Source organism: Zea mays, chromosome 5 (genome assembly GCF_902167145.1).
Source record: "Zea mays cultivar B73 chromosome 5, Zm-B73-REFERENCE-NAM-5.0, whole genome shotgun sequence".
NCBI lineage: Eukaryota > Viridiplantae > Streptophyta > Magnoliopsida > Poales > Poaceae > Zea > Zea mays.
Window position 1 is genome coordinate 131,113,870 of NC_050100.1, and position 72,089 is coordinate 131,185,958.

Sequence of the window (72,089 nt, forward strand, 5' to 3'; positions counted from 1 at the left end):
TCTTGGTGATCATTGTGGCATCGTTTCTCTCATGAGAGATTTTGAGGGTGTCACATATCTCCTTGGCATTGTCCAAGCCACTAATTTTGTTATATTCATCTCTACATAGAGATCCTAAAAGCATAGTAGTGGTTTGGGTATTTTTATGAATTTTCTCATGAATATAAATAGCATTATCACTACTATCAAAATGCATTCTATTTTTTACTACTTCCCAAATGCTCGGATGAAGAGAAAATATATGACTACGCATTTTATGACTCCAAAAAGAATAATCTTCCCCATCAAGAGTTTAGGTGATATGTAAAGCCCAAAAAATTTGTACAAGGAAAAAACAAATAAAGAAATAAAATAGTAAAGTGAGATATCTCAAATTATACCCGAGCTTTGAATTTTGAAGACTGAATTTTGAAAACCAAGAATTAATTTAGAAAAGAAATAATAGAAAGGTTTACTGTCCAACTAAATGATTATTCATTTTATTAAATAATACACTACAAGCATTTATTTAAATGAGTATTAAATTTAGATGACTCAAATCTAGACTAGACTTATTAAATGAGTTTTAAATGATTATTCATTTCATTAAATGATTATTCATTTCATTAAATAATACACTATAAGCATTTATTTACGAATGGCTACTGTGTCTTCATTGGGTTCCTCAAAAGACCCATCATCCTCCATATCCCCTCCATCATCTAAACCACAACCTAAATCCTTTAACAACTCAGATATTGCATCATCTTCTGTAGGATGCTCGCTAAACTCATCATCATTGTTACCATGATTCACAAAAGAGGACGAAGCTTCTCCATGTAAGGTCCATGTTGTGTACCCTTTTAGAAAACCATCACATATCAAGTGTTCTCGCACTTCACTGGCCTCTCTCCAAATGAGTTAACACACTTCTTGCAAGGGCATAGTATCTTATTTCCTATTGCTGAATGTCTAAATGCAAAAGCTAGAAAACCATTCACCCCTTGTTTATAAACCTTTGTCTCCCTACATACAGTTCCTATGTTACATATCAATATAACTATAGAAAAACATAAGAGTTGCTATGAAAAGTTGCTTTGTACCTAGCCTCACTTGTGATCCATGATTTATCCATACTCTTTATGTAGGATTTGAAACGACTTTCAACTCGAATCTAATATCATATAAGCACAAAGAACACAGTTGCATACTATAGTCATGTCCATACATAAACAACCATGAAATAAACATACAAGCAATATTAAAAAGAAATAAATCACCACGCAAATTTTCTAAAGAGGTATAGAGTATAAGCACATGAGAAAGAAATATCGAGTTTAGAGGATCATAGATGATAACCAGCTGAATAGCGAAGATTCCTTGCCTATTTCCTAACACGTCTTGAAAAAACAATTCATAACTACTTTTAAAGTAAATAAACCAACCCAGTAGAAAGGAAGCTTTGATTAAAAAAATAGACATGCTATGACAAGGATTAATAACTTAGATCACCTAGGTGTGCCTGCACTGGGCACTGGCGGGCGGCGGCTTGCACTGGCGGCTTGTGCAGAGCAGTGTAGTGGGGCTTGCGCAGAGAGCAGAGCAGCGCAGTGGGGCTTGCGCAAGAGGGAGGAGGGGGCCGGCGCTGCCTTGGGTTTGTGCGCTCTGCTCGGAGGCTGGCGGCTCTGTGAGGAGGCCAGGAGGGGGCCGAGCTAGCGAGCTCTCTGCGTCGCGTCGTGTTTGTGCAGACTGCAGAGGGAAGAGGGAAGAGGGAGGAGGGAGGGAGGAGGGGGCCGGTGCCCGGCGGCGTACCTGGCGTCCTGGCGGTGAATTCCCTCCCCGTCTTCACGGACGCAGCGAACGTCCCGCGTGTGGCGCGGAGGTGCCCAGCTGGCGTAACCAACTCTCACCTCGACTGCATATAAGTCGGCACGCGCATCCAAGGGCTACGACTCCAGCTCTGTTGAGATTGGGTGAGGAAGAAAGTTAGATCCCGCCATTGCCGTGAGAGGGGTGAGTGCAACCGAAGTCGCTCCCTAGCTCTACCGACGTTTGCTGGCTTTCGTGTGATCGCCGGAGGGCCTGGATCTTGTTCGAGAGAGTGGATGGGTGCGGGAGCTCTCTGGGCTGGAGCAATTGCCCGACAGAGCAATTCCACCGCCGCAGAACTGCCTATGGCCATGGACGAGCTTCTACGCGCACAGTTCACGGTGAGAACCTTTCCTCCAATCTCGCCTTTGTCTTTGCTCCATGTAGCATCTTTCGTTTGGGAGTTCTGGGTGCCGGGTCGTGGGTTGTGGGGGCCTGGTGATGGCGCCGCCGTAGGAAAGGCCCACGCCGTCGACGTGGGCTCGGGTAGCAGTGTGGAGAAAGGAGATAGACGTGTGCCGATGATTTGTTTATGAACGGTCCAGATTAGAAAAAAATAACGCTGTGTGGGCGGACATCATGGTCGTTGGATCGGCTATGAGCGGGTGGGATTAGATCATAGGATAACGGTTCGACAACGTGATCTGATCCTTCGGATCTAGATCTGGCGGTCCAGGATTTTCTGTGTTGCGTCAGCCGCGCACATTATCAAATGAGACCCTGAAGTATTTCAAAAATAATCCTCCATCCAACCCAGGGTAAAGACTACTGGAATGGGGTCCTGGAATTTAGGGTTTGGACCCTGAACTCTCGTGATTTTGTTCCCTCGGTCCAAATTCTATTAAATTCCATGAATAAATCCCAGAAATTGATTTTTAGGTATAAAAATAAATCCAAACACTTGTAAACTTCATAACTTAATTATTTTAACTTTGATTTTCTCCGTTCAAGTTGTGTTAGCTTCGTATAAATATTTGCTATGCAGTAACAACATTAATTATACCATGTCTCATACTTTTATAGTTAGATATTTATGTATCCTATGTCTACTAGATTAACTTTTCTAAACCAAAGCTAACCTATCCATAATTATAATTTGATTAAAATATGATCTCCAGTCAAGTTATAATTAAGATTAAGGTTGAGTTAATTATTCATAAAATATTCTCTCATATGGTGTGTACTAATCAATTTATAATATAGTTTAATATTTGGACCACATAGATCTCCCATAAATTATAACTTTGTAACCATAACTCCGATCTTGGTGGTTCTCGATCCCACGACCTCGTAGCAACGCGTAGATTATTATTATGTAGTTTGTTCTTATGTTTGGTGTGATGTCAAATTTGTATATACCATGTTTGTTTGTATTGCTACAACTAGAAGTGAGGTCACGAGAATCTGAAGATCATCCTAGTACCTGTAATCTCAAGTCCAGGCAAGTTGTGCCCTTGATCACTTTTATTTACCCAATAATGTTCTTTATAATCATTTTATCATGCACAGGCTTAATTTTGATGGGACCCAATAGGTCACCCTAGTTTGGTTATCTTTACACCTTGTTTACCCCTGAACTATTTGTTTTATGGGACCCAATGGTTTTGGGATTAATATTACATTATGTTCATGTTCCAATTATACTATTATTTTATTGTTCATGACAAGATCATTATATTAATTGGAACATGGAGCTTAACTTGAGAAACACGTGCCACCACAAGGGTGGAATGAGACGCCCATGGCCGACTAACTAGGAAAGCTAGTGGAGGACTACCTTACCCGATAGGGGCAAGGGCAGTAGGGGAGTAGGCGTGTAGGGAGGTTCTCGAGTTGATTTTGCTGTGATGGCGGTCACACGGGGGATTCCTGCATTGCTCTTCCTAGAAATTGTAGCGGGTTTTCTAAAGCTAGTGGAACTTTGTAAAGGCCTCGTAGTGGATCCCTAGCCATTCACCTCAGAAGTGTCTAAGGGCCTTGCAAACCCTGGCGACATGGTATACATGACTTGTGGGTACAGGGTACAACCTCTGCAGAGTGTAAAACTGGTATACTGGCCGTGCTCGCGGTCATGAGCAGCTCAGGACTCTCGCATGATTAATTTATGGAGTTAAATTCAATTTGTCATATGTGTTGCATCGCGGGTGTTGTTATCAATTTTGATCTATTATTACTCTAGTTTGGTATCTACTTACACTTAGTAACTGCTAATAAATTTTTGACCATCTTTAAAAGCAATGCTCAGCTTTAACCATTCTCTTTGGTAAGCCTTACACTTCACATGAGCTCCCACCTTTGGCGAGATCATGCACATTATTCCCCACAACTTGTTGAGCGATGAACATATGTGAGCTCACCCTTGTTGTCTCACACCTCTCCCACATGTCAAGAACAGGTACCGCAGGATGAGGCGCATGGAGGATGCTGCAATGTGTTCGTGAGAGGTCTAGGTCGTCATCTCCTAGTCAACTTTGGGTTGCTGGATCGTTGTCTCCTTATGATGTAATTATTTATTTATTTTGTATAGAACTCCTATTATATAGTAAATATGTGACATTCGTTTCTGTACCATGATGCATCATATGTGTGAGACTTTGTCCCAGCACACCTGGTGATTGCGTTCACACCCGGGTCCCTAAAACCCGGGTGTGACAGAAGTGGTATCAGAGCGATGTTGACTGTAGGATGAAACCTAGATAGAACTGGACAACCAATAGTTACTTACCTTTGTTACTCTGATTCTTTCTAAACTTTTCTTAATCTTTTCTCATCTATTTCCGCTTTACTCTGATTATTCTTACCTTTTCACTTCTAAAGACAAAAGTGGATTTCACACTTTGAAATCCTATAGTGACCCTTAGGAATAGGAGACCTACACTTAGGAACAAAATTAAAACTACTTTTGTAAATATTTGTATGCTGGAATGTTTATTCTTGTGATACATGTCTGATTTGGATCTTTGATTGAGTGTGATGAGTTGTGGAGTAATGTCCACAATTACATCTGCATATACATATAGACATAAATATAAATAAATAAAATTCATAAGATAACTAAACAACCTAGAATATCCTCCATTAAAGTGTATCTATTTTAAATAGATCCCTCTTAACTTAAAGGATCATATCTTATCCTAGTAGGTTCATCTTATGTTAAAAAACAAAAAAAAGGAATATCTTATCCTCATAAATTGTTTATAAGATAAAGTAGACCAACTAAGAATACCCCACTAGAATATATCGAGCCTAATAGATCCATCTTATCTTAAAAGACTCTCTCTTATCTTAATATATTCATCTTATCTTGAAGGAATCATCTTATCCTAACCACTTTACTTATCTCATCCTAAAGTAACAACCAGGATCTAATCCAAAATAATGAGATCTTATCTAGGCTAATCTAGTCACACAAATATAACTTAGATCTGATCTAATGTGATAGATTAATCTAACCTAACGAAGGCTAAAGTGGAGCTAATTTAATGTAAGTTGCTTAACAAGAAGGATAATACTGATGAAATAAATGAGACTCTACTCTTATAAAATATATTTTAACTTAATTCACTGTGCACTAAGTTAAGAATGACCGACCAACTCGGTCTTATGCAACTACCTTAACCATTCGATGGTTGCATAACCCCTCTGTTTTAATCTAACAGAGATTCTGACTTACCTACACCATATAATCCATCCTATCTCAAAAGATTCTAACATATCCTAATAATATATATCCTACCTTGGTAGATCTATCTAACTTAAACTAGTCTAATCTAGTTATATCCAATCTAATCTAGACCCTACCTAATTTAATATGATCCAATCTAAAGGGAGTTACTTAAACAAGTTAGTTAATACTGGTAACATAGATTAAACCATATTCTGATAAATGGGTTTTAAACCTAAATTGGTGTCTTAGACCAACTTGTCCGTGAAACCACGACCTAGCCTATGTTATAGGTTGCCCAACCCATTTATCCCAAAAGCAAAGTAAAACTCTGTTTAACCTTCCAACCCCATGTACCCGCAATTGTTATCCCAACTTAGATAATGGCATCTAACACCACGACTGATGGTCCCTAAATCAGACCCAAGAAGGTTAACCTCGACAATGAAGGATATGAGTAGAAATAGATCTTCAGGTGAATCAAGATCCACCACCCGGAAATAAAAGTCTCCCTTACCTAACTTTCCCTTACCCCCAAATCTTCTCTACACTCACCTAATAGCTAAAACTTGATGTACCCTTGTTTTCTATGCCACACCTGCTAATGGCATGAAAATTTTTAGGTGTATAAAAAATACTAATTGGAAGTTCCACTTAGATAAAAAAAGAAAAAAAGGATACTAAAATTTCATAAAGATAAAGTCAGCTTGATATGCTCAACTAAATGGTATTCTTAAATAGGATTATAGAATCAATGTGATCTAATCCAATGTGGTCTACTTAAACAGATTAGTGACACTGGTAGAAAAGATTGGACTCTACTAGCCAGGTGTTAACTTAACTTAGCACATTAGACCAACTCAACCATGAGAAGAAGAGCTAACCCAACCAATAGAGTCATGATGGATTGCATAATTTGTCTATCCCCTCCTAACATCAAACAAACTTTTGACCTACACCATGTAGTCTATCTCATCCATATCTATCTTAACCATATTCCTCAACCCCAATGATATACACTAACCTTGAATCAATGAGACCAAGACCGGAGAAGAAAAAATCAACATCGACAAGGAAGGATATAATAGTCAAAGCGAATCAAGACTTAAACATTTCGGATGAAGTCTTTTCCTTGCCATAATATTTCTTACCTCAACCTGTCCAGCTTATATCCTACATAATAAGAAGCTGGATACCTATGCTCTCCTAATCACCCACTATTGACTAAAAAAATGAGACTCTCGATCTTTGAACCAATTATAGACTAAAAGCTGAATTGAAAACCAATCCTTCTATATCCATTTTCTTACTAATCTCGAGGACGAGATTTCTATTAAGGGGGGCAGGATTTGTAAAGCCCAAAAAATTGTTCAAGGAAAAAAATAACAAATAAAGAAATAAAATAGTAAAGTGAGATATCAAATTATACCTGAGCTTTGAATTTTGAAGACTGAATTTTGAAAACCAAGAATTAATTTAGAAAAGAAGTAATAGAAAGGTTTACTGTCCAACTAAATGATTATTCATTTCATTAAATAATATACTATAAGCATTTATTTAAATGAGTATTAAATTTAGATGAATCAAATCTAGACTAGACTTTTTAAATTTAGCACATAAAATTGAAACTCGGGAAAATAAATAATAGAAGATACTCCATTGATTTGTTCTCCTCATAAATTATACATACTATTAAAACAATCAAGAAACACTTAAATGAAAGTACACAATACCTTCTTTCGAAATAAATAGATAATGAATATTTTTTTTGAAGTAACTTTTAATTCTTATCCCACATTCAAAATGCTATTTTCCTAAAAAGAAAGGAACAATATGAGTGTGTTTCATATTTCAAACATCTACCAAACAAATAAATTAATTAAAATAAATACATATCTATTGAATTATGATTGATTTTTGAGTGAGCATTATGTTTGAGTTTTGAACTTTATTTGGATCAGAATTAAGAAAGAATAGAAATTTGAAAAAGGAATAACAAAACAGGAAAATAAATAATAAAAATAAAAGAAAGCCTTCCCTGCGTTTTGGCCTGATGCCACACTCTCGGCCCACTCCTTTCCCCATGTTGACCGACCCAACACCGAAGCACATCCGTGAGTGTCTCACGCGGTCTATGTAGATCTCCTTCCCTCGCCGTCTTCACGGACGCAGCGAATGTCCCGCGCGTGGCGCAGAGGTGCCCAGCTGGCGTAACCAACTCCCACCTCGACCGCATATAAGTCGGCATGTGCATCCAAGGGCTACGACTCCAGCACTGTTGAGACTGGGTGAGGAAGAAAGTTAGATCCCGCCATTACCGTGAGAGGGGTGAGCGCAACCGAAGTCGCTCCTTGGCTCTACCGATGTTTGGTGGCTTTGGGTGATCGCCGGAGGGCCTGGATCGTGTTCGAGAGTGGCTGGGCGCGGGAGCTCTCTAGGCTGGAGCAATTGCTCGACGGAGCAATTCCGCCGCCGCAGACCCGCCTCTAACCGTGGTTGAGCTTCTGCGCGCACAGTTCACGGTGAGAACCTTTCCTCCAATCTCACCTTTGTCTTTGCTCCATGTAGCATATTTCATTTGGGAGTTCTGGGCGCCGAGTCATGGGTTGTGAGGGCCTGGTGATGGCGCCGTCGTAGGAACGGCCCGCGCCGTCGGCGTGGGCTCGGGTAGTAGTGTGGAGAAAGGAGATAAACGTGTGCCGGTGATTTGTTTATGAACGGTCCAGATTAGAAACAAATAATGTTATGTGGGCGCTGATCATGGTCGTTGGATCGGCTATGAGCAGCTAGGATTAGATCCTAGGATAACGGTTCGTCAACGTGATCTGATCCTTCGGATCTAGATCTGGCGGTCCAGGGCTTTCTGTGTTGCGTCAGCCGCGCGCATTATCAAATGAGACCCTGAAGTATTTCAAAAATAACCCGCCATCCAACCAAAGGTAAAGACTACTGCAATTGGGTCCTTGAACTTAAGGTTTGGACCCTGAGCTCTCGTGATTTTGTTCCCTCGGTCCAAATTCTATTAAATTTCATGAATAAATCCCAGAAATTGATTTTTAGTTATAAAATAAATCCAAACACTTGTAAACTTCATAACTTAATTGTTTTAACTTCGATTTTCTCCGTTCAAATTGTGTTAGCTTTGTATAAATATTTACTACGCAGTAACAATATTAATTATACCATGTAACATACTTTTATAGTTAGATATTTATTTATCCTATGTCTACTAGATTAACTTTTCTAAACCAAAGCTAACCTATCCTTAATTATAATTTGATTAAAATAAGATCTCTAGTCAAGTTATAATTAAGATTAAGGTTGAGTTAATTATTCATAGAATATTCTCTCATATGGTATATACTAATTAATTTATAATATAGTTTAATATTTGGACCACATAGAGCTCCCATAAATTATAACTCTGGAACCATAACTCCGATCTTGGTGGTTCTCGATCCTACGACCTCATAGCAACGCGTAGATTCTTATTATGCAGTTTGTTCTTATGTTTGGTGTGATGTTAAATTTGTATATACCATGTTTGTTTGTATTGCTACGACTAGAAGTGAGGTCACGAGAATCTGAAGATCATCCTAGTACCTGGAATCTCAAGTCCCAGACAAGTTGTGCCCTTGATCACTTTTATTTACCCAATAATGTTCTTTATAATCATTTTATCATGCACAAGCTTAATTTTGATGGGACCCAATAGATCACCCTAGTTTGGTTATCTTTACACCTTGTTTACCCCTGAACTATTTGGGTAGTTTTTGCTATTGCTCTATATGGTTTTAGGATTAATATTACATTATGTTCATGTTCCAATTATAATGTTGTTTTATTGTTCAAGACAAGCTCATTATATTAATTGGAACATGGAGCTTAACTTGAGAAACACGTGCCACGACAAGGGTGGAATGGGATGCCCTTGGCTGACTAACTAGACAAGCTAGTGGAGGACTACCTTACCTGATAGGGGCAAGGGCAGTAGGGGAGTAGGCGCGTAGGGAGGTTCTCGGGTTGATTTTGCTGCGATGGTGGTCAGACGGGGGATTCCTGCATTGCTCTTCCTAGAATCTGTAGCGGGTTTTCTGAAGCTAGTGGAACTTTATAAAGGCCTCATAGTGGATCCCTAGTCATTCACCTCGGAAGTGTCTAAGGGCCTTGCAAACCCTGGCGACATGGGATACACGACTTGTGGGTACAGGGTACAACCTCTCCAGAGTGTAAAACTGGTATACTAGCCGTGCTCGCGGTCATGAGCAGCTCAGGACTCTCGCGTAATTAATTTATGGAATTAAATTCAATTTGTTATATGCATTGCATCGCGGGTGTTGTTACCAATTTTGATTTATTATTAATCTGGTTTGGTTTTTACTTACACCTAGTAACTCCTAATAAAATTTTGACCAACTTTAAAGGCAATGCTCAGCTTTAACCATTCTATTTGGTAAGCCTTACACTTCACATGAGCTCCCACCTTTGGCGAGATTATGCACATTATTCCCCACAACTTGTTGAGCGATGAACATATGTAAGCTCACCTACAAAAATTGTGCCACAAGCATGTCCTGTAGCGTACCTCGAAAAATTGTGCCACATGCAAGGCTGAGTATACTAATACTCAGCTAGACTTACCCGATGTGAGGAGTCTACTCCTCTACCTCTAGACCATGCAGCTGTTTGGCTGAGGGGTTTTGTTTGCCAAAAGCACTAGATGAGTCTAAAATCAATGTTTAGCTTTTCCAATTCTAGCATCATTAATTTAGCTTGGTGTGCTCCTTTCTAAGCATATATGGTAACAATCATTAAGCACAATCAACAAGTTATCTCAAGTAAAACCTCGTTCCACTTTTTACTCAATGTAGTACAAGGGGTCAAGCAGTCTCATTAGCTGCGAGAAGCAGACGATCCGAATCGAGTTTTTAAACCTTACAAGGTAAACCTAAACACACGACATGTAGGGGCACTCTGTCCCCACACACATCAACCGTCCCCATCGATTCCCCGTTCATGGCCAGGGCTCACCGCCTTGGCATACAATGCTCCACTGACCCTGGCTGCCGCCGTGCAGTGACCGTACTTGTACCCACCATAGCTAGCATGAGAGACCCAGTCTCAGGACAAGTGAGGAGGAAAGTCTGCGCCCGGCTTCACTCAGGTACTAGGTTTACCAGTTACCATATTTCCCGACATGTGTTTAGTACTTTCAAACGCTTGAATCTGGTATCCACACATTAATCCTTAATTCCATTTCCGTCTCATGGACAAGGCATCCACCCTGGATCCAAGTCCATAGACCATCATAGATCCCGTTATTAAGATGTATACAATCAATGCCTGACCTCGCGCAAGTGCTAGAAAAATCACTCGACTTCTACCCAGATCCTGATTAGCAAAGCGGCTACTCGACCTATCATACTAGTATCAAAGGAATCCTGAGTTCATGCAACTAAGGGTTTCAAGAAACTCCTACATTTAAGTGCACATTACAAGCCTACAAACATTAAGTGTAGTAAAGTAGCATATATAAATTGCTTATGCATAAAACCGGGGCTTTCCTTGAATTGCTGGGGCTACGGGGAGATCCTCTGTGGCAGGCTCGGGAGCTGGCTCCTAGACTTCCTCGTGGACAACTCCTTGCTCGGGAATGAGCACGTACTCTCTGCCAGCGAGGTTGCAATCTAATGAATGCAATGAGTGAGATATATGCATGCCATGATATGCAAATGTAGTAGTAATAAAAATGATTAAATTGATAAGGTAAAGTTTAATCTTACTACGAGACTTCTAGTGGTATACTTAGCCATTTTAGGGTCAAGTATGGTTAAGTTAAATGGTCAGATTATTTTAGTGTCCGACTGATTTCCTTTTAGTGTTATTGTGAAGGTTTATCATGATCCTTGTTGAATTCATTAGGGGTGAGATTTATTATTATTTTTACCAATCCTCTCTTTTCCTTTGTTTGTTATGCTCTTTAAAGTGGGTTTGAACTACAACCTAGCTTTATAAATTTCCAAACATTCTGCAAAAAATACAGTAGTTTCTCACTGGTGTGTAGTTTTCAGTCTCAAAAATTGAGGACTAAAATGTTAAGGGTTCACTCTGTACAAAATAATTAAGTTTTAGGGCAGAGGGGGTGCTTTGAACTACAACTCTCTTCTAACAGTGAATTTTTCCCTAAGGTTTATTTTTGCTGGTATCTAAGGATAGTAATATGACTTTGTACCAAGATTTAGCCACGGATACCTATTGGTCATTTTATTGTGATTTTCTCAAATTTTTGGCCATAGTGGTGCTTTCTACTACCACTATACTTGAAAAATGTCAAACACCAGATTTCCTAATTTTTCTATCTTTTTCTTTGTGCAAGAGCAACCATTCTAGAATTTGGCAACTTTTTGCTTACGGGAAAGGGGGTAGAAATTCTTGGAATATATGGCCTTCTTCACGGGGTAGGGGGTAATGTATGTTACCTTACATTTTTAATTGAGTTTTATATTTTTATCTAGTGGTTTACCTCATAAGTAATTGGGTAAAAATTTGTTTGCCCACTGTTGCACAATTTTAGGCTTTCTCATGATTTATTTAAAATATGGGCCAAATTCAAGTTTTAATTATTCAACTCACTTATTGTGATGGGTTGTGGTGTTTATCGTTTTTGTAGTGGTGTTCTATTAGTTAGGATTCTACTGAATTTTTCTTGCTATTTTTGCAATGGTCCTTATAATTTTACACAATGTATTTTCTTGATTTCTTAGTGTCTAATAAAATAAATAACCTTGGATTAGCTCTGGACTAGGGTTCTCTGTATTTTTCTATGTTCTTTATCACTTAGGTATTCTAGGGAAAATATGTTCATCCTCTGGTTATTATTTTCCACTGCCTTTCTTATTTTTCTAAGTTTTGGGCAGAAATAGTTTTTAATGGACATTCTTGGGTTATTCTTGTACATTGGGGTGCTTAATATTTTTAAACAGTGTGTATGTTGGGTATGTATCTCTACAATTTTTCTTCAGCCTAGTATAGAAGTATTTCTATTTTTCTCTGGATTAATAAGCTTTGGTATTTTCCTAATTTAAATCAAAACTCTAAAAATTATTGCAGTAACCATGGGGTTTACTATTTTTGTCTCATAGTTTATAATATGTAGGTCCTAGCTAAATTGGTTTGACCAAATTTGGTTGAATAAAACTCAAGTTATGAATTTTCCAAGTTCTCTGCTTATTTGAAAAGAATAAATACAAAAGGTTAAAGAAAAGGACTTTGCATCGGGGTCCCTGGGCTTATTCCTAACTGAGTCGTTTAATCCGTGCCCCTGAAGGACTTAGCACTTAACTCCCTAGCTTTTTATCCCCTCTTACCCGCGCTCCTACCTCGCCTGAACAGTGACCGAAGAAGAAAAAGCGGTGGCGCGGCTTACCGGCGACGGTAGAGGTCCGGCGAAGGGTCGGGTGAGGTTCGGGGGTCTCTAGCGATCACGTAGAGGTGCGGATCGTTGGCGGTGGTGGTTGGAGATGGGCTGGTCGCGTGCGCAGGCGGTCGGGCTCGCCGGCGGTGCGTGCTCCGGCCTGCTCATGGCGGTAGAGTCAAATTAAAGTGCTCGGGGAGCTTCAGGGGAGGTCAACGATGATGTGGTTGCAAGGAATTGAAGAGTGGCTCACCGTGTGACCCGGTCTACGCGCGGTGGCGGTCGACCGAAGTCCTGTGAGGTTGCGCTCGCTTCTCCGGTGAGGAAATGCCATGACTCAAGCTCGGGAAAGCTTCACCGCCTCTCAGGGAAGCAGTCCAGGGGATAGGGCGAGGCTGGGGGTCGTCGGGAAGGGCTGGCCACAGTGGCCGTCCTCGGGCAGGGATGGCGGGCGGAGGAGAGCTCGCCAGAGTTGGAGTTTTTGCTCGGGGCATGCGACGAAGTGATGTGTGGACAGCTGCGCACTAGAGGTACTTATAGGCACCCTCGGGCAAGGCCGGGCACAGGCGCGGGGGACAGGCATCGACCATGCACGACACGCGCGTAGAGGGCAGCTAGTGCGCAGCCGAGCGCTTGAGCACACGATCGAACACGTGGAGGTGTGATTCTGCCCGAGTTCAAACACCTGTTGGCCGACCTAAACGTGCATATCTTGCCAAGGATCCTGTGTAGCATCTCTTCACCGTGCCAAGGTCTTTCTGTCGTGTGTGAGTCCCGAGTGAAGATATGGCCTGGGTGAGAAGATATTGTGGCGTGAAGATAGCTCTGTCGGCACTGTTCAAACCAAGACAAAACCTATGTCAAATCATGTCAAACGATTTTGGTTTGGTTTCAAACCTCGCCAGAGTGTTCCTAGGGTATTTTGGCGCCACTTTGATATTTGGACTTAAGGATTCGAGTTTTGGGAAACAGGGAACACATCTGAACTTTGGAAATGGTCTGAAATTCAGATTTCTGAATTTCTGAATTTTTCCTAGAGGCTTCACTTCATGGGCTGTTTTGGGGATTTTGGAAAATTCAGATGACCAATCTTTCTTACTACACTTTGTAGTTTATTTTATGCACTATAACTTTGTTAATTGGTCCATTTGTACTTTTCCCAAGGCTTTTCTCAATTTCCCTTTTGTGCTCAAATGGCCAATTTGAATGGTGTTAGGGTTTTGGATGTTTTTCTCTCTTAAGGTGCATGATGTGCTTAGTGTATGATTCTTGAGCTGAAAGAGACTTTGCTTAGGCTTTTAATCCTTTAAGTTTGGTGTTTCTTGCATCATTAGAGCCACATGTGATGATGGTCACAAGTTGGGGTACTGGGAGAAACCCTAAGTAACACTGGGGTGTTACAGCCTTCCCCTTAAAGGAATCTCGTCCCAAGATTCCGGTCGGAATCCTCCAGGGTGAAGAGAAGGTTATGGCTTGCTTGTATGTTGTGGGTTTGTTTATTAAGGTTCTTTAGTAAACTGCTCTTCGAATGTCATCCTCTTTGCAACTTCAGAAAGAAGTCCTTTTTGATTTAGTTTTACAACTTACTCAGTTCATGTTAAGACCATTTGTCGGGGACCATAATTAGGGGTACCCTCAAGGCTCCTAATTCTCAGCTGGTAACCCCCATCAGCATAAAGCTGCAAAGGCCTGATGGGCGCGATTAAGTCAGGGATCAGTCCATTCGAGGGACTCGATCACGCCTCGCCCGAGCCTAGCCTCGGACAAAGGCAGCCGACCCCGGAGGATTTCCGTCTTGCCCGAGGCCCCCTCCAGCGGCGAACATATTTCTGGCTCGCCCGAGGCCCTGCCTTCGCCAAGAAGCAACCCTGACTAAATCGCCGCACCGACCGACCAAATCGCAGGAGCATTTAATGCAAAGGTGGCCTGACACCTTTATCCTGACGCGCGCCCCCAGCCGGCAGAGCCGAAGTGACCGCCGTCACTTCGCCGCTCCACTGACCGGCCTGACAGAAGGACAGCGCCGCCTGCGCCACTCCGACTGCGGTGCCACTTGACAGAGCGAGACTGACAGGCAGTCAGGCCCTACCGAAGGCACCATAGGAAGCTCCGCTTCGCCCGACCCAGGGCTCGGACTCGGGCTAAGTCCCGGAAGACGGCGAACTCCGCTCCGCCCGACCCAGGGCTCGGACTCGGGCTAAGTCCCGGAAGACGGCGAACTCCGCTCCGCCCGACCCAGGGCTCGGACTTGGGCTCAGCCCTAGAAGACGACGAACTCCGCTTTGCCCGACCCAGGACTCGAACTTGGGCTCAGCCCTAGAAGACGACGAACTCCGCTCCGCCCGACCCAGGGCTCGGACTTGGGCTCAGCCCTAGAAGACGACGAACTCCGCCTCGCCCGACCCAGGGGCTCGGACTCGACCTCGACCACGGAAGACAGACTCGACCTCGGCTTCGGAGGAGCTTCCACATCGCCCAAACTAGGGCGCAGACCAGCCACGTCAACAGGAGGCGCCATCATCACCCTACCCCGAGCTGACTCGGGCCGCAGGGAACAAGACCGGCGTCCCATCTGGCTCGCTCCGCCAGATAGGCAATGATGGCGCCCCACATACTCTGTGACGACGGCGGCTCTCAGCCCCCTTACGGAAGCAAGAGGACGTCAGCAAGGACTCAACCGCTCCGACAGCTGTCCCTCCGCCAGGCTCCATCGCTCCTCCGACGGCCACGACATCACACCATCTGGGTGCCAAAATCTCTCCGGCTGCCACAACGACATGTACTTAGGGTAGGGATGAAAACGGTCGAAAACGGTATTTATTCGGTAATCAGTTTTTTGGTCGTTTTTCTTTAATTGCGAATAAATAGGATATATAATCCACTATACAAATTTGTATTCTTATTTATAACATTGAGCTTGTAAAGATTCATAAAAGTTAATCCTCAAATTCATCGTGTATTTTCTTAAATGATAGATATAAAATTTGGTATGGTTTCGAAAACAAATTCGGTAATTTTTTCAACTTTTTTTCGTTGTAGGGAGCAAAAAATACATAAAACAATTTATGTAATATTTTATTCTTATTTGTAATAATGTGCTTGAGAACATAACACAAGATCACCATCAAATTCTATACATATCTATTTTAAAATATTGAATTTGTCCTAACAATTCAGATTACCACTTTCATCCCTAACTTAGGGCGCTAGCTCTCCTCCGCTAGACACGTAGCACTCTGCTACACCCCCCATTGTACACCTGGATCCTCTCCTTACGCCTATAAAAGGAAGGACCAGGGCCCTCTTAGAGAAGGTTGGCCGCGCGGGGACGAGGACGAGACAGGCGCTCGCTTGAAGCCTCTCGCTCCCTCTCCCGCGTGGACGCTTGTAACCCCCTACTGCAAGCGCACCCGACCTGGGCGCGGGACGAACACGAAGGCCGCGGGATTCCCACCTCTCTCACGCTGGTCTCCGGCCGCCTCGCTCTCCCCCCTTCGCGCTCGCCCTCGCGCTCGACCCATCTGGGCTGGGGCACGCGGGGCCTGCTGCGTGTTGACGAACAACTTCCCGTCAAGCTCCAGATGGGCAGTCTCCAGCAACCTCTCCATCCCGGGACGGTGCTCCGTTTCGGGAGTCTTGAGTTCATGTCCCTCGACGGCAGCTACGACATGATACTCCTTCCACCGCCGCGCGACAACGACAATGGCGGCCGACAGCCCGCTCGCCGGCGGCGGAATCGACAACGTCTTCCCCGCGTGGTGGAAGAACAACCTTCGAGCTCATCCTGCCCTTTCCCCCGTCGACGGAGGGGAAGGCAGGGCGACCAAGGCCAAGCAGGAGGCAGCGCCTCGTTGGCTGTCGAGCGAGTCGACAGCGCCGGCACCCCAACGGGGGGCGCACCGGGTATCGACTTCGCGCTTGAGACGAAGACAAGCGCCGTCTCCCCGCGGCACGCTAATCCCGAGCAAGCGGACGACGCCAGCGCGCTCGCGAAAAGCTTGCTGGACGTCACCCTCGTACCTGAGACGACGGTGCAGTCAGTCCCCGACGTGACTTTATCGCCGCTCGTCGACCAAGAGGTACCGACCGATTCCCATCCCACGTCATTTGGATTCAGCCTCAACCCGCCTAGCGACCCCGCTTTGGCGGGCGCTCTCGTAGAGGTGAGTCCAAACCCTCTGGGGTTTCGCACGCGGTCGCCTTGGGACCGGCTGACGAATGTCTCGACCTACGGGCCCTCTAGGTCCGAGGAAGACGACGAGCCCAGCATCTGTTGGGATTTCTCTGGACTTGGCAACCCCAGTGCCATGCAGGACTTCATGACCGCATGTGACTACTGCCTCTCCGACTGTTCCGACGGTAGCCGCAGCCTCGGCGACGAGGACTGCGGCCCAAGCCGCGAATGTTTCCACGTCGATCTAGGGGGTCCCTCCGAAGGCAATCATCTCGGCATGCCGGAGGACGGTGATCTCCCTAGGCCGGTGCCCCGCGTTGACATCCCACGGGAGCTAGCGGTGGTCCCCGTTCAGGCGGGGGGCCATGACCCATAGCTCGAGCAAATCCGCGGGGTGCAGGCCAGGCTCGACGAGGGAGCTAGAGCGCTTGAGCCGATCCGCCGGGACGTCGGGCAGGCATGGGCGGGCCAACCCCCGGCCGGAGAAATACGTCGTCTGCCCCAGGGTTTCCAGCACCGCGTCACCGACGACGTCAGGGTCAGGCCACCACCCGCATCTAGTGGGGTCGGCCAGAACCTGGCTGCAGCAGCGATGCTTCTCCGCGCGATGCCAGAGCCATCAACCACCGAGGGCCGGCGAATCCAGGGGGAGCTCAAGAATCTCCTGGAAGGCGCCGCGGTCCGACGGGCCGAGAGCTCTGTCTCCCGAAGGCAGGGGTACCCCTCGGAACCTCATGCCGCGACTTCCCGATTCATGCGGGAAGCCTCGGTCTACACTGGGCGCACGCGCAACACCGCGCCTGCGGCCCTGGGCCGCCTCGGCAACGAGCACCATCACCGTGACCGTCGGGCCCACCTCGATGAGAGGGTGCGCCGAGGCTACCACCCCAGGCGTGGGGGACGTTACGTCAGCGGGGAGGATCGGAGTCCCTCGCCCGAACCACCCGGTCCACAGGCCTTCAGCCGGGCCATCCGACGGGCACCGTTCCCGACCCGGTTCCGACCCCCGACTACTATCACAAAGTACTCGGGGGAGACGAGACCGGAACTGTGGCTCGCGGACTACCGTCTGGCCTGCCAACTGGGTGGAACGGACGATGACAACCTCATCATCCGCAACCTCCCCCTGTTCCTCTCCGACACCGCTCGCGCCTGGTTGGAGCACCTGCCTCCGGGGCAGATCTCCAACTGGGACGACCTAGTCCAAGCTTTCGCCGGCAATTTCCAGGGCACGTACGTGCGCCCCGGGAATTCCTGGGACATCCGAAGCTGCCGGCAGCAGCCGGGAGAGTCTCTCCGGGACTACATCCGGTGATTCTCGAAGCAGCGCACCGAGCTGCCCAACATCACCGACTCGGATGTCATCGACGCGTTCCTCGCCGGCACCACCTGCCGCGACCTGGTGAGCAAGCTGGGGCGCAAGACCCCCACCAGGGCGAGCGAGCTGATGGACATCGCCACCAAGTTCGCCTCCGGCCAGGAGGCGGTCGAGGCTATCTTCCAAAAGGACAAGCAGCCCCAGGGCCGCCCATCGGAAGATGCTCCCGAGGCGTTGACTCAGCGCGGCGCCAAGAAGAAAGGCAAGAAGAAGTCGCAAGCGAAACGCGACGCCGCCGACGTGGACCTTGTCGCCGCCGCCGAGTACAAGAACCCTCGGAAACCCCCCGGAGGTGCCAACCTCTTCGACAAGATGCTCAAGGAGCCGTGCCCCTATCACCAGGGGCCCGTCAAGCACACCCTTGAGGAGTGCGTCATGCTTCGGCGCCACTTCCACAGGGCCGGGCCACCCGCGGAGGGTGGCAGGGCCCGCGACGATGACAAGAAGGAAGATCACCAAGCAGGAGAGTTCCCCGAGGTCCGCGACTGCTTCATGATCTACGGTGGGCAAGCGGCGAATGCCTCGGCTCGGCACCGCAAACAAGAGCGCCGGGAGGTCTGCTCGGTGAAGGTGGTGGCGCCAGTCTACCTAGACTGGTCCGACAAGCCCATCACCTTCGACCAAGCCGACCACCCCAACCACGTGCCGAGCCCGGGGAAATACCCGCTCGTCGTCGACCCCGTCATCGGCGACGTCAGGCTCACCAAGGTCCTCATGGACGGAGGCAGCGGCCTCAACATCATCTACGCCGAGACCCTCGGGCTCCTGCGTGTCGATCTGTCCTCCGTCCGTGCAGGCGCTGCGCCCTTCCATGGGATCATTCCCGGGAAGCGCGTCCAGCCCCTCGGACGACTCGACCTTCCCGTCTGCTTCGGAACACCCTCCAACTTCCGAAGGGAGACCCAGACGTTCGAGGTGGTCGGGTTTCGAGGAACCTACCACGCAGTACTGGGAAGACCATGCTACGAGAAGTTCATGGCCGTCCCCAACTACACCTACCTGAAGCTCAAGATGCTGGGCCCCAACGGGGTCATCACCGTCGGCCCCACGTACAAACACGCGTTCGAATGCAACGTGGAGTGCGTGGAGTACGCCGAGGCCCTCGCCGAGTCCGAGGCCCTCATCGCCGACCTGGAAAGCCTCTCTAAGGAGGTGCCAGACGTGAAACATCATGCCGACAACTTCGAGCCAGTGGAGACGGTTAAGGCCGTCCCCCTCGGCCCCAGCGGCGACGCCTCCAAGCAGATCCGGATCGGCTCCGGGCTCGATCCCAAATAGGGAGCAGTGCTCGTCGACTTTCTCCGCGCGAACGCCGACGTCTTCGCGTGGAGTCCCTCGGACATGCCCGGCATACCGAGGGATGTCGCCGAGCACTCGCTGGACATTCAAGCCGGAGCCCGACCCGTCAAGCAGCCTCTGCGCCGATTCGACGAGGAGAAGCGCAGAGCCATAGGCGAGGAGATCCACAAGCTAATGGCGGCAGGGTTCATCAAAGAGGTATTCCATCCCGAATGGCTTGCCAACCCTGTGCTTGTGAGAAAGAAAGGGGGGAAATGGCGGATGTGTGTAGACTACACTGGTCTCAACAAAGCATGTCCGAAGGTTCCCTACCCTCTGCCTCGCATCGATCAAATCGTGGATTCCACTGCTAGGTGCGAAACCCTGTCTTTCCTCGATGCCTACTCAGGGTATCATCAAATCAGGATGAAAGAGTCCGACCAGCTCGCGACTTCTTTCATCACACCCTTCGGCATGTACTGCTATGTCACCATGCCGTTCGGCTTGAGGAATGCGGGCGCGACGTACCAGCGGTGCATGAACCATGTGTTCGGCGAACACATTGGCCGCACGGTCGAGGCCTACGTCGATGACATCGTAGTCAAGACGAGGAAGGCTTCCGACCTCCTTTCCGACCTTGAAGTGACGTTCCGATGTCTGAAGGCGAAAGGCGTCAAGCTCAATCCCGAGAAGTGTGTCTTCGGGGTGCCCCGAGGCATGCTCTTGGGGTTCATCGTCTCCGAGCGGGGCATCGAAGCCAACCCAGAGAAGATCGCAGCCATCACCAGCATGGTGCCCATCAAGGACTTGAAAGGCGTACAGAGGGTCATGGGATGTCTCGCGGCTCTGAGCCGCTTCATCTCACGCCTCGGCGAAAGAGGTCTACCTCTGTACCGCCTCTTAAGGAAGGCCGAGTGCTTCACTTGGACCCCTGAGGCCGAGTAAGCTCTCGGGAACTTGAAGGCGCTCCTCACAAAGGCGCCTATCTTGGTGCCTCCAGCTGCCGGAGAAGCCCTTTTGGTCTACGTCGCCGCTACCACTCAGGTGGTTAGCGCCGCGATTGTGGTCGAGAGGCAAGAAGAGGGGCATGCATTGCCCGTTCAGAGGCCAGTTTACTTCGTCAGCGAAGTACTATCCGAAACCAAGATCCGCTACCCACAAGTTCAGAAGCTGCTGTATGCAGTGATCCTGACACGGCGGAAGTTGCGACACTACTTCGAGTCTCATCCGGTAACTGTGGTGTCATCCTTCCCCCTGGGGGAGATCATCCAGTGCCGAGAGGCCTCGGGTAGGATTGCAAAGTGGGCGGTGGAAATCATGGGCGAGACAATCTCGTTCGCCCCCCGGAAGGCCATCAAGTCCTAGGTCTTGGCGGACTTCATGGCCGAATGGGTCGACACCCAGCTACCGACGACTCCGATCCAACCAGAGCTCTGGACCATGTTTTTCGACGGGTCGTTGATGAAGACGGGAGCCGGCGCAGGCCTACTCTTCATCTCGCCCCTCGGGAAACACATACGCTATGTGCTACGCCTCCATTTCCCGGCATCCAACAATGTGGCAGAGTATGAGGCTCTGGTCAACGGGTTGCGGATCGCCATCGAGCTAGGGGTCCGGCGCCTCGACGCCCGCGGTGACTCGCAGCTCGTCATCGACCAAGTCATGAAGAACTCCCACTGCCGCGACCCGAAGATGGAAGCCTACTGCGATGAGGTTCGGCGCTTGGAAGACAAGTTCTACGGGCTCGAGCTCAACCACATCGCTCGGCGCTACAACGAGACTGCGGACGAGCTGGCTAAAATAGCCTCGGGGCGAACAACGGTTCCCCCGGACGTCTTCTCCCGGGATCTGCATCAACCCTCCGTCAGGATCGACGACTCGCCCGAGCCTGAGGCGCCCTCGGCCCAGTCCGAGGTACCCTCGGCCCAGCCCGAGGTATCCTCGGCATAGCCCGAGGCACCCTCATCTCGGCCCGAGGCACCCTCGGTTCAGCTCGAGGTACCCTCGGCCCCCGAGGGTGAGGCACTGCGCGTCGAGGAGGAGCGAAGCGGGGTCACGCCTGATCGAAACTGGCAGACCCCGTACCTGCAATATCTCCACCAAGGAGAGCTACCCCTCGACCGAGCCGAGGCTCAGCGGGTGGCGCGGCGCGCCAAGTCGTTCGCCTTGCTGGGCGATGAGAAGGAGCTCTACCACCGCAGCACCTCTGGCATCCTCCAGCGATGCATCTCCGTCGCCGAAGGTCAGGAACTCCTGCGAGAGATACACTCGGGGGCTTGCGGCCATCACGCAGCGCCTCGAGCCCTTGTCGGGAATGCTTTCCGACAAGGCTTCTACTGGCCGACGGCGGTGGCCGACGCCACTAGAATTGTCCGCACCTGCGAAGGGTGTCAATTCTACGCGAGGCAGACCCACCTGCCCGCTCAGGCTCTGCAGACGATACCCATCACCTGGCCTTTCGTTGTGTGGGGTCTGGATCTCGTCGGCCCCTTGCAGAAGGCACCCGGGGGCTACACGCACCTGCTGGTCGCCATCGACAAATTCTCCAAGTGGATCGAGGTCCGACCCCTGAACAGCATCAGGTCCGAGCAGGCGGTGGCGTTCTTCACCAACATCATCCATCGCTTCGGGGTCCCGAACTCCATCATCACCGACAACGGCACCCAGTTCACCGGCAGAAAGTTCTTGGACTTCTGTGAGGATCACCACATCCGGGTGGACTGGGCCACCGTGGCTCATCCCATGTCAAATGGGCAAGTAGAGCGTGCCAACGACATGATTCTACAAGGGCTCAAGCCTCGGATCTACAACGACCTCAACAAGTTCGGCAAGCGATGGATGAAGGAACTCCCCTCGGTGGTCTGGAGCCTGAGGACAACGCTGAGCCGAGCCACGGGCTTCACGTCGTTCTTCCTAGTCTACGGGTCCGAGGCCGTCTTGCCCACAGACCTGGAATACGGCTCCCCGAGGACAAGGGCCTACACCGATCAAAGCAACCAAGCTAGCCGAGAAGACTCGCAGGACCAGCTGGAGGAGGCTCGGGACAAGGCCTTACTACACTCGGCGCGGTACCAGCAGTCCCTGCGACGCTACCACGCCCGAGGGGTCCGGTCCCGAGGCCTCCAGGTGGGCGACCTGGTGCTTCTGCTGCGACAAGACGCCCGAGGGAGGCACAAGCTCACGCCCCCCTGGGAGGGACCGTTCGTCATCGCCAAGGTTCTGAAGCCTGGAACGTACAAGTTGGCCAATAGTCAAGGCGAGGTCTACGACAACGCTTGGAACATCCAACAGCTACGTCGCTTCTACCCTTAAGATATTTTCAAGTTGTTCATATACCTCGCACCCACGCAAAGTTTAGTCATCAAGGAAGGGTCGGCCTCGCCTCGGCAAAGCCCGACCCTCCCTCGGGGGCTAAAAGGGGGGGAACCCCCTCTGCGTCGAAATTTTCCTCGAAGAAAGATCTTTTCTGCCAGAATGTCTTTCGTGCTCTTTGACTACTTCGAAAAGTGGATCCTGAAAACGACGGAGTACACGTAAGCAGCCAAGGCTGACCGAGCCGAGGGACTCCTACGCCTCCGGGATACGGATACCTCACTCATCACCTTCTGCGATAAGTAACTCACGTTCGGATAAGTGATTCCGCGGACCGAACAAGTCTTCACGTTCGGAAGCTCTTCTGCCGAAGCGATCCTTCGAGCCTTCTCGACAACGTCGGTGACAGAGCCCCATGGACGGGTAAGAGTGCGCGTAAGCGGCAAGGCCGACCGAGCCGAGGGACTCCTACGCCTCTGAGATACGGTACCTCACTCATCACCTTCCGCGAGAAGCAACTCTCGCTCGCACAAACATCCCTGTTACCGACAAAAAAGTCCAGATACTCGAAACAAGAGGAAAAGAGACGCAACTTTACAACACAGCGAGGGTGTGTTTTGGCCTCGGCGGCCGCAAGAAACACACGCTACAAGACAATCCGATCCTGCAGGCTCGGGTCTTGACGCTGGAAGGGGGCAGCAGCACCCTCGGCATCGACGACACCTTCGGCGAGGTCCGACCTAGCCTCGGACGGCGACGCGGTCCGAGGATCTCCACTCTAAAGGACAACGTCATCACCACGCCCGGGCAATCGCTGCCAGGGTATTCTCCGGGAATCCGGCCCGAGCAGGCGGCTCAACCGGTCACCCCGGGGCCTCGGCCAGCCGTCCTCCAAGGGCGTCAGCCCGACCCAAGGCCTCAGCTGGTCAACTCCGGCGTCGGTCCCGCTAACGGACGACCCGGCCAGGCTCCGGCCAACCGGGTTTCCTTTTCGAGCCAACTCTACCCCTGTTCATGCTGATGCCGCTACCCCTGGCCTCGGCTCATCCAAGAGCGGCCAAGGGGTCCCTTTAACTAAGCGAGAGGAGCCTCGGACAACAAGGCCGACCGAGCCGAGGGACTCCTACGCCTCCGGGATACGGATACCTCACTCGTCACCTTTACACGGAGCGACTCACGCTTGGTGAAGCGGTTCAGACAACCAACAGGCGAGTCTTAGTGCTCGAAAATGAGGAAAAAACACGGCTCCGTGCCAAAATTACATACATGTTCAGGCCTCGACAGCCACAATGAACAAAAACACTGGCATTCAAAGTGCCATTACAAACGGAACTCCGGTTCCACCTCCGCAGGTACGAACAACCCCACTCGATGGGGGAGGGCCTACGGAGCAACAGAAGACTGACGGGCGGCTCGCCGCCGTCCGCTCTGACAGCAACAACAACGACCCCCGCTCCGGGTGGCCGAACTGCAGCAACATAGGCCCCAGGGCGGGTGCTGCTGCAATCTTGCCCTCGCCCACGCCGACGCTCGAGGGGCGAGGACAAGTACAAAGAGCCGGAAGCCCGAAGCGCGGATGGTGGCGGTGATCCCGTCGGCGACGGGGACTTCTCGAGCCACCTCCACCTCGGCACCGACAACAGGGGCCGTCAGCCCTCCGGCAGATCCCCAAGTGGGGCACCGACCTCCGCGCGGAGACGCCATACCGGTGCAAAGGCAGGACCGCCCCAGAACACGAACGCCGCCCTAGCAGCGCGCGACGTCTTGGGCGGCCCTCCCGTGCACACGACACGGCAGCCGCCTTCCGGCAGGAGGGGGCACCGGGGGCCAAGCCGACGAGCTCGACACGCTAAGGCTGGCGGCGCCCGCCGTCGACTGGCCCCGCGTTGTCGAAGTCCGACCCGCCCGCGGGGCCAGTGAGCGCCCTCTCCCTCGAACGCCGCAGGAGAGGGTGACCCACGAACCCGCGCGGGAGGTAGAGCTCTGGCTCAGCCCGGCCTCCACCCCAGCGAGGATGATGAACATCCTTGAAGCTGAGGGTGGGACCAAGATCGCAGCCCAACTTGCTTCTCCCCATCCAGGGGCTGGTGGTCATCGTCTTGGGTGGCCGCCGGCGGGGGGTACAGCCGGGCTGGCCGATGAAAATCCTTGAAGCCGAACGATGGCTGAAAGGTACCAACTCCCACGGAGTTGCGTTCCTCCAACGATGAGGCGGAAAGACGGCGGGTATCCCCCATCCGAGGGCTTGAAAGGTGGAAAGACACGATGCATAAGGGAGCGCGAAGACATGGTCGCCTTCCAAAGGGGGTCACCCTCCTTTTAAAGGTGACTCACCCTACTTGCGCCCCAACCGTCGCGGGCTGAGTCTTCTCCAACACACTCCAAGGTCCTCCCCTGCGGCGCGGGGGCTGGGTCCCACACGTCATGCAAACCGGCTCAGAGCAGAAGAAGCCAAACCGCCGTGCGCGGTGCGCACAACCGCCCAGCGGTTATAAGTGACCCTCCACTTTTGCCCAGACCAGCGGGCGAAAGGGGCGGGCAGCCATGCAGGCGGCATGCAACCGCGCCAAGTGGGCGCGCTTCTCCGACTCCCAACACGCCCAGCATGGAGGCCCAGGCCCACGCGTCATGCAACCGGCGCGCCGAATGCTTCGTGCATGCAACTGCACCGCCACTTGCGCCACCACCGTGCCTCCTCGACTGCGGAACCAATACCACGACTCGAGGCGACCCAGCGCACGACCCAGCAGCGCCAGCCTGGCGCGGCGGTCAGTGCGGCCAAAAATGGGCCAGCAGTAATGACGGTGGCAGGCGGGCAAGAGTAGCAGTCACGTCGTCAGCCAAGCTCACGTCCCATCCGGGGGCAGCGAGAGAACCCTCTCTCACGGCGTGAAGACAACGCGCCCGTGTTCCGTTCCTCGAATGGCTCGCGCATGCGCAACGGCCGCCCCGCCAACCACTCGCCCCGTCGCATTAACTCCGCGGCGGGACAGGCGGCGCCTCTGGCAGGAGAAGCGGGCGACGCTTCGCCTTCGCCATAATGACCGCGTCAGTAAAGGTACGCCGCGTCGTTTGATTTCGTATCCTTTTCCTTTTTTCCTCTTTCTCTCTCTTGCAACAGGGACCGGGAAAGGGGGATACCCCGAAAAGGATCCTTCCTCGTGAAGGAACCAGGCTCTGAGCCTCCCTACTGATCAGAGGTTCGAAGGCTGGCCCCCCCGGAAGGGTTTGACAGCCGCCTCAGATCGCGTGGGCCCTACACCCACTACTGGTCAGAGGTTCGAAGGTCGGCCCCTCGAAAGGGTTCCACGGCCGCCTCAGGCTACTCGGGCTCCGCGCCCATTACTGATCAGGGGTTCGAAGGCTGGCCCCCGAAGGGTTCACAGCCGCCTCAGACGCCGAGCGAGGGATGACCATGGGTACGTTCGACACATAACCAAGGCTCGGGCTGCGCTCCCGAGGTACCCTAGGACATTTCCGAGACCAGCGGGAACGATCTTATAACGGAATCCCGTCGGAGGGAGGCATCGAGCCCTCGGACCCCGTCGCCAGGGTACCGGGTCCGGCAGATCACCCGCAGGTACTTTTGGGCGTGCCTCTGGGCCCCTAGCCGACCCCTAACGAACGGGGCACGGACGTCCACTCAGATCACCCGCTTGCAGCTCACCGGAGGCACCATGTTCGGCGCCCATCGAGGGCAACATGGCGCTTTCCCCCCCTCCTCCTTGCGAAAAGGCGACGCAGGGGCATATACAAAAAAGCCGAGTCTGTCCCTGATCGCCCTCTCTCCCTGTGCAGAGGCTCGGGGGCTGCTCTCGCAAACCCGGCTCCGGCCGAACCGTTGACAACGTCAACATACCAGCCCGAGAACTTGGGACCCGACCGTACACCCGGGCTACGGCCAGCTCGCATGAGGGAACAACCAGACCAGCCGAAGCGTTACACGAGGCATTAAGACCTCGAAGGAGTGAAACCACTCCTCCGAGGCCTCGGGGGCTACACCCGGCGGGTGCGCTCGCGCGCACCCACCGGAACAAAACGCAACCGAGAAAGGCTGGTCCCCTTGCAAAAAAGTGCGATGAAAGCCTCCAAGCGAGTGCTAACACTCCCTTCGAGGCTCGGGGGCTACTGTCGGGGACCATAATTAGGGGTACCCTCAAGGCTCCTAATTCTCAGCTGGTAACCCCCATCAGCATAAAGCTGCAAAGGCCTGATGGGCGCGATTAAGTCAGGGATCAGTCCATTCGAGGGACTCGATCACGCCTCGCCCGAGCCTAGCCTCGGACAAAGGCAGCCGACCCCGGAGGATTTCCGTCTCGCCCGAGGCCCCCTCCAGCGGCGAACATATTTCCGGCTCGCCCGAGGCCCTGCCTTCGCCAAGAAGCAACCCTGACTAAATCGCCGCACCGACCGACCAAATCGCAGGAGCATTTAATGCAAAGGTGGCCTGACACCTTTATCCTGACGCGCGCCCCCCAGCCGGCAGAGCCGAAGTGACCGCCGTCACTTCGCCGCTCCACTGACCGGCCTGACAGAAGGACAGCGCCGCCTGCGCCACTCCGACTGCGGTGCCACTTGACAGAGCGAGACTGACAGGCAGTCAGGCCCTGCCGAAGGCACCATAGGAAGCTCAGCTTCGCCCGACCCAGGGCTCGGACTCGGGCTAAGTCCCGGAAGACGGCGAACTCCGCTCCGCCCGACCCAGGGCTCAGACTCGGGCTAAGTCCCGGAAGACGGCGAACTCTGCTCCGCCCGACCCAGGGCTCGGACTTGGGCTCAGCCCTAGAAGACGGCGAACTCCGCTCCGCCCGACCCAGGGCTCGGACTTGGGCTCAGCCCTAGAAGATGGCGAACTCCGCTCCGCCCGACCCAGGGCTCGGACTTGGGCTCAGCCCTAGAAGACGACGAACTCCGCTCCGCCCGACCCAGGGCTCGGACTTGGGCTCAGCCCTAGAAGACGACGAACTCCGCCTCGCCCGACCCAGGGGCTCGGACTCGACCTCGACCACAGAAGACAGACTCGACCTCGGCTTCGGAGGAGCTTCCACATCGCCCAAACTAGGGCGCAGACCAGCCACGTCAACAGGAGGCGCCATCATCACCCTACCCCGAGCTGACTCGGGCCGCATGGAACAAGACCAGCGTCCCATCTGGCTCGCTCTGCCAGATTGGCAATGATGGCGCCCCGCATACTCTGTGACGACGGCGGCTCTCAGCCCCCTTACGGAAGCAAGAGGACGTCAGCAAGGACTCAACCGCTCCGACAGCTGTCCCTCCGCCAGGCTCCATCGCTCCTCCGACGGCCACGACATCACACCAGCTGGGTGCCAAAATCTCTCCGGCTGCCACACCGGCATGTACTTAGGGCGCTAGCTCTCCTCTGCTAGACACGTAGCACTCGGCTACACCCCCCATTGTACACCTGGATCCTCTCCTTACGCCTATAAAAGGAAGGACCAGGGCCCTCTTAGAGAAGGTTGGCCGCGCGGGGACGAGGACGAGACAGGCGCTCGCTTGAAGCCGCTCGCTCCCTCTCCCGCGTGGACGCTTGTAACCCCCTACTGCAATCGCACCCGACCTGGGCGCGGGACGAACACGAAGGCCGCGGGATTCCCACCTCTCTCACGCCGGTCTCCGGCCGCCTCGCTCTCCCCCCTTCACGCTCGCCCTCGCGCTCGTCCCATCTGGGCTGGGGCACGCGGCGACATTCACTCGTCGGCCCAGGGACCCCCCGGTCTCGAAACGCCGACACCATTCTTCTTTTAATTTGATTCGAAGGGCAGGGGGAGGGGCTGGGGTATGGTTACGTACTGATTCCTTTAGGTAGACAATCGGGGTAGTTCGATCGTAGAAATTCTTCAGTCTCTCAAGTAGCTTCTTCCTATGAGTGATTGCTCCATTGGATCTTATACATTTTGATCGACTTCACACGAGTTGATCTTTCTTTGCAATCCAGAACCTTGGAAGGGTACTCTTGATACGATAGATCTGGCTCTATCTCCACTTCTGGTTCTGCTATAGCCTCGGTTGGCAAACAGGCACACTTCTTTAATTGGGATACATGAAACACATCGTGGATGGCAGACATTTTTGGAGGTAGCTTCAATTTGTATGCCACGGGTCCACATGCTTCCACGATCTCATAAGGTCCAATGTAGCGAGGGGCTAACTTGCCTTTGATCCCAAACCTTTGCACTCCTTTTGTCGGTGATACTTTCAAATATACGAAATCTCCCACTTCAAACCGGAGGGGTTTTCTTCTCTTGTCATGGTAGCTCTTCTGCCTGGCCTGAACATCTTCTAGATTCTTTCTGATCAATTTGACTTTCCTTTCGGCTTCAGTCACTAAGTCAGGTCCAAAAATTTCTCTTTCTCCAGGCTGAGACCAGTTGAGGGGTGTTCGACACCTCCTCCCATATAGGTCTTCGAAGGGTGCCATCTTCAGGCTAGATTGGTAACTGTTGTTATAAGAAAAGTCTGCCAAAGAGAGGTACTTATCCCAGTTCTTGCCACAATCGATCGTACAAGCCCTTAGCATGTCTTCAAGAATTTGATTTACCCTTTCGGTTTGACCATCAGTCTAGGGGTGGTAAGCTGAACTCCTTATTAGCTTGGTTCCCAAAGACTCTTGCAAATGCTCCCAAAATCTGGCAATGAATTGGGCTCCTCGGTCAGAGACAATGGTCCGGGGTAACCTGTGCAAACACAAGATTCGGTCAATATACAATTCAGCATACTTCTGAGCCTTATCGGTGGTGTGCACTGGAAGGAAATGTGCCACTTTCGTCAATCGGTCCACAATGACCCAAATTGAATCATGATGCCGAGAGGTGTTGGGCAGACCCACAATTAAATCCATGCTGATGTCATCCCATTTCCATGAAGGTATTGATAGGGGTTGCAAGGCACCAACAGATTTTAAGTGGCTTGTCTTTGTCCTCTAACATGTGTCACATTCCGATACATAATGGGCTATTTCTCTCTTCATTCTGGTCCACCAATACAAGGGCTTCAGATCATGGTACATCTTGGTGCTTCCCGGATGCATGGAGAATTTGGAGAGATGAGCCTCATCCAAGATTTTATTCTTGAGGTATTTATTCTTAGGAACCACCAATCTATCTTCAAACCACAATATCCCCTTCCGTCTTGGCAAAAACACTTATACTTTTCCAACCTCTGATGAAGATTCTCCTTGATGATTTGCATTCCCTTGTCACTGAGCTAGGCCATAATTATCTGGTCTTGCAAGGTTGGCTCAATGGAGATGTGAGACAAGGTACCAGAAGGAATTACTTTAATCTTCATCTTGCTCAACTCATCACACAGGGTATTGATGCGAGAATCCATCATCATGCAATTGCATTGTGACTTCTGACTCAAGGCATCAGCTACCATATTGGCTTTCCCCGGGTGGTAGTGTACTTCCAAGTCGTAATCCTTGATCAATTCTAGCCATCTTCTCTGCCTCATGTTGAGATCAGCCTGAGTAAAGATGTTCTTGAGGCTCTTGTGATCTGTATAGATGTTGTAGTGGGTTCCCATCAAGTAGTGCCTCCACATTTTAATGCATGAACCACAGCTGCCAACTCTAAGTCATGAGTGGGGTAATTATGCTCATGAGGCCTGAGTTCTCTCGATGCGTAGGCGATGACTCGATTGTCTTGAATCAAAACACAACCCAGTCCGGTGCCAGAGGCATCAAAATACACATCAAATGGCTTGTTGTTGTCAGGCTGTGCTAACATGAGGGCTATGGTCTGATGCTGCCTCAAGGTGTGGAAAGCATCTCCGTACTTCTGACCCCATTCGAATTTTGCTCCCTTCTTCAACAATTCAGTCATGGGCTTCACAATTCGAGAGAAGTCTAGAATGAATCTTCGATAATACCTAGCCAATCCCAGAAAACTTCGAATCTGACGGACAGTTGTTGGCGGCTTCCAATTCATCACCTCTTGCACTTTGTCTGGATCAACAACTATGCCATCTTGAGAGATAGTGTGACCCAAGAATTTGATTTATTTTAGCCAAAAATCACATTTAGACAGTTTGTCATAAAGATGGTGCTCTCTCAAACGTTGGAGCACAACATGCAAATGACCGACATGCTCTTCTTCATTTCTTGAGTACACCAAGATATCATCGATGAAAACCACCACAAATTTGTTCAGTTCAAGCATGAAAACTGAATTCATAAGATACATGAAGTATGCTGGCGCATTAGTTAACCCAAACGACATTACCAAATACTCATACAGTCTGTATCTGGTTGAGAAGGCAGTCTTTGGAATATCACTTGCTCGTATCTTGATCTGATGATAGCCGGAGCGAAGGTCAATTTTGGATAACACTTTGGCTCCTACCAATTGGTCTAAAAGGACATCAATACGAGGCAAAGGATAATTGTTTTTGATAGTCACCGCATTGAGTGGGCGGTAATCTATACATAGCCTCAAGCATTCATCTTTCTTCTTTACGAACAAGGCTGGACATCCCCAAGGTGAAGTACTTGGGCGGATGAACCCTTGTCAAACAATTCTTGCAGCTGTTTCTTTAATTCTGCCAATTCAGCGGGTGGCATCCGGTAAGGCCTCTTGGAAATAGGTGTCGTTCCCGGTTGCAATTCGATGGCGAATTCAATATCCCGATCTGGCGGCATTCCTGGCAACTCATCAGGAAAAAACATCTGCATATTTACAGACCACTAGAATTTTCTTCAGGGGTAACTCTATCATAGCAAAAGCACATGATTGAGTGGGTTCTTGGCTGGGCAGATACAATGTAAGGTCTCCGAAGGTAGGAGAACGGATTTCCAGAGCTCTGGCAGCCACATCCAACACCACCCGGTGTTGAGTCGTCCAGTTAGCTCCGAGAATGATGTCCATGCTCTCTAATCCCAAAATTAGGAGTGTAGTTTTAAAGACTTTACTTCCTAGTGAGATAGGCACATTTCGATTTAATTGGTTTGTTGCAATTTTGCCCCAGGTGTTGCTATCATGAAAGACCCTTTTGTATGATAGAAAGGCAGTTGGCATTTAACGCTGAACTTCTGGCTAATGAAGCTATTTGATGCACCAGAATCAAACAAAATTAATGCAGGCTAATTAAAAACTGAAAAGGTACCAGTCATGATGGGTGCTCCTTCAGGTAGCTCCTCCAGAGTGGTGAAGTTGAGCTTCCCTTGTCTGACTTGCACCTTCTGCTTCCTTCCTCTGTCTTGATTTGGTGCTGGCATGTGCCTCGGCTGATTCCTCGGGCAATTCTTGGCATAATGGCCCACATTGCCACACATGAAGCATTTGTTTCCATTTCCCTGCCGGAACTGCTGCTGCTACTGCTGCTGGGTTGATTGTTCCTTAGGGCGGGAGCAGAAAAAAGGTTGCGTGCTTGCTGCTGCTGAGGCGGCCTGATAACCCATCTTCCTGCCTGCTGCTAAAATCCTCTGCTCTGATTCCTGGAGACAATCCGGAACCTCTGGGGTGGAGCTGAGGGTCCTGACATTGGTGCTCTCCTCTTTTTCTCTGCCAGGTGAGCTACAATACAATCTTTCTATGATATGGCCAGGTTGACCAACTCATTGAAGCTATCAGCCCGAACAGTGTTAAGACGCTCACGCAACTTGGTGTTGAGACCCTTGCGGAAACGGTCTCTCTTCTTCTCATCAAAATCTGCGTGATAACCCGCATACTGGCACAGGTCGTTGAAGGCCTGGGCATATTGCAGCACAGTGCGGGCTCCCTGAGTCAATGCAAGAAACTCATTCAGCTTGCGATCCAGAATCCCTGCTGGAATGTGGTGTCCCCTAAAAGCATTCTTGAACTCCTCCCACATCACTTCATGATCAGTAGGTAGCATGGCGTGGAAATGGTCCCACCATGTCTGAGCAGGTCCGCGAAGCTGCTGCGCGATGAAGCGAGTCTTGGTGTCGTTAGGGCAAGCTCCCGTGAGGAGGGGAAACTTGGACTCCACAACCTGTAGCCACACATCGGCGGCAAGCGAATCCTCTGCCTTGGTGAACAGGGGCGACTGCATGCTCAGGAACTCTTGATAGGTTGTCGCGGCCGAAGGACGTTGCGGCTGGCCTCCACCATACTGCTGAGGGTGGGGCTGGCGCTACAATAGCTGCCGCAGAATCTCATTCTGCTGAGCCATCAGCTCCTGCACCGTGGGAGCTGGAGGAGGTGGCGGGGGAACTTGCTCGTTCTGCTCGCGACGCTGCCTAGCTGCCATTTGAAAACAGAAATTGTCGCCATTGTTATCCCAATTCACGATTCTGAACAATATTCTTTATATCATACGGAAAGGAAATGTCATAACATAACATCAAATCGGACGAGGATAACATGATTGCATTCACTTCATTACTCCCAAAAGTTTTCCTAGGTTACATCAATTTAGGGGAAAGTACCCATAAGCCTAGTCCAAATCTGATGCCAACTAAGCTCGCGTGGGTTTCTATCCTCCTAATGCGTCAAGCTAACCCATCAACCCTGAGTGGTAGAAGCGACACTGGATGCGGGTGAAGGGGGCATCCCGGAAGGAGTCACATTGGTACCAGGGGCTGGTTCTAACTCCTCGGGAGCCTCCTCTCCCTCGCTTTCGGCCTCGTTTGCCTCCATATCCTGGTGGTGCATCTCCAGGTGGTCGTTAGCTACCTCAAGCTCCTCCTGCACATCACGGAGATGGTTCTCCAAGACATTAATGGTGTTATCCTGGATCTCCACCTGCTACTCCAGGGTTGCGATGCGCTGGCTCAACTGTTCCACCTGGAGGTCTTTCTCCACCAATTCTGAAGACAAGTCGACCACAAAGTCCTCTCGGCTGTCGAGGGTGAGCTTAGTGGTCTTAGCAAGGCTAGTGAGGTGTGCCATGGCATTGCTTTGCAGGGCCTAAAGGCGGTATAGTGCGCTCATGCACTGAACAGTGATCCTCCCAACTTTGTCAGGATGCATGGCCCACACGTCTTTCACATGGCTCACACGGTTGCACCACATGGGGTCATCCCTTTTCTCAGTGGGGAAGAGTCCCAGTGGGTGCATTACCATCTCCAAGAGATGGTAGCCGCAGAAAGTCGTCAGGGTCTTCATAGCTGCAGCCTCGGTGGTGTCGTCCGACCTCAATCCAATAGTCTCAGAGTCAAGGGAACGCCAACCTGGCTGTAGGGGGTGAGCCTCCAGAGTCAGTCAGACTCGGTAACGTGGCACCCGATGCTCCTCGTACAGCTGCACCATGTACAGAGGGGGTGTAGGGTAACCGGTGGAGCTGAGCACCTCCCACAAGATGGAAGGGAAACCCTCGTGGGAAAGGAAATCAGAACTGAAACGAGTGTCTCCTCCATTGGCAGGGGTGGGTGAAGTCATCTGTGGAAGAGGATTAGACGTAAACATTACGGTAGTGGAAAGGAAAAACATGTGAGCTCGGGTTGTTAAAAGGAGGTGGGTTAGATTTCTACTCCTTATGTTATTTATTATTATCCTTTTTTGCTACATTCATACTTAGATGCATCTTTCCTTTAATTTCTAATCCTTTCATGTTTTATAATGCATGCATGCTGAAAAGAACGTCTCCTCACCGATCAGAAGGGTGCTTTTAGGGCATCCTTACAATTCTAAAACTGGCCCATATGGCCTACTTAATTAGCCACATGTTTTCCCCACTATTTCTAAGGCCTCTCATCCTAGGTCTAGCGTTCTAGTCCTGACGATTCCAATACCATATTCTAAGAAATTTTTATTTTTGAAAAGTTGCTATTCACGACTTATTGATTTCTCTGTGGTGGTATTCGCTCCGATACCAGCTGTAGCGGAACCGCCCGAATTATTCCAGCTTAAGTGCCCAAGTCATGCCTTAGAGGCAGCAACACACTTAAATCGGAATAACTCGTCAGTCCCTCAGATCTAGTCTGATAAAGCCACTTTCCCAGGATCGAATACCACTAGCTCACTTGAAAGTGAGTCACAGAGAGAATACAATAAAGCATGAAACCACAAATTAAAGTACTAGAGTTATTACATAAATCGGAGTTTTAGATGAAAGTGAACAAGTTCATCATAAAGTGAAGCGGATAATCGATAACGTCGAATGCTGAGGAATAGGGCAAGGCCTGGCCCACTACTCCTCCTTCTCCTCTCCTGCTGGAGCAGCATCCCACTCTACCGTCCAACCCGGTGGCAGGGTGGAAGGCCAAGTCACACCATCAACCATGACCTGTAGCGTACCTGCAAAAATTGTGCCACAAGCAAGGCTGAGTATACTAATACTCAGCTAGAATTACCCGGTGTGAGGATTCTACTCCTCTACCTCTAGACCATGCAATTGTTTGGCTGAGAGGTTTGGTTTGCCAAAAGCACTAGCTGAGTCTAAAATCAATGTTTAGCTTTTCCAATTCTAGCATCATTAATTTAGCTAGTTGTGCTCCTTCCTAAGAATACACGGTAACAATCATTTAGCACAATCAACAAGTTATCTCATGTAAAACCACGTTCCACTTTTTACTCAATGCAGTACAAGGGGTCAAGCAGTCTCATTAGCTGCGAGAAGCAGACGATCCGAATCGAGTTTTTAAACCTTGCAAGGTAAACCTAAACACATGACATGTAGGGGCACTCCGTCCCCACACACATCAACCGTCCCCATCGATTCCCCGTTCGCGGCCAGGGCTCATCGCCTTGGCATACAATGCTCCACTAACCTCGGCTGCTGCCGTGCAGTGACCGCACTTGTACCCACCATAGCTAGCATGAGAGACCCAGTCTCAGGACAAGTGAGGAGGAAAGTCCGCGCCCGGCTTCACTCAGGTACTAGGTTTACCGGTTACCATATTTCCAGAAAATGTGTTTAGTACTTTCAAACGCTTGACTCAGGTATCCACACATTAATCCTTAATTTCATTTCCGTCTCATGGACAAGGCATCCACCCTGGATCCAAGTCCATAGACCATCATAGATCCCGTTATCAAGATGTATACAATCAATGTCTGACCTCGCGCGAATGCTAAAAAAATCACACGACATCTACCAAGATCCTGATTAGCAAAGCGGCTACTCAACCTATCATACTAGTATCCATCTCAAAAAGGAATCCTAAGTTCATGCAACTAAGGGTTTCAAGCAACTCCTACACTTAAGTGCACATTACAAGCCTACAAACATTAAGTGTAGTAAAGTAGCATATATAAATTGGTTATGCATAAAACTGGGGCTTGCCTTCAAATGCTGGGGCTGCGGGGAGATCCTCTGTGGCAGGCTCGGGAGCTGGATCCTGGACTTCCTCGTGGACAACTCCTTGCTCGGGAATGAGCACGTACTCTTCGTCAGCGAGGTTGCAATCTAATAAATGCAATGAGTGAGATATATGCATGCCATGATATGCAATGTAGTAGTAATAAAAATGATTAAATTGATAAGGTAAAGTTTAATCTTTCTACAAGATTTCTAGTGGTATACTTAGCAATTTTAGGGTCAAGTATGGTTAAGTTAAATGGTCAGATTATTTTAGTGTCCCACTGATTTTCTTTTAGTATTATAGCGAAGGTTTATCATGATCCTTGTTGAATTCATTGGGGGTGAGATTTACTATTATTTTTACCAATCCTCTCTTTTCCCTTTTTTATTATGTTTTTTAAAGTGGGTTTGAACTACAAACTAGCTTTATAAATTTCCAAAAAATCTGCAAACATTACAGTAGTTTCTCAATGGTGTATAGTTCTCAGTCTCAAAAATCGAGGCCTAAAATGTTAAGAGTTCACTCTGTACAAAATTATTAAGTTTTAAGGCAGAGGGGGTGCTTTGAACTACAACTCTCTTCTACAACTCTGTACTAAATGTTAGCCATTGGTACCTATTGGTCATTTTATTGTGATTTTCTCAAGTTTTTGGCCATAGTGGGGCTTTCTACTACCACTATACTTGAAAAATGCCAAACAACAGATTTCCTATTTTTTTTATCTTCTTCTTTGTGCAAGAGCAACCATTCTAGAATTTGACAACTTTTTGCTTAGGGGAAAGGGTGTAGAAATTCTTGGAATATATGGCCTTATTCATGGGGTAGGGGGTAATGTGTGTTACCTTACATTTTTAATTGAGTTTTATATTTTTCTCTGGTGGTTTACCTCATAAGTAATTGGGTAAAAATTTGTTTGCCCACTATTGCACAATTTTAGGATTTCTCATGATTTAATTAAAACATTGGCCAAATTCAAGTTTTAATTGTTCAACTCACTTATTGTGATGGGTTGGGGTGTTTATTATTTTTGTAGTGGTGTTCTATCAGTTAGGAGTCTACTTAATTTTTCTTGCCACTTTTGCAATGGTCCTTATAATTTTAATCATGTCTTTTCTTGATTTCTTAGTGCCTAATAAAATAAATAACCTTTGATTAGCTCTGGACTAGGGTTCTCTGCATTTTTCCTATGTTCTTTATCACTTGGTATTCTAGGAAAAATATGCTCATCCTATGGTTATTATTTTCTACTGCCTTTCTTATTTTTCTAAGTTTTGGGCAGAAATAGTTTTTAATGGACATTCTTGGGTTATTCTTGTATATTGGGGTGCTTAGTATTTTTAAACCGTGTGTATGTTGGGTATGTATCTCTACAATTTTTCTTTAGCCTAGTATAGAAGTATTTCTATTTTTCTCTGCATTAATAAGTTTTGGGTATTTTCCTAATTTAAATCAAAACTCTAAAAAGTATTGCAGTAACCATGGGGTTTACTATTTTTGTCTGATAGTTTATAATATGTAGGTCCTAGCAAAATTAGTTTGATCAAATTTGGTTGAATAAAATTCAAGTTATGAATTTTCCAAGTTCTCTACTTATTTGAAAAGAATAAATACAAAAGGTTAAAGGAAAAGGACTTTGCATCGGGGTCCCTGGGCTTATTCCTAACTGAGTCGTTTAATCCGTGCCCCTGAAGAACTATTCACATGAGTCACTAACTTAGCACTTAACCCCCTAGCTTTTTATCCCCTCTAACCCGCGCTCCTCCCTCGCCTGAACAGTGACCGAAGAAGAAAAAGCGGTGGCGCAACTTACCGGCGACGGTAGAGGTCCGGCGAAGGGTCGGATGAGGTCCGGGGGTCTGTGGCGATCACGTCGAGGTGCAGATCGTCGACGGTGGTGGTCGGAGATGGGCTGGCCGCATGAGCAGGCGGTCGGGCTAGCTGGCGGTGCGTGCTCCAGCCTGCTCATGGTGGTAGAGTCAAATTAAAGTGCTCGGGGAGCTTCAGGGGAGGTCAGCGATGATGCGGGTGCAAGGAATTGGAGAGTGGCTCATCGTATGACCCGGTCTACGCGCGGTAGCGGTTGGCCGAAGTCTGGTGAGGTCGCGCTCGCTTCTCCGATGAGGCAATGCCGCGGCTCAAGCTCGGGAAAGCTTCACCGCCTCTCGGGGAAGCCGTTCAGGGGCTAGGGCGAGGCTGGGGGTCATCGTGAAGGGCTGGCCATGGTGGCAATGCTCGGGCAGGGATGGCGGGCGGAGGAGAGCTCGCCGGAGTTGGAGTTTTTGCTCGGGGCGTGAGGCGAAGTGAAGTGAGGACTGCTGCGCACCAGAGGTACTTATAGGCACCCTCAGGCATGGCCAGGCGCATGCGCGGGGGACAAGCGCCGACCGTGCGCGGCGCGCGCGCAGAGGGCAGCCAGTGCGTGGTCCAGCGCTTGAGCACACGATCGAACACGTGGAGGTGTGATTCTACCCGAGTTCAAACGCCTGTTGGCCGACCTAAACGTGCATATCTTGCCAAGGATCCTATGTAGCATCTCTTCACCATGCCAAGATCTTTCTATCGTGTGTGAGTCCCGAGTGAAGATATGGCCCGGGTGAGAAGATATTGTGGCGTGAAGATAGCTCTGTCAGCACTGTTCAAACCGAGACAAAACCTATGTCAAATCGTGTCAAACGATTTTGGTTTGGTTTCAAACTTCACCAGAGTGTTCCTAGGGTATTTTGGCGCCACTTTGATATTTGGACTTTAAGGATTCGAGTTTTGGAAAACAGGGAACACATCTGAACTTTGGAAATGGTCTGAAATTCAGATTTCTGAATTTCTGAATTTTTCCTAGAGGCTTCACTTAATGGACTGTTTTGGGGATTTTGGAAAATTCAAATGACCAATCTTTCTTAGTACACTTTGTAGTTTATTTTATGCACTATAACTTTGTTAATTGGTCCATATTAAGATTTTGTATTTTTTCCAAGTCTTTTCTCAATTTCTCTTTTATGCTCAAATGGCCAATTGGAATGGTGTTAGGGTTTTGGATGTTTTTCTCTCTTAAGGTGCATGATGTGCTAAGTGTATGATTCTTGAGCTGAAAGAGACTTTGCTTAGGCTTTTAATCCTTTAAGTTTGGTGTTTCTTGCATCACTAGAGCCACATGTGATGATGGTCACAAGTTGGGGTACTGGGAGAAACCCTGAGTAACACTGGGGTGTTACATCGTCTCCCAGTCAACTTTGGGTTGATGGATCGTTGTCTCCTTATGATGTAATTATTTATTTATTTTGTACAGAACTTCTATTGTATAGTAAATATGTCACATTCGTTTCTGTACCATGATTCATCATATGTGTGAGACTTTGTCTCAGCACACCTGTTGATTGCGTTCGCACCCGGGTCCCTAAAACCCAGGTGTGACATGATAAGACCCTGAAGCTGTTCTAATGGAATGCAGCGTCAGATCCCATAGACCTTTGGATTAAGGTAAGATCATTTATTCTTTGATTTTGATGCATCTTCGCCATTACATTGTCAATATCATAAACTTTGCGTCATGACATCATTTCATCGTACCATCATGCACGACATCGTGCATGCTCACAGGTTTGAATAAGCACAAGAAGGGAGAAATATCCCTTTTATCCCCTAATTGCATGGAAAACAGGGCCAATCACTTGGTAACGGTGCCAAAGAATCTCCGAAGCCCTTGGTTGTAGGTTTTATTTTGATGAAGTAAAGATGAAGGTATGTGAAACCTTTGTTTTTGACTAGGTAAAACATATATCTTATTTTTACTAGCATGTGTGCTGAAATCGAGGGCTAAAAGGGCTTCTTCATTGTATTAAAATGTTTTAACCTTTGGTTTATGGCCAAGAATATAACAATTTTATCACTTTGTTACGCGTGAAAATAAGCGAAGGTGGTTTTTGCCTTAAGCCCAAAAGGCAAGCATTTTGGTTTCATGAATCACAAAGTTTATCTCAACAACCACATGAAACTTTCATATTACATAAATGTACATATTACACAAACATATTTACAAAGTTTTTTACAACAACTATGCATCAGTTACCTTTCAAAACGTCGTCAGCAACATCGCTACAAATCTTAAGGACAACTTCGTCTGTTATCTTGTGCATGATGTCAAGGATGCCCAATGACTCCTTTACCTCCAGATCATTCTCGGGAATATATTCTTTGAGCTTCAAAAGAAGGGCAGCTACAACAAAATTCTTATCAAGCAAGCATGCACAAACACAACAAATAGTTTTAATAAGCAAAAGTACCTTCGAGTTTTTTAAGCCTTTGGGCCTCCCTTATTGCTTTCGCTTCTTTAGCAGCCTTATGTACTTGCAGGAAGAACAACACTTATATATACCAGAACTAGAAAAGAATGAAAGAAAAGTCAAATGTGAAATATATACCTTTCTCGCATTCCTTTTAGCGGCTTCATCGGTCAGCTCCTTCCCCCATCACTCCAAATATCTATGAAAAATATTCTTTTGAAGTTGGATGCTTTGGTTGAAGGGCTCTTAATATCATCTAAGAAAACTCTAAAGTCTGGCTGGCCCACGGCCTTCATGTGCTCACATCCAACTTTTTTGAGCATTGAAGCTACGCTTTAGGCACCTACCCACACGCAATAATCCCCTGCGTAGATAGTACTTCGTCGAAGGCCTCTACTTATCCTTTGATCCACTTCACTGCCCTAGTAGCATCTCCATACACATAGTCTTTCTCGCTGGAAAAGGCCCAGTGGAGACACAATTCTTTTTCAACTTCTCGTAGCACTAGGCAGCAATGGGGAAGCACTCCTCTTTAGAGCTTCGCAGCTCATCAACAATTTTCTGGAGTTTATCCTTCTCATTGCTAGCAATTTATTTCTATCTTTTCCAAAACTTTCACTCATATCTTCAAGTTTCCCTTTCAGTTTAGATATTTCGGCTTTATGTGCTTCAACGTTCTTTTTTCATTTCAGTCTCAAGTTCTTTTTTCTTTTCCAAAACTTCAACTCATATCTTCAAGTTTCCCTTTCAATTTAGATATTTCGGCTTTATGTTCTTCGACGTTCTTTTTCGTTTCAGTCTCAAGTTCTTCAATAAGCTTTAAATGTTGAAGGTTTTTATCTTCAAGTTGTAAAATCTTATCATCCTTAAGCTTATCACCTTTCAACACCTTATCTTTCTCTTCTGTAGCCTTTTGAAGTTTAGTGCAACTTTCAATAAGATCATTGGCCAAGGTGTTGAGCATATCCTCCTGCTCTTCAGTTTTGGGTCGAAGTTCAATAAGATTGCTATTGCCATCTGGGCACCAAGTTCTTCGACATCCTTTTGTGCCTTTAGGGACTTTCTAAGAACATGCCTCAACATAGCACAACAAAGTAGTTATAAATCCTACCATAGCTTAAATAGGCATACTCAACACCTAAAATGAAATTAAAAGCCTTACCTTTAAGCTGTTATAGGCCAAGCAATCTACAAGGTTCCCCTTTGACATTGCAGACATGCCATCTTCGAGCTTCGGGTATCCAATTTTGTCCATCATGACTCGGCACACGTTGATTTCCCTACTGTCTGGGAGGTAATACAAGTAATCATCGACAACACTTGATGGGTATATGAGTGCCTTAACACATGGTTGCACTTCGGCAATTTACTCTGTAGTTAGCTTTCCTCCGGCTGCATGTCGGATGATGTATTCAGCAGACCCGGTTGTTTGCTCGTTTGTTGGCATAGGCGCCTCTTCTTTGGAGTGGGTCTTTTATTTTGTAAGAGGCTCTTCGATATTCTCATCTACCTCACTCACTAATTTTTCTTGAACAATACCCTCTTTCGGAGTACTGTCAAAAGTCTCGACAACCTTCGATGGCACCACAACTAATATACCCCTAGTCTCTTTTCTTTAGGGACCCTGGTGTGGCTCAGGCTTGGAAGGCTTTTTTATAGTCATTGTACCAAAGAGTGTGTCCATCACTGAGGTCATCCTACTGCTTTTCCTCGGTGTCCACTTGGTAGCCGGTTTCGACTTTGGCTCAGGCTGCATGCTAGCCAGAGGGGCCTCATCTTGGATAGGTAACTCAACCACGTCTTCATCATCTTCTTTATTTTCCTGTGAGAAAAATAAGTTGTTTCAATATCACTTAAAAAATAAAATTCCATGCCCTAAAAAGAAATAAAAAGCTATTTTTACCTTCGTTGTTCTTGAAGAGCTGGATACCTTCAGCATAGAAACTAACTATGGATCGCCGTTAGTTTCCTCAACAAATACAAGCTCCGTTGGTAGCCTCGGTTCAATAACTGATGCTCTTTTTTATGAAGTTGACTTTTTGGCGCTTTGTTGTAACTTCACAATTTTTACTTCGGGGCATTTGGCGGTGGCTTCGAAATCGATTTCCTTTCCTTAGTCTCGCCCTGCGCCAGCCGGGGATCGTCAGGGTAAACGAAGCCTATGGCATTGAATACCCGATTCAACCTTCTTTTTCCTTAGGTCCCGAAAGTGGATGTCAACACTTTGTCTTCCTTTTTGATGAAGTTCCCCAGTATTTCGTTACATTGTGATTCAATAGCTTTCAATCATTCGTCGCATGGCTCTACAAATTGATTTTAGAACTTATATGTGTACTTCAAATGTACAAGGCCCCCCTTCTTAACATCCTGCTTCGATGTGTTGCCTTCCTTCAGCTCTAGCATTTCCCATTCAGCCCAAAGCAGCCAAACGGTGAAGGCTAGATGTTTTTAAACAAGGTCTCTTGTTCCAATGTAACTGCACACATCATTAAAGGTCACCAAAGCAGCTTGAGCTTCGTCACTCATATGGCATGTAACACCCCTGGAGTTACTATCACTAAAACTTGAGCATAACATCATGAGCATTGGCATATCATGTGTTTGTTACACTTAGAGTGCATTCACTAGGCAAAAATTTCAAATAAGTTGTAATGATGTGATTTTATGTGTGGTTAACCCTAAGGTAGAGTGCTTAACCTTAAATTAGGGCTTATGGATATAAGTGAAGCCCAAATAAGTTAAAACCTCAAAAGACATGAGAAATGATCATAAGGTATCACATTTGATGGACTTTGGTGGCACCAAAACCCTAATGTGCCTAAAACCCTAGAAACCCTAATTGAAACCCTAGGGGGTTAGTTGTAAATTTTGTGCACTTTTGGACTCAAGTGCAAATACCAAAGTGATAGAACACCACAAATCATGTGTTTTCTATATTTGAGGATTTGCAAGTCAAATAGTGGGATTTGGACTTATTTGCAAAAAGCACACCATGCACTTCATATGCCTAAGTTAGAATTCAGTTGAATGGGGTCAACTTTGGTACTCCATATCTCAGAATTCTTGAGGATTTTGCTCTTGGTCAACATAGCAAACTTGTAGAGCTATGTTAGGAGTACAAGTTTTGTTAAGTGACTAAGCATTGGTATTGTACAGAAATTGGAAATAAAAGGACTTAAAATTGGGCTGAAAGTCAGTCTTTGAACTGAATATTGGCTAGCAGTGAAGTTAGGTGAACTTTGAGATCGGAATTGACCATGATCCAGTGATTGTTTGACTATGATTACTGCTGGAGTATAGATCAACAACTTTGTTACATGAAGGTTAACAAGTTATTACTTAAAAATTTGAGATCAAGACCCTAAAACTTGCTTTGTCAGGCGTCTGAATCAAGTCCCCATGGTACAGTGACCTGACAAAGATCACCAGATTCAGTGTATCGCCGCCGGTGATCTCGCGCCGTGATCGTCGCCGCCGTTGCGATTCGTGCTCAGTGAAGTGCATATAACTGCTCGGGGTAAGAAATATCGCGTTGGGGATGTGCTCGGGACACTGTTTCACCCTGGCCACCATACCCCCTTGCCTTACGGTCAGTCTAGATAACCTCGCCGGAGTTGTCCGCCTGCCGCGCGATGGCCACGTGCCTTGAAGCTTTACCACGTCGCAGTAAGCCGCTTTAGATAGCTGGTTCATCGCCGGTAAGCTTGCCACGGTGAAAGCCACGCATCCCTTGCGCCAGTGACCTCCCCTCTCTCCGATCGCTGCGCGTTTTCTCAAAATTAGCCACCACCGCCGATGGAACCTATAAATTTCCGCCCTAGTGAGCTCCGCTAAGTAGTTGTGCGTCCAGTGAACCAGCCCTCACCTCCAATCATCCCCCACAGCTCCCCAATTTGTGATTTCCCCCAACTTTGTCAAGAACACCGCAGTGTGTGAGCTCGCCGTGGCCAGCTCTCCACAGGTCTAATCACGCCCTCCTCGCACTTGTTTCAGCACTCTTGTGTGCTCTTGATGCTTCTTGACCCAACCAATTGAGCTAGAACACGTAGGATCACCGGGAACGCCTCAGTTCATCCGTAGTTCGCGCCATCATCATGGACAGAGAGATTAGGAGTTAGAACTTTGCAATTGAGTGAGGGGTTATGGTCGTTTAGGGTAGAATTAGGTGTATGCCATAGCGGAGCACCGATCGTTATGTTTTCCGGCCGGTACAGACTCGCCAGAGCCACAGTTCCGCCGTCCATAATCGGGGACCTCTGTGATACCCGGTTTGCAAAGAAGAGAAGTTGGGGGTTGTTCTTTTTGTTTTTTTCCTCACCCGATTGTTGTTTTGGGGATTTGGGATTTTATGGAAAACATTCACAACTAGGGCAGTAGAATTTATTTGGTTTGACGCTTGCGTTGCGGTCGGGAGCTGTCGCGTGGGTTAGTTGGGCCGCAATTGGAGTTTCAGCCCATTAACCCTCCCAAACCCTAGCCGCCTCCCTCCTAACCCCCTCCCCCCATGTGCAGCCGCCCCCCCCACTTCTCTTCCCCCTTGGCCGCCGCCCCCTGCCCATCTCCTCCTCTCTCAATTCTTGCAGCCACCAAACCCTAGCCGCCCCCCCCCCCTCTCAATCCCCTCCTCCCAAGGTGCCAATCCTTGCCGCTCGGATCATCGTCGTCGTAGTGCGAGTCTTCAATCGTTTTGGTGGAGGGAAGAAGGGAGGAAGGAAAGGGGGAGAATCCAAGGTGATTTTTGTGTTCATCCCTTGTTCATTTGCGCTGCAATTTAATTGATTAGAGGTTGCGTTTGCGATTGGGTAGAGGGGGGCTGTCCAGAATTTTAGGTGGTGGGTGAACAGCAGTAGTCTAGCAGTTTCTGTGTTTTTTTCGTGAGGAATTAAGGGAAATCAGTTTGGGGATCATGTAGAACTTTACCTTACCTTTCCAACGAGTATTTATGCGCTCAATTTGGAGTTATAAATTGAAAGTTATCACCGTTTGAATCCGGGTATGTGGCTGTCCAAAAAAACAGATTTTTCAGGGGGATGAACAGCAGCAGTATTAGCAGTTTATGGAGATTTTTCGGGAGTAATTAGTGTTAATCAGTATGAGAATCATGTAGGGCTTTATGTTATCTTTCCAACAAGTACTTACGCGCTCGATTCGGAGTTATAATTCAGGAGATATCGTTGTTTGAATCCGGTTATGTTGCTGTCCAAAAAAACAGATTTTTCAGGTGGGTGAACAGCAGTGGTATTAGCAGTTTCTGGGAATTTTTCGTGGGTAATTAGTGTTAACCAGTATGGTAATCATGTAGGGATTTGTCTTATCTTTCCAATGAGTACTTATGCGCTTGATTTGGAATTATATTTTAAAAGATATCGCTGTTTGAATCTGGGTATGTCGCTGTCCAAAAGACAAAGAAAAACAGATTACAGGGTTCATCTTGTGGACTGTTTTGGGCTAATTAGATATTGGAATTTAATTATAAATTGTATACAAAACTTGTGGGGAATTTTATGTAGATGCCTCTGGAGTTTTTGTTTGTTACCATTGCTGTCATAATTTTAAAGTTATGAAATTATTAAGCAGCGCCGCTGCAGTTTGGTGGGTGTAGGGAGAGATGTAACCCGAGGCGGGGTTTGAGTTTGTGCGTAGGTGCGGCGTCGCTTATGAGCCTGATTATGTGAAATTGGTTTACTAAGTTGGGTGTCAAAAACAGGTGGTGGACTTCCAGATCGTACTTAGGGATTTGCCCGAACTTCCGGTAAAGGCAAGTAAATACAGTGGTGGTTGCTACCGTTTGGTTTGCATCCTATTCCCTGTCATTGAGTATGCATAAGTTTTAATTATGTTAATCATTGAATTCTATGATAAAGTTTATTTGTTTGGAAGTATTAATTCTCAATTGTCTAATATTGTGGATGATCATAATTTGGTAATGATATATGTGGTTGATTCCCATCTGGATGAAGTTGAAGTGTCTTTTTGAATCATGTTATATGAAGTGTTGTAGGCATGACATGCACATCGCATCATCCATCTGGCATTTTGAAGTTATGTCGTGATCTTATGGTCCGACCGTACCGGTACATTTTTAGCATCGTACGTTGCCCGAGGAGGGGTACGATGCGGCTTCATATCCTTAGAGGTATGAAGGCAGAAGTCATCCTTGCATTTGCAGACATTTGCACTCATGAGGAATATATGAAGTGTGACATTACTATGTTACTATTGTGGTTTCTACCTGCGAGGTGTGGTAACTAGGTGCGTTGTACGTTGTATACGTGCTGCACCTTCGTAATAAGAAGGTTGTGGAATTAAGTGGTGGTAAAACAATGTTCTTATGTGGTTAAACTGTTTGATATTATTTTACTTGCTGAGATGTGTCATCTCACTCTTGCATTACTCAATGCAGGTACTTGATACATGTTGGGAATGAGGGGAGTAGCAGCACGTCCACTTTCACTCTCACAATAACGCTGCCCAGGCGCAGCCATGATTTAATTAGAAACCTATTGTCAAAGGAAGTTTGTTTATTTTTTTATATGGTCGTGCGCACTGGTTAATTCAGTTCAGGTCGTATGTTTATCTTTCCTTGCTAGCCGAGTAATAATACTTAGTATGTTTTAGTCATGATATATGTTTATACTCTGTTGCTCCCTCTTTTATGCAATCTTGCAAAGGGGATGCTGCCGAAATTTTATATATGGACGTCGGTAGTGTAGTATAGTAGCATACCGGGTTGTTTGTGGAACCTAGAGTGTTACAACCTCACCTTGCGCAGGAATAGAAAGGAGAGGGTCTATCTGCAATTGTCAGTGACACAGAGAAATAGTTGTTGGGGACTTGTTCTCAAATGCTATGAATCAAGAACAAGGCAACATAAAATGTTAAATATCAAAAGGCCCTTCGTCCTTCAAATCATTATTTTCCTTCGGACATAACGAATTTAGGACGAAGGTCATGAAGGACATACCTTCATGAACATGATAAAAAATGGAGAACATTCAAACAAAATATAGAAAGTGACACAATTTCTATACACATTATTATTAATCTATTTCTATTTTTATTACTTGTTTAAACAAAGATAAATTACAAATGTACCTTCGGCTTGAAGGAAAAGAATACAAGCATGACGCAAAAGTGAATGCCAAGTCAGCGTGAACAGTACGGGAGTACTGTTCATCTATTTATAGGCACGGGACGCAGCCCGTGTAAAATTACATTAATGCCCTTCACATTTATCAATAACTATATATTAATTCTTCGAGGTCTAATTTGGCTTTTCATCTTTAGGTCGGTTCCCCTTTCCTGCTGTCATGCCGAAGCTTTTCTGCGCATAGCTTCGTGATCATCTTATCCTTCGTCATAATCGGCTTCCGTCTCACTCAAGCTTCGTCTTGATCATACTCTTGTATATCAGTAATCCAATTCCGAAGATACCTGTTCACATATTTCACTTGGAAAACATTGTCAAATCGTGTTTTTGAGGACCTTCGGAGGCCGAAGGCCCCCAACAATAGTGCAGTGGCCTCTTTAAAGGTTTTTCAAATACCCAGGGTCCTTTGTGCAAATCTGACACCGCGGGCGCACTTTCACCTGTATGTGGGACGACTCGGGCCAGTTTCACCCCACCAATGTTCACCATTTCTCTTTTTCTTTTTCTGCCAGGATTAGAGAAATCATAGAAAATTATAGAAAAATGCTAAAAATATAAGACCAAATTTTCTAGGTTCCTAAATTCCTCTAGTATTTAATAAAATTAGTTCCAAAAATTTTATTCCAAACCAGAAATCATGTAGTATTTAAGAAAGCCAAAACCGAGTCTCTTGGAATTTTAGAAATTGTTTAATAACTCCAAAAATCACCAAACTTTTTGGATAAGCCTAATATGATATTTAGATCCCAAGAATGAAGTTTGACTTGCTTTGGACAGTATTTGTTTCCTAAACCCAAAACCCTAGCTCCTTAGGATAAAAATGTCAAACCCTACTAAGGTATTGACCTAGAAAACCATAGTTTCTCTAGTGCACCGTGAAGGAAAGTTGTATTCAAGATACAACTTGGTGTATCTTTATTATCATGCATTTTCATGAGCATCACATGAGCATTCATGGTTATATATGGTTATGTATAGAAAACAAAGAAGTGACTGTTGAAGAAGAGGAGACTGCTCCATCAACAGAAAATCCACTTGTCGGGAACTGTTTTTATTTTGACATTTGTGGAATAGAGACCGACTCTCCTACAAAACAAGGCAAGCCCCGGTGCATTTACCACCTATGTAACACCCCTAGTGTTACTGCCACTAAAACTTGAGCATAACATCATAAGCATTGGCGTATCATGTGATTGTTACACTTAGAATGCATTCACTAGGCAAAAAGTTCAAACAAGTTGTATTGATGTGACATGTTATAAGTGAAACCCTAGGGTACAGTGCTTAACCCTAGATTGGGCTTAAAAGATTAAACAAAGCCTAATAGGGGAAAACTTCAAAACTCATTAAGAGATGGTCATAAAATGTCACCATGGATGAACTTAAGTAGCATCCAAACCCTAGAAGTATTAAAAACCCTAAATAGAACCCTGGAAAACCCTAAACTAAGACCCTAGGGGGTTAAGTGCAAAACTAGTGCACTTTTGGACTAAAGTGCAAAGACCAAGGCATTAGGGTACCTTAAGTCATATGGTTCACAAGTATGTAGATTTGCAACCTAAACCCTGAGATTTGGACCTATTTGCAAAAAGCCCTATTTGAACTTTATTGGGTTAAGTCTGAAATTCAGTGTAATTGGCTCAACTTTGGGACCCTATATCTTCCAAATTATAAAGTTTTTGCCCTAGGTCACCACATCAAGTTTGTAGAGCTATAAAAGAAGAACAACTTTGCTATAGGGATTAAACCATGGTCGCATGAAAAATTTGGAGAAAAGTGTGCCCAAAGTCGAGCTGTCACATAGTCTTAAGTCTGAATTCAGACTGGCAGTGTGATTGAGTAATCTTTGGACTGAAATTCAATCATGATCTTGTGAGAGTTTGGCTATGGCTGCTATTGTAAGTTTGTAGCTAGATCATTAGGCTACAACTTTGCTGCAGAATGTTGGTCTTTTTGCCATGTGAAATCAGAAGAAAATTTGTCCCCAATTTGGTCTGTCAGGCCGATTGAATGAACTCCACGATGGTACAGTGACCGGATTGGGCCGCCAGCTCAGAGACCTCGCCGCCGGTGATCTTGTGCTCAGATCTATGCCGGCGTTGCGATTCACGCCCGACCGAACTCGGATAAGCGCTCCTCGGTAAGAAAAAACACGCTGGAGATAAACTCCGGCCACTGTTCTCACCGCCGTCGTGTCCCGCCATGGTTAGTCGTGTTGGCATCACCGGCGTTCGCCATTATCCGGCCTAGCTACGTGCCTCAACATTTCACCACGTCGTAGTGAGTCACTATAAGCCACTGGTTCGTCGCCGGTGAGGCTGCCACGGTAATAGACACCAATCACGCGCGCTAGTGACCTCCTATTTCTCCGACCGCCGCGCGTCTTCATCCAATTCCCCGGCCACCGCTCATGCCTGCTATAAATTGAGCCCGTCGTGAGCTCCGTAGGGTAATCACCCATCCATAGCACCAACGCTTGTCTTCAATTGTCCACCAAAGACCGTGAATCGCTCATTGCCCCCAATCTGTGTTTCCGCCACCGTAGAAACACCTCGCCATGGCTAGCTTGTTCCAGGTATGCTCATACACCCTGCTCCCTTGTTTTAGCATCCTTAGGTTCCCTGGATGCTCCTCGGCCAGTTCGATTGAGTTAAGCTGTCATAAATCGCCGGGAACGCATTACTCATCCGATTGTCTGCACTGTCTCCATGGACCGGTTGATTCAGAGCGCCATTAGTAAAATTGGTTGAGGGGAAACCCTCGTTAGGTCTTGAATTCGGTCTCTACCAAAGTAGGGCGCCGGTCATCGAGTAAATCGGCCGGTGTAAGCTCGGCGGAGCGCGGCCCAGTGCCGTTCGCCGTCGGGGACTTCAGACTGTGAAGAAATAGAAGTGCAGGGACCTTTTTGCAAATGTCAGTGACACGTAGGAATAGTGTCGTGACCCTTTTCTAGTTATTTAAATCAAGAAGGGCGTTTCTGCAAAACTGGTAGCGCGGGCACGCGCGGGCGCGTTTTCTCTAGTGGATGGGCCGACTTGGGCCGGTTGCGGTCCAAAACTGTTCATTATTTTTTCTTTTTCCTTTTCTACAAGAGCTAAAGAAATTCTAGAAAATTGTAGAAAAATGCTAAAAATACAAGACTGATTTTGCTAGGCTTCTAATTTCCTATAGTATGTAATAAAAATAGTTTCATTATTTTTAGTTCCAATAGGGAATTTTAGGGTATTTTAAATAGTTAAAATACATACTTCTGGAATTTTATAGAGTAATTTATAATCCAAAAATTCACCAAACTTTTAAGGTAAACTTTGAATATTATTTAGAAGTTTTGGTTAAAGTTTGGTATGATTTGGACCATGTTTGATACTTAGAACCCAAAACCCTAGCCCCCCTGCCCTATGAACTTCACTATAGACTCCGAAAACCCTAAGTTCTCGGAGATCCGTGAAGGAAAGTTATATTCAAGACATTAGATAATAAACTTTTATTATCTTTGCATCTTCATGAGCATTACATGAGCATTCATGATTATATATGGTTATATTTAGAAAACGAGGAGGAAGTAGAAGTCGAAGAAGCAAGGACTTCACCACCACCACCACCACCTAAAGAACCTCAGGCAGGCAACTGCTTTTATTTTGATATCTGCGGAGTAGAGCCTGATTCACTTGTAACACAAGGCAAGCCCCGGTGCATTTGCCACCTCCTTATTCCTTTTAAAATCTTTCTCACTTGCTCGATGCATTAGGTGATAGGAGTTGTGTGCTAAACCAATTCCTGCATTTCCTTCCTTGGATTTGATTACTTCTCCTTAAGTCTATGTTTTACAAAAGGTTTCTCTTATGCTTAGCTTTGCTTTAGAAAAACAAAATGTTTTGTTTTTACAAAAGATGATGCTTCAAAGTGGGTGGGATGTTTTCGAAAATAAAACTTGATGGTGGATCCATCATGGCCATGATGGGTTCAACATCGGAAAAGATGTACCTCTGCCAGGTACCAAACTTTGGGTTGAAATGATAAAGCTGAGACCGGGCGGGTGACTTGCACGAGAAGAGAGTGACGGCGTAGTGTCTCCGTCTGAGTCGGTTAAGGACCGTGTCGATGTAGGCTTGCTGATCGAGGACCCTTTAACTGGTCACATGCCTCATCATGGGTAAGCTTTGCCTCGGGCAGACTAATACCAGAATAAGATAACACGCAATGGGAGTGGAGAGATGGCGAGAGTAGTGTGTACCCTCTATGGCAAGAGGCTGGATGGTGGTGTATATGTGCTCTCGGTTGGCGTGAACCTGATCTGGTCTTAACAACCCCGGTGGCAAGTTGACATATGCAAGGGTTAAGTGCTACATATATCGTGTGATTGGAGATCCTCAGCTGAGTATAATCGATTCAGATCGCCGTAACTTCGCGGATATGAAGACTTGGTCACTGCCCTACACGTAGCAATCCAGTGAAGATGAAGGGTTGTTAAGAAATTAGCTAGTATGGTCAAGTGATTGAATTAGGGTAGAAAGAACCCTAGCTACAGGTATTTTTACTTAACCTGACAAATAAAACTGGATTTTTAAGGATCCACTATTAGTAACCATTTTTGCAAACAGAGTCATTGATTATTGATAAGCCTTACCTTGACTCCCTTAAAGCCAGCATATCCTTGAGAGTCTTTTATTTTGACGGGTAAGACTTGCGAAAGTACACTTCGTACTCAGGGATTTGTCCCATGTTGTTTTAGGTGAAGAAGCAGCAAACTTTTGTTGCTTCTGTTCCTAGGTGGTACCAAAAGAAGAGAATCAAGACTAAAGCTGCGGGAGGAAAGGTCCTCCGTTAAGAAAACTTTTACTGTTTATTTGGGAGGGGTTTTTGCCTCCCAGGTTATGTAATAATAATACTAAGCACTCATATATTTTGTTCTGGTCTGTAACTATATAACTCTGTCTTACTTTTCAATAAAGTAAGTTATTGTAACTACTTCCGCATTTACGTACCTCCGATGTATTGTAATGTCTGTGTGACGGGTGAAATGCTCTTGGGAAAGGTGATAGTCGCCTAGAGTGGGGGTGAATAGGGCGAAACTGAAATTCTCAAAAATAATCACAACTACAAGCCGGGTTAGCGTTAGAAATATAATTGAGTCCGCGAGAGAGGGTGCAAAACAAATTGCAATCAAATAAGAGGTGTGACACACGGATTTGTTTTGCCGAGGTTCGGTTCTTGCAAACCTACTCCCGTTGAGGAGGCCACAAAGGCCGGGTCTCTTTCAACCCTTCCCTCTCTCAAACGGTCCCTCGGACCGAGTGAGCTTTCTCTTCTCAATCACTTGGAACACAAAGTTCCCGCAAGGACCACCACAAGATTGGTGTCTCTTGCCTCAATTACAAGTGAGTTTGATCGCAAGAAAGAATCAAGAAAGAAGAAAGCAATCCAAGCGCAAGAGCTCGAAAGAACACAAGCAAATCTCTCTCACTAGTCACTAAAACTTTGTGTGGAATTTGGGAGAGGATTTGATCTCTTGAGTGTGTCTAGAATTGAATGCCTAGCTCTTGTAAGTGGTTGGAAGTGTGAAAACTTAGATGACTTGAATGTGGGGTGGTTGGGGGTATTTATAGCCCCAACCACCAAACTAGCCGTTTGGGTGAAGGCTGTCTGTCGCATGGTGCACCGGACAGTCCGGTGCACACCGGACATGTCCGGTGCGCCAGCCACGTCACCCGGCCATTAGGGTTCCGACCGTTGGAGCTCTAACGCTGGGCCCGCCTGGATGTCCGGTGGTGCACCGGACATGCACTGTAGAGTGTCCGGTGCGCCAGCATGGGCGTGCCTGACATCTGCGCGCGCTGGCGCGCATTTAATGCGTCCGCAGGTAGCCGTTGGCGCCGAAGTAGCCGTTGCGCCGCAGTTACACCGGACAGTCCGGTGTACACCGGACATGTCCGGTGAATTATAGCGGACTAGCCGTTGCGAATTCCCGAAGCTGGCGAGTTCCTGAGGCGCCGTTCCTTGGAGCACCGAACACTGTCCGGTGTATACCGGACAGTCCGGTGAATTATAGAGGAGCGCCTCTGGATTTTCCCGAAGGTGGTGAGTTTGACTTGGAGTCCTCTGGTGCACCGGACAGTCCGGTGCGCCCGACCAGGGTGCCTTCGGTTGTCCCTTTGCTCCTTTGTTTGAACCCTTTCTCTTGATCTTTTTATTGGCTTATGGTGAACCTTTGGTACCTGTAGAACTTATAGACTTGGGCAAACTAGTTAGTCCAATTATTTGTGTTGGGCAATTCAACCACCAAAATTAGTTTAGGAAATAGGTGTAAGCCTAATTCCCTTTCAATCTCCCCCTTTTTGGTGATTGATGCCAACACAAACCAAAGCAAATATGGAAGTGCATAATTGAACTAGTTTGCAAGGTGTAGGTGCAAAGGTTACTTAGAATTGAGCCAATAAATATTACTTACTAGATATGCATGGATTGTTTCTTTATTTTTAACATTTTGGACCACGCTTGCACCACAAGTTTTGTTTTTGCAAATTCTTTTTGTAAATCCTTTTCAAAGTCTTTTTGCAAAATAGTCAAAGGTAAATGAATAAGATTTTTGCGAAGCATTTTCAAGTTTGAAGTTTTCTCCCCTTGTTTCAAATGCTTTTCCTTTGACTGGACAAAACTCCCCCTTAATGAAATCCTCCTCTTAGTGTTCAAGAGGGTTTTAAGATATCAATTTTGAGAATACTACTTTCTCCCCCTTTTGAACACAATGAGATACCAATTTGAAAATCATTAGTTTTAAAATTAGGTGGTGGTGTGGTCCTTTTGCTTTGGGCTAATACTTTCTCCCCCTTTGGCATGAATCGCCAAAAATGGATACTTTGAGTGAAATATAAGCCCTTAGAATTACTCTCTCCCCCTTTGGTCATAAATAAATGAGTGAAGATTGTACCAAAGATGGAGTCTTTTTGCTTGGTGCTCATGCTTTCTCCCCCAAAAATGGAGAGTTGCTTGGAGTGACGACGAAGGATGAGTTACGGAGTGGAAGCCTTTGTCTTCGCCGAAGACTCCAATTCCCTTTCAATACACCTATGACTTGGTTTGGAATGGACTTGAAAAAACATTAGTCATAGCATATGAAAGATATATGATCAAAGGTATATAAATGAGCTATGTGTGCAAATCAACAAAAGAAGTTTCTAGAATCAAGAATATTGAGCTCATGCCTAAGTTTGGTAAAAGTTTGTTCATCTAGTGGCTTGGTAAAAATATCGGCTAATTGATCTTTAGTATTAATATATGCAATCTCGATATCCCCCTTTTGTTGGTGATCCCTAAGAAAATGATACCGAATGGCTATGTGTTTAGTGCGGCTATGCTCAACGGGATTATCTGCCATGTGGATTGCACTCTCATTATCACATAGAAGAGGAACTTTGGTTAATTTGTAACCATAGTCCCGCAGGGTTTGCCTCATCCAAAGCAATTGCGCGCAACAATGGCCTGCGGCAATGTACTCGGCTTCGGCGGTAGAAAGAGCGACCGAATTTTGCTTCTTTGAAGCCCAAGACACCAAGGACCTTCCCAAGAACTGGCAAGTCCCCGATGTGCTCTTTCTATTAATCTTACACCCCGCCCAATCGGCATCCAAATAACCAATCAAATCAAATGTGGATCCCCGAGGGTACCAAAGCCCAAACTTAGGAGTATAAGCCAAATATCTCAAGATTCGTTTTACGGCCGTAAGGTGAGATTCCTTAGGGTCGGATTGGAATCTTGCACACATGCAAACGGAAAGCATAATGTCAGGTCGAGATGCACATAAATAGAGTAATGAACCTATCATCGATCGGTATACCTTTTGATCCACGGACTTACCTCCCGTGTCGAGGTCGAGATGCCCATTTGTTCCCATGGGAGTCTTGATGGGCTTGGCATCCTTCATTCCAAACTTGGTTAGAATGTCTTGAGTATACTTTGTTTGGCTAATGAAGGTGCCCTCTTGGAGTTGCTTCACTTGAAATCCTAAGAAATACTTCAACTCCCCCATCATAGACACTCGAATTTTTGTGTCATGATCCTACTAAATTCTTCACATATAGATTTGTTAGTGGATCCAAATATAATATCATCAACATAAATTTGGCATACAAACAAATCATTGTCAAGAGTTTTAGTAAATAAAGTAGGATCGGCCTTGCCGACTTTGAAGCCATTAGCTATAAGGAAATCTCTTAGGCATTCATACCATGCTCTTGGGGCTTGCTTGAGCCCATAAAGCGCCTTAGAGAGCCTATAAACATGGTTAGGGTACTCACTGTCTTCAAAGCCGGGAGGTTGCTCAACATAGACCTCTTCCTTGATTGGTCCGTTGAGAAAGGCACTCTTCACGTCCATTTGGTAAAGCTTGAAGCCATGGTAAGTAGCATAGGCTAATAATATGCGAATTGACTCAAGTCTAGCTACGGGTGCATAGGTTTCACCAAAATCCAAACCTTCGACTTGTGAATATCCCTTGGCCACGAGTCGAGCTTTGTTCCTTGTCACCACACCATGCTCATCTTGCTTGTTGCGGAAGACCCATTTGGTTCCTACAACATTTTGGTTAGGACGTGGAACTAAATGCCATACCTCGTTCCTAGTGAAGTTGTTGAGCTCCTCTTGCATCGCCATCACCCAATCCGAATCTTGAAGTGCTTCCTCTACCCTGTGTGGCTCAATAGAGGAAACAAAAGAGTAATGCTCACAAAAATGTGCAACACGAGATCGAGTGGTTACTCCCTTATGAATGTCGCCAAGGATGGTGTCGACAGGGTGATCTCGTTGGATTGCTTGGTGGACTCTTGGGTGTGGCAGCCTTGGTTCTTCATCCTCCTTGTCTTGATCATTTGCATCTCCCCCTTGATCATTGTCGTCATCTTGAGGTGGCTCATCTCTTTGATCTTCTCCTTCATCAACCTGAGCCTCGTCCTCATTTTCAGTTGGTGGAGATGCTTGTGTGGAGGAGGATGGTTGATCTTGTGCATTTGGAGGCTCTTCGGATTCCTTAGGGCACACATCCCCAATGGACATGTTCCTTAGAGCGATGCACGGAGCCTGTTCTTCACCTATCTCATCAAGATCAACTTGCTCTACTTGAGAGTCGTTAGTCTCATCAAACACAACATCACAAGAAACTTCAACAAGTCCTGAGGACTTGTTAAAGACTCTATATGCCCTTGTGTTTGAGTCATATCCTAGTAAAAAGCCTTCTACAGTTTTAGGAGCAAATTTAGATTTTCTACCTCTTTTAACAAGAATAAAGCATTTGCTACCAAAAACTCTAAAATATGAAATATTGGGCTTTTTACCGGTTAGGAGTTCATAGGATGTCTTCTTGAGGATTCGGTGTAGATATAACCGGTTGATGGCGTAGCAAGCGGTGTTAACCGCCTCGGCCCAAAACCGATCCGGTGTCTTGTACTCATCAAGCATGGTTCTTGCCATGTCCAATAGGGTTCGATTCTTCCTCTCCACTACAACATTTTGTTGTGGGGTGTAGGGAGAAGAGAACTCATGCTTGATGCCCTCCTCCTCAAGGAAACCTTCAATTTGAGAGTTCTTGAACTCCGTCCTGTTGTCGCTTCTAATTTTCTTGATCCTTAAGCCGAACTCATTTTGAGCCCGTCTCAAGAATCCCTTTAAGGTCTCTTGGGTATGAGATTTTTCCTGCAAAAAGAATACCCAAGTGAAGCGAGAATAATCATCCACAATAACTAGACAGTACTTACTCCCGCCGATGCTTATGTAAGTGATCAGGCCGAATAAATCCATGTGTAGGAGCTCCAGTGGCCTGTCACTTGTCATGATGTTCTTGTGTGGATGATGAGTGCCAACTTGCTTCCCGGCTTGGCATGCGCTACAAATCCTGTCTTTCTCAAAATGAACATTTGTTAGTCCTAAAATGTGCTCTCCCTTTAGAAGCTTATGAAGATTCTTCATTCCAACATGGGCTAGTCGGCGGTGCCAGAGCCAACCCATGTTAGTCTTAGCAATTAAGCAAGTGTCGAGTTTAGCTCTATCAAAATCTACCAAGTATAGCTGACCCTCTAACATTCCCTTAAATGCTATTGAATCATCACTTCTTCTAAAGACAGTGACACCTACATCAGTAAATAGACAGTTGTAACCCATTTGACATAATTGCGAAACGGAAAGCAAATTGTAATCTAAAGAATCTACAAGAAAAACATTGGAAATGGAATGGTCAGGAGATATAGCTATTTTACCCAAACCTTTGACCAAACCTTGGTTTCCATTCCCGAATGTGATAGCTCGTTGGGGATCTTGGTTTTTCTCGTAGGAGGAGAACATCTTCTTCTCCCCTGTCATGTGGTTTGTGCACCCGCTGTCGATGATCCAACTTGAGCCCCCGGATGCATAAACCTACAAAACAATTTTAGTTCTTGATTTTAGGTACCCAAACGGTTTTGGGTCCTTTGGCATTAGAAACAAGAACTTTGGGTACCCAAACACAAGTCTTAGAGCACTTGTGTTTGCCCCCAACAAACTTGGCAACTACCTTGCCGGATTTGTTAGTCAACACATAAGATGCATCAAAAGTTTTAAATGAAATGCTATGATCATTTGATGCACTAGGAGTTCTCTTTCTAGGCAACTTAGCACGGGTTGGTTGCCAAGAGCTAGATGTCTCACCCTTATACATAAAAGCATGGTTAGGTCCAGAGTGAGACTTCCTAGAATGAATTCTCCTAATTTTGCTCTCGGGATAACCGGCAGGGTACAAGATGTAACCCTCGTTATCCTGAGGCATGGGAGCCTTCCCCTTAACAAAGTTAGATAAATTCTTTGGAGGGGCATTAAGTTTGACATTGTCTCCCCTTTGGAAGCCAATGCCATCCTTGATGCCAGGTCGTCTCCCATTATAGAGCATACTTCTAGCGAATTTAAACTTTTCATTCTCTAAGTTATGCTCGGCAATTTTAGCATCTAATATTGCTATATGATCATTTTGTTGTTTAATTAAAGCCATATGATCATGAATAGCATCAATATCAACATCTCTACATCTAGTGCAAATAGAAACATGCTCAACAGTAGATGTAAAGGGTTTGCAAGATTTTAATTCTACAACCTTAACATGCAATATATCATTTTCACTTCTAAGGTTAGAAATAGTAACATTGCAAACATCAAAATCTTTAGCCTTAGCAATTAATTTTTCATTTTCAATCCTAAGACTAGCAAGAGAATCATTCAATTCCTTAATCTTAGCAAGCAAATCATTATCATTTCTAAGATTGGGAATTGAAACACCACAAACATGAGAATCAACCTTGGCAATTAATTTGGCATTTTCATTTCTAAGGTTGGCAATAGTGTCATGGCATGTGCTTAGCTCACTAGATAATTTCTCACATTTTCTACCTCTAGAGCATAAGCATTCTTAACCTTAACATGCTTTTTATTTTCCTTGATTAGGAGGTCCTCCTGGGAGTCCAAGAGATCATCCTTCTCATGGATGGCACTAATTAGCTCATTTAGTTTTTCCTTTTGTTTCATGTTGAGGTCGGCAAAAAGAGTACGCAAATTATCTTCCTCATCACTAGCATTATCATCACTAGAGGACTCATATTTAGTGGAGGATTTGGATTTAACCTTCTTTCTTTTGCCGTCCTTTGCCATGAGGCACTTGTGGCCGATGTTGGGGAAGAGAAGTCCCTTGGTGACGGCGATGTTGGCGGCGTCCTCGTCGGAGGAGGAGTCGGTGGAGCTCTCGTCGGAGTCCCACTCGCGGCACACATGGGCATCGCCGCCCTTCTTCTTGTAATGTCTCTTCTTCTCCTTTCTTCTCCCCTTCTTGTCGTCGCCCCTGTCACTATCACTAGATAATGGACATTTAGCAATAAAATGACCGGGCTTACCACATTTGTAGCATACTTTCTTGGAGCGGGGTTTGTAGTCTTTCCCCCTCCTTTGCTTGAGGATTTGGCGGAAGCTCTTGATGATGAGCGCCATCTCCTCGTTGTCGAGCTTGGAGGCGTCGATGGGTGTTCGACTTGGAGTAGCCTCCTCCTTCTTTTCTTCCGTTGCCTTGAAAGCGACCGGTTGTGCCTCGGGCATGGAGGAGGTGCCTTGCTCGATGATTTTCTTTGAGCCCTTAATCATTAGCTCAAAGCTTACAAATTTTCCTATCACTTCCTCGGGAGACATTAGCTTATATCTAGGATCACCTCGAATTAATTGAACTTGTGTAGGGTTAAGGAATACGAGGGATCTAAGAATAACCTTGACCATCTCATGGTCATCCCATTTTTCGCTCCCGAGGTTGCGCACTTGGTTCACCAAGGTCTTCAAGCGGTTGTACATTGCTTGTGGATCCTCCCCTTGGTGAAGCATGAAGCGATCGAGCTCCCCTCGATCGTTTCCCGCTTGGTGATCTTTGTCACCTCGTCTCCTTCGTGCGCGGTCTTGAGTACGTCCCAAATTTCCTTCACACTTTTTAACCCTTGCACCTTGTTATACTCCTCTCGACGTAGAGAGGCGAGGAGTATAGTGGTTGCTTGGGAGTTAAAGTGGTGAATTTGGGCCACCTCGTCCGAGTCGTAGTCTTCATCCCCTACGGATGGTACCTGTACACCAAACTCAACAATATTCCATATGCTTGTGTGGAGTGAGGTTAGATGGTGCCTCATTTTGTCACTCCACATATTATAATCTTCACCGTAAAAAACCGGTGGTTTGCCTAATGGAACGGAGAGTAAAGGAGTACGTTTTGAAATGTGGGGGTAGCGTAGGGGATCTTACTATACTTCTTGCGCTCTTGGCGCTTAGAAGTTACGGACGACGCATCGGAGTCGGAGGTCGATGGTGATGAAGAGTCGGTCTCGTAGTAGACCACTTTCCTCATCCTCTTGTGCTTGACGCCTTTCCGATGCGACTTGTGGGAAGAGGATTTCTCCTTCCCCTTCCCTTTGTTGGAGGAGTTCCTCTTTTTCTCCTTCCTCTTGGTGCGGGACTCTTCCGATGAAGTGCTCTCGTGACTCGTAGTGGGCTTATCGCCGGTCTCCATCTCCCTCTTGGTGTGATCTCCCGACATCACTTCGAGCGGTTAGGCTCTAATGAAGCACCGGGTTCTGATACCAATTGATAGTCGCCTAGAGGGGGGTGAATAGGGCGAAACTGAAATTCTCAAAAATAATCACAACTACAAGCCAGGTTAGCGTTAGAAATATAATTGAGTCCGCGAGAGAGGGTGCAAAACAAATTGCAATCAAATAAGAGGTGTGACACGTGGATTTGTTTTGCCGAGGTTCGGTTCTTGCAAACCTACTCCCCGTTGAGGAGGCCACAAAGGCCGGGTCTCTTTCAACCCTTCCCTCTCTCAAACGGTCCCTCGGACCGAGTGAGCTTTCTCTTCTCAATCACTTGGAACACAAAGTTCCCGCAAGGACCACCACAAGATTGGTGTCTCTTGCCTCAGTTACAAGTGAGTTTGATCGCAAGAAAGAATCAAGAAAGAAGAAAGCAATCCAAGCGCAAGAGCTCGAAAGAACACAAGCAAATCTCTCTCACTAGTCACTAAAGCTTTGTGTGGAATTTGGGAGAGGATTTGATCTCTTGAGTGTGTCTAGAATTGAATGCCTAGCTCTTGTAAGTGGTTGGAAGTGTGAAAACTTGGATGACTTGAATGTGGGGTGGTTGGGGGTATTTATAGCCCCAACCACCAAACTAGCCGTTTGGGTGAAGGCTGTCTGTCGCATGGTGCACCGGACAGTCCGGTGCACACCGGAGATGTCCGGTGCGCCAGCCACGTCACCCGGCCGTTAGGGTTCCGACCGTTGGAGCTTTGACGCTGGGCCCGCCTAGATGTCCGGTGGCGCACCGGACATGCACTGTAGAGTGTTCGGTGCGCCAGCATGGGCGTGCCTGACTTCTGCGCGTGCTGGCGCGCATTTAATGCGTCCACAGGTAGCCGTTGGCGCCGAAGTAGCCGTTGCGCCGCAGTTACACTAGACAGTCCGGTGTATACCGGACATGTCCGGTGAATTATAGCGGACTAGCCGTTGCGAATTCCCGAAGCTGGCGAGTTCCTGAGGCGCCGTTCCTTGGAGCACCGGACACTGTCCGGTGTACACCGGACAGTCCGGTGAATTATAGCGGAGCGCCTCTCGATTTTCCCAAAGGTGGCGAGTTTGACTTGGAGTCCTCTGGTGCACCGGACACTGTCCGGTGCGCCCGACCAGGGTGCCTTCGGTTGTCCCTTTGCTCCTTTGTTTGAAGCTTTTCTCTTGATCTTTTTATTGGCTTATGGTGAACCTTTGGTACCTGTAGAACTTATAGACTTGGGCAAACTAGTTAGTCCAATTATTTGTGTTGGGCAATTCAACCACCAAAATTAGTTTAGGAAATAGGTGTAAGCCTAATTCCCTTTCAAAAGGTAAGGAATTTAGATACCAAACTTGTCAAGTAATCAGGTGCACCTGCAGGGTTGTCTAAGGTTCGTTGGACAAGGACAATTGTAGGTGGGCCTAATGACTTGGGAGGTTCTATCACAGCTGGTATCGGAGCGAAGCCCATCTTTGCAGATATTATGAGACATTTTCAAAAAGAATTTTCAAAGACTTATCTAGAATATTTCTTTCCTTCTTATCCAATCACCTTCTGAGGTACTTATTTTAAAGACCAGATAGTAGAGTGTAATGTATAGAAGGTGTGAATCAACTAAGGTTGATTATGTAATTATACATGCATCATACTAAAAACTATGCTAATATGATTTTCCCCCTCATGGAGATATGCCGCCGCGCACAAGAAAAACCGCGCGCAAGTCTACCGAACCTATTGGCGTACCCCGCCATCAATTAGCTCCAAGGCATGAAGACAGTAGTAGTGGTACTAATGATCCAATCGGGGATCTGGAAGCTCAAGTTGAACAGCTTCGATCAGAGCTCCATCACAGGAACGATATATGGGTCGAGGATGGTGAGAGAATAAATGAATTGAGAACTGACATCCGCCACCTGCAAGACCAACTTGCTGAACGAGATCTAGCGCTCGATTGGGCTGTTAACTCTCGTTCACTTGCTTGGGCCAAGGAAGCCAAAGCTCGAGCCCGCGTGGAGGAGCTTAGCACGGCCGTGGACAACTTGCAGGTTTACTGTAATACACTACATGAGGAAGTTCATGTATTGTATTCACAACTGCACCCTAACGTCCCTGCGGATCCTGTCGGGATGGGAGCCGGACCATCTGGAGCAGCGGGTGAAGCCCTTGGTGGGGAACTGGACCTTTTCAGGCCCCCTCCTTCAATGAATTTGGTCCACAAATGGTCTCCTACACCCGACAGTGAGGCTACCAAAAGTGATAAGAAGTTAGAGTAGTGTAGTATAGAAGTAGTGATAATGTGTAATAGGTAATGTAATCCTATTGTAAATTCGAGTATGTATCATTACCCTTTTAAGTAATCTAAAATGGATGGTTTGCTTTGGCATATTATATTTTCCCAAATGTTCTTTGCCTCAGATGTCGTCCAAGACTCGTGCACAGGATGATGCAGGAACCTCCCGTGGGAGGGAAGCAACTCCTAATCCACCCCCAGTACCTCCAACATTAGCTAAGGCCATCGCTGCCTTAGTTAATGCCACGGCCTACAACACCCGCTTTCTGCGGGAAATGGTGGGACAACAAATGCAACAACAAGGTGGGCGAGTGTATCCGCAAGGACCCGCGAAACTTCATATCTGGATTTCTCAGAGACACGTTCCCCATTATTTGTCAAGGTGGAAGATCCTCTTGAAGTAGATGAGTGGATCCAAGTTATCGAACAAAAGTTTGGGCTTCTCCGATGCATGGAGACTCAAAAGCCCTTATTTGTGGCACAACAGTTGCGAGGCCCTGCCAACACATGGTGGGAAAATTATGTAGCCGTTCAGCCGGCCGACCATCAAATTACATGGGACGAGTTCAAATTGGCTTTCCGGGAGCACTATATTCCTGAAGGGGTGCTCCATATGAAACAGGAGGAATTCATGAAGCTCAAACAAGGTGGGGATACTATCACTCAGTATCTCAACAAATTCAACCACTTGTCCCAATATGCCAGCGATCAGGTCAATACTGATCTAAAGAAGAAAAATTGCTTCATGAGAGGCCTTAATGATCGAATGCAACAGAAGATGGCCACCTGCATTGATCTTTCTTACAGAAGGGCTATCAGCACGGCGCTGGCAGTTGAAGCCAAATATGCAGGCCTAGGAAAATCAAAGGGCAATGGAGGCGACAGACCCAATCTGGGGTCTGAGAAAAGACAAAGGTTGGTAATCCGACCTTTTAATCAGAATCGTTCTTCATCGCGTCCACCCTCCTACCCCTTCAAACAACCGGTTTTTATCCGTCCTGCCACTGCCCCCACCTCAATAAATCAGCCGGGTGCCCCTGGTACTCGTTTCCCCGCCCTCCCAAGATCTTCAATAGGCTGCTTTAATTGTGGAAAGTCCGGACATTTTATCAAGGACTGTCCATACCCGAAGCAGAATAGATCAAATAATCAGCAGAGTTCAGGGAGTTCTGCTCAAGGCAAGGGAAATGCGGCGAACAATACCGCGGGCAAAAATATGAGGAAAACGGGGCGGATTTATTATACTCAAGTGGCCACGACACTGGAAGGCGAACCGGTTATGATGGGTACGTTTCTCGTGGCCAATCACCCTGCAGTTATTCTTTTTTATTCTGGCGCTTCACATACATTCATAAGCAAGAAGTTTGTGGAGCAACATTGCATTCCATACAATGAATCAAGGGAAGGGTTTATAATTCATTCGCCTGGGGGACAAATATTTACTAAATAAGTGGCTTACCATGTGCCCGTAACATTGGCTGAACGGGACTTTCCTACAAACATGATTGTTCTAAAAGGCCAAGATATAGATGTAATTTTGGGCATGAATTGGTTAGCCCAGCATAAAGCAATCCTCAACACTGATCTGAGAACCATCAGGTTGAGTTATGGCCAAGAAGAGGTTCTTTTGTCCATCCCCGTGGCCATCCCAGCTAAACCATATGGCAGAGTATATGAAGCCATTATACCGGAAATCCAAGATATTCCGGTAGTATGTGAATTTCCGGACGTCTTCCCGGAAGATCTGCCTGGATTGCCTCCAGAAAGAGATGTAGAATTTGTGATTGAGTTGAAGCCTGGTATGGCTCCTATTTGTAGAAGGTCGTACCGAATGCCTCCGAATGAACTGGCAGAACTCAAGACCCTATTACAAGATCTACTTGAAAAAGGATTCATCCGACCAAGTTCATCACCTTGGGGTTGTCCATCCATCTTTGTCAAGAAGAAGGAGCAAACATTACGGATGTGCGTGGATTATAGACCCCTTAATGAGGTCACCATCAAGAATAAGAACCCCTTCCCCAGATTGACATTCTATTTGATCAACTTTCTGGAGCTCGGGTATTCTCCAAGATTGACCTCAGGTCGGGTTATCATCAGATCCGTATCCGACCCAAAGATATACCAAAGACCGCATTCACCACGCGGTATGGATTATTTGAATATTTGGTTATGTCTTTCGGACTAACAAATGCTCCTGCCCACTTCACATATCTGATGAACTCGGTATTTATGCCCGAGTTGGACAAATTTGTTGTGGTATTCATTGATGATATCTTAATATACTCCAAGAATGAAGAGGAGCATGCTCGGCATTTGCGGATCATATTAACGCGCTTAAGGGAACACCAATTATATGCTAAGTTCAGTAAGTGCGCATTCTGGCTAGAGGAGATCCAATTTCTGGGACATGTATTATCTGCTAAGGGGATTGCGGTGGATCCTAGCAGAGTCAAGGATATTTTGGAGTGGAAACCCCCAACCACTGTACATCAAGTCCGAAGTTTCCTTTGAATGGCTGGTTATTACCGTCGATTCATTCCAGATTTTTCCAAGCTTGTGAAACCAATCACAAGTTTATTGAAGAATGATACTAAATTTAATTGGTCTTCAAAATATAATGAAGCCTTTGAGCAGCTGAAAGTATTATTGACCACTGCTCCGGTATTGGCTCAACCGGACATTGAAAAGCCCTTTGATGTGTATTGTGACGCATCAGGCAGTGGTCTCGGCTGTGTTCTAATGCAAGAGGGCCGAGTAATAGCTTATGCTTCAAGGCAGTTGCGCCGACATGAGGAACATTATCCAACTCATGACCTGGAGTTAGCTGCGGTGGTTCATGCCCTAAAATATGGCGTCATTATCTGCTGGGGAAGGTCTGTCACATTTATACAGATCATAAAAGTTTGAAGTACATCTTTACCTAGTCAGAGCTTAATATGAGACAAAGGAGATGGCTCGAGCTGATAAAGGATTATAAATTAGAGATTCACTATCACCCAGGCAAAGCTAATGTAGTGGCAGATGCATTAAGTCATAAGGCTTTCTGTCATTGTCTTACCATGAAGACTTCTGACATTACATTATGCCAAGAAATGGAAAAGCTAAACCTGGGAATGATTCAGCATGGAACTTCAAATCACATAAAGCTTGAGTCAGCATCAAGCAAATAATAATTGACGCACAAAGAAATAATGAGGGAATGAAACACATTCATGAGAAAATAGAGGCCGGTAAAGCCAACTGCTTCAGAAGAGATGATCAAGGTGTTGTATGGTTCAACAACCGCATTGTTGTGCCCAAAAATGATGAGATCCGCCAGCAAATTTTGGATGAAGCACATCTTAGTCGCTATTCTATTCATCCCGGAAGCACTAAGATGTATCATGATCTAAAACAGCATTATTGGTGGACAAAGATGAAGATTGAAATTGCACGCTATGTGGCAAGATGTGACACTTGCAGACGTGTCAAAGCCATACATATGAAGACTGTTGGTCCATTGCAGTCCTTACCTATACCAACATGGAAATGGGAGGATATAAGCATGGACTTTATTGTAGGGTTGCCCAGGACAGCAAAAGGATATGATTCTATTTGGGTCATTGTTGATCGACTTACAAAGATTGCCCACTTCCTTGCAGTCAGGGTAAAGTATACAGTGGCCACATATGCAGAGTTATACATTGCCCATATTCTCAGTTTGCATGGTGTTCCGAAGACTATAGTGTCAGATCGTGGACCGCAATTCGTGTCCAAATTTTGGGAAGAACTTCACAAGGCTTTGGATACTAAGTTGCTCCATAGTTCAGCCTATCATCCTCAAACCAGTGGGCAGACTGAGAGAGTGAATCAAATACTTGAAGACATGTTACGAGCTTGTGCTTTGGAATTCCCATAGAAATGGGATGATTGCTTACCACTAACGAAGTTCTCGTACAATAATAGCTATCAAGAAAGCATCCAAATGGCACCCTTTGAAGCCATGTATGGACGACGATGTCGTACTCCGTTAAACTGGTCTGAATCAGGTGAAAGAAATTTCTTCAGGCCTGATATGGTAAAGGAGACAGAAGAGAAAGTTCAACGAATAATTCATAATTTGAAGGAAGCCAAGCCCGACAGAAGAGTTACGCAGACAAACGCTGGATACCCTTGTACTTTCTAGTTGGAGATTATGTCTACTTGAAAGTTTCACCAATGAAGGGTGTATCACGTTTCAGGGTAAAAGGGAAGCTTGCACCCCGGTATATTGGTCCTTTTCCTGTTCTTGAACAACGTGGACCAGTAGCATACCGACTTCAGTTACCCGAAACCTTGTCTGCAGTGCATAATGTGTTCCACGTGTCTCAATTGAAGAAGTGTCTTCGGATTCCCGATCGAACCATTGAAGTAACGGATGTTGCCTTAGAACTAGACTTGACATATGCAGAACATCCTATTCGAGTCTTGGATCAAAAGGACAGAAATACCCGAAGGAAAACTCTCAAGTTTTACAAGATACAGTGGAACCAACACACGGAAGACGAAGCTACTTGGGAAACTCTAGCCTTTTTAGATATGAATTTCCCAGGCTTTTTAGCTTCATGTAAATTGTAAAATGTGTACATTTGTTGTAATAGAGGAATGAACCCCAAACCACCCCTGCCTTGTACAAAAAATAAGAAAATAAAGATGTGTCGCGTTTCCTTTTCCATTACTTGCCCTAGGTCTTTTAATCTCGGGACGAGATTCTTTTATGGGGGGAAGGATGTAACACCCCTTGTGTTACTGACACTAAAACTTGAGCATAACATCATAAGCATTGGCATATCATGTGATTGTTACACTTAGAATGCATTCACCAGGCAAAAAGTTCAAACAAGTTGTATTGATGTGACATGTTATAAGTGAAACCCTAGGGTACAGTGCTTAACCCTAGATTGGGCTTAAAAGAGTAAACAAAACCTAATAGGGGAAAACTTCAAAACTCATTAAGAGATGGTCATAAAATGTCACCATGGATGAACTTAAGTAGCATCCAAACCCTAGAAGTATCAAAAACCCTAAATAGAACCCTGGAAAACCCTAGACTAAGACCCTAGGGGGTTAAGTGCAAAACTAGTGCACTTTTTGACTAAAGTGCAAAAACCAAGGCATTAGGGTACCTTAAGTCATATGGTTCACAATTACGTAGATTTGCAACCTAAACCCTGAGATTTGGACCTATTTGCAAAAAGCCCTATTTGAACTTTATTGGGTTAAGTCTGAAATTCAGTGTAATTGGCTCAACTTTGGGACCCTATATCTTCCAAATTATAAAGTTTTTGCCCTAGGTCACCACATCAAGTTTGTAGAGCTATAAAAGGAGAACAACTTTGCTATAGGGATTAAACCATGGTCACATGAAAATTTGGAGAAAAGTGTGGCCAAAGTCGAGCTATGAGACTGTCTTAAGTCTGAATTCAGACTGGCAGTGTGATTGAGTAATCTTTGGACTGAAATTCAACCATGATCTTGTGAGAGTTTGGCTATGGTTGCTATTGTAAGTTTGTAGCTGGATCATTAGGCTACAACTTTGCTGCAGAATGTTGGTCTTGTTGCCATGTGGAATCAGAAGAAAATTCATCCCCAATTTGGTCTGTCAGGCCGACTGAATGAACTCCGCGATGGTACACTGACCGGATTGGGCCACCAGCTCAGAGACCTCGCCGCCAGTGATCTCGCGCTCAGATCTGCACCGGCGTTGCGATTCACGCCTGACCGAACTCGGATAAGCGCTCCTCGGTAAGAAAAATCGCGCTGGAGATAAACTCCGGCCACTGTTCTCACTGTCGTCGTGTCCCGCCATGGTTAGTCGCGTTGGCATCACCGGCGTTCGCCATTATCCGGCCTAGCTACGTGCCTCAACATTTCACCACATCGTAGTGAGTCACTATAAGCCACTGGTTCGTCGCCGGTGAGGCTGCCACGGTAATAGACACCAATCACGCGCGCCAGTGACCTCCTATTTCTCCAACCGCCGCATGTCTTCTTCAATTCCCCGGCCACCGCTCATGCCTGCTATAAATTGAGCTCGACGTGAGCTCCATAGGGTAATCACCCATCCATAGCACCAATGCTTGTCTTCAATTGTCCAACAAAGACCGCGAATCGCTCATTGCCCCCAATCTGTGTTTCCACCACCGTAGAAACACCTCATCGTGGCTAGCTTGTTCCAGGTATGCTCATACCCCCTGCTCCCTTGTTTTAGCATCCTTAGGTTCCCTAGATGCTCCTCGGCCAGTTCGATTGAGTTAAGCTGTCATAAATCGCCGAGAACGCGTTACTCATCCGATTGTCCGCGCTGTCTCCATGGACCGGTTGATTCAGAGCGCCATTAGTAAAATTGGTTGAGGGGAAACCCTCATTAGGTCTTGAATTCGATCTCTGCGAAGTAGGGTGCCGGTCATCGAGTAAATCGGCCGGTGTAAGCTCGCCGGAGCGCGGCCCAGCGCCGTTCACCGTCGGGGACTTCAGACTGTGAAGAAATAGAAGTGCAGGGACCTTTCCGCAAATGTCAGTGACACATAGGAATAGTGTCGTGACCCTTTTCCAGTTATTTAAATCAAGAAGGGCGTTTCTGCAAAACTGGTAGCGCGGGCGCACGCGGGCGCATTTTCACCGGTGGATGGGCCGACTTGGGCCGGTTGCGGTCCAAAACTGTTCATTATTTTTCTTTTTCCTTTTCTACAAGAGCTAAAGAAATTCTAGAAAATTGTAGAAAAATGCTAGAAGTACAAGACCAATTTTGCTAGGCTTCTAATTTCCTATAGTATTTACTAAAAATAGTTTCATGATTTTTAGTTCCAATATGGAATTTTGGGGTATTTTAAAAAGTTAAAATTCATACTTCTAGAATTTTATAGAGTAATTTATAATCCCAAAATTCACCAAACTTTTTAGGTAAACTTTAAATATTATTTAGAATCTTTGGGTAAAGTTTGGTATGATTTGGACCATGTTTGATACTTAGAACTCAAAACCCTAGCCCCCTCTGCCCTATGAACTTCGCTATAGACTCCGAAAACCCTAAGTTCTCGGAGATCCGTGAAGGAAAGTTATATTCAAGACATTAGATAATAAACTTTTATTATCTTTGCATCTTCATGAGCATTCATGATTATATATGGTTATATTTAGAAAATGAGGAGGAAGTAGAAGTCGAAGAAGCAAGGACTTCACCACCACCACCACCACCTAAAGAACCTCAGGCAGGCAACTGCTTTTATTTTGATATCTACGGAGCAGAGCCTGATTCACCTGTAACACAAGGCAAGCCCCGGTGCATTTTCCACCTCCTTGTTCCTTTTAAAATCTTTCTCACTTGCTCGATGCATTAGGTGATAGGAGTTGTGTGCTAAACCAATTCCTGCTTTTCCTTCCTTGGATTTGATTACTTCTCCTTAAGTCCCTGTTTTACAAAAGGTTTCTCTTATGCTTAGCTTTGCTTTAGAAAACAAAATGTTTTGTTTTCACAAAAGATGATGCTTCAAAGTGGGTGGGATGTTTTCAAAAATAAAACTTGATGGTGGATCCATCATGGCCATGATGGGTTCAACATCGGAAAAGATGTAGCTCTGCCAGGTACCAAACTTTTGGTTGAATGATAAAGCTGAGACCGGGCGGGTGACTTGCACGAGAAGAGAGTCTCGGTGTAGTCTCTCCATCTGAGTCGGTTAAGGATCGTGTCGATGTAGGCTTGCTGATCGAGGACCCTTTAACTAGTCACATGCCTCATCATGGGTAAGCTTTGCCTCGGGCAGACTAATACCAGAATAAGATAACACGCAATGGAAGTGGAGAGATGGCGAGAGTAGCGTGTACCCTCCATGGTAAGAGGCTGGACGGTGGTGTATCTGTGCTCTTGGTTGGCGTGAACCTGATCTGGTCTTAAGAACCCCGGTGGCAAGTTGACATATGCAAGGGTTAAGTGCTACATATGTCGTGTGATTGGAGATCCTCAGTTGAGTATAATCGATTCGGATCGTCGTAACTTCGCGGATATGAAGACTTGGTCACTGCCCTACACGTAGCAATCCAGTGAAGATGAATGGTTGTTAAGAAATTGGCTAGTATAGGTCAAGTGATTGAATTAGGGTAGAAAGAACCCTAGCTGCAGGTAATTTTACTTAACTTGACAAATAAAACTGGATTTTTAAGGATCCACTATTAGTAAGCATTTCTGCAAACAGAGTCATTGATTATTGATAAGCCTTACCTTGACTCCCTTAAAGCCAGCATATCCTTGAGAGTCTTTTATTTTGACAGGTAAGACTTGCGAAAGTACACTTCGTACTTAGGGCTTTGTCCCATGTTGTTTTAGGTGAAGAAGTAGCAAACTTTTGTTGCTTCTGTTGCAAGGTGGTACCAAAAGAAGAGAATCAAGACTAAAGCTGCGGGAGGAAAGGTCCTCCGTTAAGAAATACTTTTACTGTTAATTTGTGAGGGGTTTTTGCCTCCCAGGTTATGTAATAATAATACTCAGCACTCATATATTTTGTTCTGGTCTGTAACTATATAACTCTGTCTTACTTTTCAATAAAGTAAGTTATTGTAACTGCTTCCGCATTTACGTACCTCTGATGTATTGTAATGTCTGTGTGACGGGTGAAACGCTCTTGGGAAAGGTAAGGAATTCAGATACCGAACTTGTTAAGTAATCAGGTGCACCTGCAGGGTTGTCTGAGGTCCGTTGGACAATGACAACTGTAGGTGGGCCTAATGATTTGGGAGGTTCTGTCACAACCTCCTTGTTGTTTTAAACTCTTTATCACTTGAATGATGCATTAGGTGATAGAAGTTGGGTGTTAAACCAATTGCTGCATTTCCTTCCTTGGAACTGTTTACCATTCCTTGATGACCTGTTTTATTAAAAGGTTTTCTGTTGCTTAGTCCTGCTTTAGAAAAACAAATGTTTTGTTTCAAAACAAAAGGTGATGCTTCACAATGGATGGGATGTTTTCAAAAATAAA

At 46.6% G+C, this 72,089-nt stretch overlaps 2 long non-coding RNA genes across 2 annotated transcripts; one reads left to right on the forward strand and one right to left on the reverse strand.

Annotated features, from left to right (window-relative positions):
- Nucleotides 1-965: 965 nt before the first annotated feature.
- On the reverse strand, nucleotides 966-2,858 carry LOC103626882 (uncharacterized). Its single transcript, XR_553228.4, has 2 exons — nucleotides 2,030-2,858; nucleotides 966-1,939 (listed from the first exon to the last, which is right to left on the reverse strand). It is a non-coding gene; the product is annotated as an uncharacterized lncRNA (long non-coding RNA).
- A 4,804-nt stretch (nucleotides 2,859-7,662) lies between these two features.
- Nucleotides 7,663-40,176, forward strand: LOC103626884 (uncharacterized). Its single transcript, XR_553230.3, has 3 exons — nucleotides 7,663-8,034; nucleotides 39,653-39,767; nucleotides 39,888-40,176. It is a non-coding gene; the product is annotated as an uncharacterized lncRNA (long non-coding RNA).
- Nucleotides 40,177-72,089: the final 31,913 nt, after the last annotated feature.